We start from the raw sequence: 71925 nt of genomic DNA on the forward strand, positions 1-71925 counted from the left end.
TCCAAAAGCAAAACTAATAAAGAAACCAGAAAAGAAATGACCATAATTATTTTCCGGGGTAAAGAGCTGGTGACTTCATGACTTCACACCAGCATTAAGATATGCAACCAGTGTGTATGCTCAAGTTCTCATTGTGATAAAATGGAACGAACCAAAGTTGATTTGACTTTGGTCCCCTGAATCCTTCAAGTTGGGATAAATAAGGTCCTGGGAATTGGGGACAGAGAAGGCTGAATCCCCCAGATCTGGTAAGGATTCATTGAGTAATGGCCCAATCTCATCTTTACCTGACTTGATGAGATTATTTATAATTTAATGTGGACATGGTTTCCCGGGACCATGAAACCCAGCAAGCTACCTCCCCTTTTCTGGGATATAAGTTCTGTTTCTAGGACAATCATCTGTTACACACTAGCTGCCCCTTTCCTATATTAATTTGTACTGGAACAAAGGAGAGAAGCTTGGCTTGGCATTCATCCTCAGCACCTGAAATAAATATTTTATTTTTTTAAAGCAATAACATAAACTAGGTTGCAATTTAAGTTTTTATGAGTGTGTGCATGTGCATGTGAGCATGTGAGTGTGAGTATGTGTACCTGTTAGAGTAAGTAGAAGCCAGAGGTCAACTTAAGTCGTCATTCCTCTATGCTACCCACCTTGTAAACTTGAGACACAGCTTCTCGTTAACCTGTAATTTATCAAGTTGTGCAGAAAGCTTCAGGGATCTGCATGTCTTCATAGCTCTTGCACTGAGAATATATAGTGTGTCATCATGTCTGACTTTTAGTTTTTTTGCAATAATATTAATTGAGAATCTCCTGCAATGTATTTTATCATATTTATTCTCCTCCCCTAACTCCTTGGGATCGGCTTATTTCGCCCCACCAAACACTGGGGTTAGCAATGTGTACTGGCCTGGCTGGCTTTTACTCTGTTGGTAGAGACCCAAATTCAGGTTTTAATGTTCTCATAGTGAGTACTTCATCCACTGAGTCACTCCCCCGCCCCATTGGCAAAGCTGATACTGCACAGATTTCAGAGAAGTCATTGGAGTAACATGTATGTGCGCTCTTCCAAATGTTCACAATATTTTGTGTGCATGTGTACATCGCACGGGCTTTCTCCAATCCTTGGCTCTTGGAAACCAGTAAGTGTTATATAAAGTGGTAACTGGAGCTCTCTACAGAGCTGGGCTTTTTAGAGCTGAGCCATGTGTTATGATAAACAAACAACCCCCCAAGTGCCTGTCTTGCTTTTGGCAGGGGTGTTCGGGATTCAGCTGTGAGGCGGCAGAACTCCTACAGAAAGAATTTGGGTAAAGAGAAAACGATTCCACGCCTTAGCACAAAACCAGGAAAGGCCCACAAACAACAAAAATTGCATATGTGCAAAGGATATGGGGGCGACCTGACTCAGAACTCGAGAAGAAAAATACCAGTAGTTAAGTTCTCAAGCCAAGAGGAACGAGGGAGGTGAGCTCACAGTAGAAGTGTTTTTTAAAATCTTTGGTTCACTGTATTGAAAAAAAAAATTTTTTTTCATGATGGTGAGTAAACCAAGGGCCCCATAATACTTACGCTTGTCCTCTTGCACCAAGAACCAAGCTCCACCCTCAGCCCCAGAGGAAGTGTTAACCAGCCAGGTGCTGTACCAAGTCCTCATACCCTGGGTATTTCTGTTCTATAGCCCTACGACAAAAAACTGTTGCTTCTGGTTGGGTTTAGAGCGGGAGCTTCAGGCAGGACGAAGCAGCACACCCAGGTGAATTCAGAATGAACAAGACCATTTTTTATTTTTATTTATCGACCCTCTGAATGTAGCATGCCTGAAGCTATTTGCCAAACTGCTCTTTGTAGCTGGATGTCATAGTGACTCCAGGGACTTGCCTTGATGGAAAGAGGCTTGAACCCCACACACTTAGCCTTTGTTCATGGTGGTTATAAGAAATTGCCCTGTTTTAGAAAAATGCCTTTTCTTTCTTTTTTTCTTTCTTTTTTTCTTTCTTTCTTTCTTTCTTTCCCTTTCAAAACAGCTACTAGGATATTAATTATTCCATGTCTTCAAATGAAGGATCCTAGACAAATTCCCTCTAGAACTAAGGGCTGGGCAAAGGTTCACTCCCCCTGGTGAATAGTTCCTTAAAATTACATGAGACAGAATTCTGCCAGAGGGGGCTTTCTTCTAGGCGAGGCTGGTGAGCGTTCCAAAAGTAAGTTTAATTGGTCTCATTCCTCTCAACTAGAATTTGTTGCCACTGTTTCTTCTTTCACACCCTCCCCTTCCCTCTTTATTTGGTTACTAAAATCATTTTCACAAATTCAACTCTTTTCTTTGCCTAAGGTGGGTGGCACATTAAAAAGTTCCAATTAACTCAGAGATTTGAAACATGCCTCCAGAAACATTTGTGCTTCCAGCCGACCCTATAGCTCCCAGGGCAGAATGCTCCTTTCTTCCCTCTCCATTGTTTACTTATGTCAGGAGAGAAAGGACCAGAAAACAAAAGACAGCATCAAGGACCTAGGTTTTGCCTGAAAAATTCCCAGCAATGAACCAGAGCAGGCAAACAGGGCTCCATCCATTTAGACAGATCCTGCTGAGAATCACGATTTCCGTGTCCTAAGTTCCAAGACCTTCCATGGACATAGTGAGAGCTAGTTTGAGCCAGTTCTTTCCTCAATGAAAAAATATAAAGATGCCCCCGGTGCTTCTTCCATCGCTGGTGGGAGGGGAAAATGGATGTGTTTACCTGGTGTCAGAGGGTGGAGCTGCCAAGGCAGCGAAATAAAAGTGTAAAAAGGGACAGGCTGCTGGGCTGCTAATCACACCCCCAGATCTCCCAGACATCTATACTATTACGGTCTTTATGTGTACTTAAAAACTGTCAGAGTCATTAACAAGAAATGGGAAACGAGTGGGTTTGGTAGCTGGAAGATGATCCTCAGGCAGAAACACAAGCCTGGGAGATACTTCTCCTGAAGTCATCAGTGTGTGCATCTGGTTTTAGGAAAGACCTAACTCTCCTAATTAGATTCCAATTCTCTTAATTAGATCTACTGCCTCTTAACTCTGTGCATTAAAAAAAAAAGACATACCAATAATATTAGCTTCAGTACATAACAAGCACTGATGCACGTTAAATGAGCTTGATGAGTTTTGTTTCTATAGACAGGCCTTCACTAGGTAGCCCAGGCTTACCTGGAATTTGCTATGTAGATCAGGCTGGCCTCCTGCTCAAGAAGATCCAACTACCTCTGCCTTTCAAGTTCTGGGATTACTGTGGTCAACTGTTCAATGATTTTTTTTTCTTCTAAAGCAAAATATTCACAAGTGGGTTTAGAATGGAGATCTCCCACTGGCAGCTAGACCCCAGATTACATCCTTGCACTGGCCTTGTCTGGCCAGTATGCTGCTTGCTACTTGGCACCCTTTTCCTTCTTCCTGCCTGGGCAGACGGGCGCTGTTAGTGGCATCATCCAAGCTCCCTGGCAGTCAGATGAGCCTGGGGATGGCAGGAAGGAAACAGATGCACTAGGAAATTCTACCCTTCCATCTTTGCTTGCAGAAGCCCCACAGCAAACACCTCCCGTGCACGTCCTGTGTCCTGTGCTTGCTTTTGTTTGTTCTTTTCTAAGAAAGAACACTTTCTAAGAAGACTGTAAGGGTCTTTCCTTTGAAGTTGCCTGGTGGATTTTGTTTGCAGCCAGGTCTCTCAGAGATACAATGTTGATGGATTGGCAAACGGCAGATGGGTTTGGAGCAGCAGTAGGGTTAAATTTCAAACACCTGGGATCCCACCCAAATTTTCTTCCTCACAGCCTGCTGGGTGGGAAGAGAAACAAGGAACACTGACCCACACCAACACACCCAGATTTCTATGGATTGCTGAATGCTATACCTGGTGAGAGATGCCAGACAAGGGCGATGCCAGCCAGTTCACTCCTCTGCCGCCTCTGCAGTGAATAAGAGATTCTACTCATCAACGAGTATAGTGCACTCAGCCATTCGGAGGTAAATGGGCTTTGCTTGTGACTCAATCTAAAATACTACTACTACTATTACTACTAATAATAATTCATGTAAGACTTTTTCTTTCTTTTTTATTGTGGAGGTTGTTTTTTAAATAACAATTTGCAAAAGAGAGAGGAGACTCTGTAATGGGGTATTGAGGCAGGAATCTAAGCTTCATTCTGTCAGTGGAACTGTCCTCAAGACCTTGCACAAAGCTAGAACTGTACATGATTACAGAGGTGGTGGTGGAGGAGGGATAGAGACTCTGTGAGGAGAGGGGGCTGGCGTTAAGTGAAATGACATCCTCGATCTTTCATATTTATATTATATATGTATACGTATATAAAAATATTACATCCAAGGGCGACAGTCACTTGTACCATTTCCCAGGGTAACCCGGACGCAGGCAAGGAAAGGGCATGGGGCGGCCGTGGAAGGCGGCCGTGGAAGCCCCTGACTGGAAGCTCAGAGAAGCTGCAGGAGCTTCAGGGACTGTAGGAGGGCCCCCGGCTCTGCCGAGGCCAGGTACTGGCAGCAGAGCCAGTCCTCCAGCTCCACACCCCGCCTCCGGTCCACCGCCTTCTCTGCAAACTTCATCATCATCAAGGCTCGCTTCATGTCGATCCAGTTGTGCAGAGTGCTACACAACACCTCCTCCGAGGTGCACGGCTGCTCCACCAGCTCCCGCCGGGGCCCCCACAGCAGACATTGCAGCACCCGTTTAGCCTCACCTATGCGGATGCGCTTGATGGGGTCGGCCTCTAGCAGCAGGTGAGCCAGCTGCTGCAGGCCGGGAGAGTAGAGGGACAGTGTGGGTAGCGGGGGTAGGTCCTCCCGCCGGTAATCGCGCTCCCGCAGCTGGGCCCGCACCTCGAATGGGTTGGGCTGGTGGAGCAGCTCATAGATGAGGATGCCCGTCTGGAACTCATCAAACTTGCGATACTGGGAGGCAGACACGATCTCGGGGGCCAGGCGGGCCTGGCTCTTCTTCTGTTGCAGGTTGGTGGTGCCGCCTGGCTTCTGCTTGGCCTTCAGGAAGTTGCTGATGATGAGTCGGGGCAGGTGCTTCTCACCAGGTCCTCCCTGGCATGCAGTGGTGGCTGTTGGCGTGGCTGAGGAGCACCGGGATGTGGTGGTGGTGGTGGTGGTGGTGGTGGTGGTGGTGGTGGTGGGAGCAGTGGGAGTGGCAGATGGTCCCGGGGAACCCTGCGGGCTGCAATGTGCCAGCAGCAGGTTCTCCAAACATAGATCCCGGTGGATGATCCCGTGCTCCTTCAGATGCTCCAGCCCATTGCAGAGCTGCAGAAGCAGGAAGCACACCCGCCGCTCGTAAACCTCAGGCTCTGCCCGATGGCTAGCCGTAGAGTCCCGCACGAAGTCGGAGGCCGTCTGGTGCGGCACCTCCCGGGTGATGACAACCACGCAGTCCTGTTCCTGGGCAGGGGAATGCGAGGGTGCAGCAGGCACAGCAGGGTCCTTGATGGATGTGTCGGGGGAAGCGAGCATGCTGGAAGGTACAGAGGCCACAAAGTGGCCGCAGTCTTGTTGGATGTTGAAGTGCACGGGCACAGACGGGCTACAGTATAATGCTGATTTGGGTTCTGGGGTTTTGCAGATCTGTGGAGAGATGGAAAAGATGAGATGAGGAATGGGATCCGTGGTTCTCTGAAACAAATGCCAGGCTATTCAGTATCGTACCAAGAGGCGGACAACTCCTTACATCATATCATACATTAAAAAAATCACTCAAAGGGCTCACCAAGACTTAAGAGTTAGTTCGAAAGCATTCAAATTTTAGAAAAATATGGAAGAAATATATGACAGCATTTCTGAGACTTCAATTTAAGCAGCATTTTCTTTCCTTCTCTCTCTCTCTTTCTCCCCTCCTTTTCTCCCTCCCCCTCCCTTCCTCTTTCTTCTATTTCTTTCTGCCACACTGGAAGTGTGGTCTACAGACGAAAATAATCCAACCCCGTGTTGCTTCAGCAGCACTGTGGAACAAGAGAAAGATGGCTCTCGTCCACCGAGATGGAGCCTCAACAAAGCAGAGCAGTTTCCACAGAACTCAGGCTGACTCCCCATCCTTTCCTGTGAAAGCAGGGTGGGGCCATGAGGGGATTTCAGCAACCAGGGTATTCCCATACCTTTAGGACTTGGCCTTGTTCTCCAAGTCGCCTTGCTTCCTAGATCTAGGTAGATATGCAAAGCCTGCTCTCTGAAAGGACTCAAGGGCTGACTGGGTTGCTGCTGTGCAAGAAGCTTTACTCTGCCCCAAGCCATAGCCAGCAGGCGAGGGCTGATCACAATGGTATTTATGAACTGACACAGGACTTCCTGAAGTTCCGCTGCACAGACCTCTCATGCCATTTATTTCTATTGCAGCCACATAAACCATACAGCATGGAACTCTGAATCAAAGAGTTCATTCAGTCTCTGAATAAAGTTTTTTTTTTTTCTTTTACAAAGCTACCCAGGGAGTGGGTACCACATTAATGCACGAATCTCTTCATTGTGGAGGAAGACTTGCAATAAAAGGGAAGTATGTCTACCCAGACATTGTTCCCTATTATACTAATAAAACCGATTTGGAATCCACATAAAGGAGTTTGCCTCGGGATCTTATTGCAACATACCCAGCCATACCGCTTTTAAATGACATTCCCCTGGAATCCTTTTATTTATTAAGTGCAACGCTATTTATCATTTTTATTATGAAGATGATATGTGTGTGCAAGGAGAGGGGGACGATGTATGCGATTGTTAGCCGTGGAGTGTGGGAGAGGTGGAGGGTATCAAGGGACAACGTCCCCTGATTGGTTCCCTCCTACCACAGTGGGTTCTAGGGCTCAGACTCATGTTGAGGCTTGCACGGCAAATGGTTCCACTGGCTGAGTCAGCTCTTTGGCCTTGGAAGGCTTTTAAATGAACAGAAATTGGTGGGGACAGGTCCCTGAGAAAGCCTTGCCTATAACACTCAGTGACTGCCCAGCCACTGTCTGTCAAGCTCTCGGAGGACAGGTAGAGGATGTCACTCTGCGTCCACAGCAGATACACACTGGACCCTTGCATGTGCTGGGCACCGCGTCACCCATGCGGCTCTCAAGAGATGTCTCCTTAAATCCCGCAAAGCTCAGAGCAGTAGGTGCTCGAACAGAAGGGAAACCGCGGCTTTGGGAGTTGAAACTACCTGACCAGGCCCCTGGGAAGCGTTCTCTAAGTCAAATGCCCAAGCTTTGGGAAGAAGGAGAGGTGGGTTTAAGTGTCAACTCGGCAAGCTTCGACAAGTCACAGGCGATTCTTTTCTGAAGCAGTTGTGGCCTATCGAGAAGCTTCAAATACGGAATTGAAAAATATGGAACAACGCAGGCTCCAATAAATACAGGGCAAGGTTTCAGTGATTCTTGTCACTGATGGCTATGTGATTGTCTTGTGCACATTTCTGTTTAGAGTGGCCCTATTTAATCTATGTTGTCAACAGTGAATGCGCAGCTAACACACTACGTAACTCCTATATTCTCAGTAAGTCCCATCATGGGCTCCCTGTGTAGGAACACTAACAATCCCTTAGCATTACACTCGAGGGGGAGGGGGTTAAATATCAAACTCATGAACAACACCAGCAATGCAAAGTATAAAAATAGTGAAAAAGGGAGGCGCGGAGTATACTCAAAAAAGAACACATGCTTTTGGTTGGAGCAGCGAGCAGATGCTGAGTGTGTTCTAAAGCCCCATCAGCTGGAAACACGCACACTGGGCCATCCCCCATTTTCTTCTGCCCTGCACATGTCCGCAAAGGATGGGAAAATGCTTTGAGTATTGATCTGTGGGTTACAAAATGAATTTCAACGGGCAGATTATGCTACATATATGGAAGCGACAATGCTGAGAATCGGCGACATTTATCTCTCATTCTGTTTTCTTTGTGCTTTTAACTGGGACAGTGGAGGCTCCTGAGGATTAGCTTAAATGATACAGGTATGGCTTTGGGCACCAAGCCTGGCCCATGGTGAGCCTGCAATGAAAGGGTTGCTATGGTGACCGCTCCTGCCATTATGTCTGTAGCCATGTGGTGGAGCAGAGCTATCCAGAGCTGGTTTGCAAGTTCTCTACAACCCTTAACTGAGCAGCTGCCAGGGCCTGGGACAGGCTTCCAAAGCCCTCTTTCCTTCAGGGTATAAAAGGCTCCAGCCCAGCACATGCAGGGGCCTGGAGCCCCAGCTGAGCCACTGATATTTTGCACAGAGATGTAAAAGAAGGAGCAGGGTAAATAGTAACTGGCTGGATGCCTTACAAAATCAGCGAGCAGGGCCTCAAGAAAAGCCCACACCACAACTACCCCCTCCATTGGAGTTAGTAGCTTTAGGAAGAGCTAAACAGCGCGCCCTCCCAGCCCTGGGTGGGGCATCCTACAGCGTGAGATGAAGACTGAAGAATGGAGAAGTAATGGCGATCTTCATCCCTTCCTCCTCTGCCACCCAACTCATCCAGGGGACCCTGTCCTTGGCTTTAGCTCTGGAACTTTCCAAAGACCTTGGGATCGGCTCAGGTTGCAAACTTTGTTGTGCCTTAAGCTTTGGGCCTCATTGATGGGTGAAAATCCGGACTAGTTCAGGTCTGTTAAACAATATATAAATAAATAAAAAGAAATAAAAGAAAAAAAGATCCAAAGCCTCATTGGTCCCTAATGTTGAACAGTATCTCTACATGGCTGAGAAACAGCTTCAACCCCCAACTCCAAAGAACTTGTGATTTTTCTTCTTCTCTCTGCCACATATTCAGGGAGTCAGGCTCGAAGAGCCGGTTTATGTCTTGATGTTGCAGGTCAATGAGCCTGTGATTGGAGGTTCCAGAGTCAGGTGCAAGCAGCAGGTGCCTGTCTGCCATTGTTCACCGGGATTCAGGAGCGATGCTGCATTTGATTTTGGTGTCAGCTCCCTGCTTGACATGCATAGATGAACTGAGCTCAGGGACGTGCGCACGCACGCACACACACACAGGCGGCGGCTGGGAAGGAGCCCAGCTCCCCCTCCCCTGGGCTCTCAGATGACTGTATTCCGTCTAGACTGCAGAGCTAATGAAGTGGAACAGCTGCACGTGCCAAATGATGCTTGCAGCTCCCTGCCTCCCACCGCCACACCAGGCACACTTACAAAGTCATAATGCCTTTCCCAATTACAGGATCCCAAATACAGGATGCGTATGTGATACTGTTCTCCGAACTTTGTTTTACAGGTGGTTCAATGAACAACCACTTCTCCAGGACAGTCAAAATAGGAACCCTCTGGGACCCTATCCCCATTGGAGATGAAGGCTAATCTTCAAGATTCCTCCAGGTTTAAACTCCTAATACAATAGGGATAACACTTGCTTCTGCCATCCTCTGGGGAGGCTGAACTTTTTGCTATGTATTGGAGAACATTGGCTGTAGATTTCAAGCTACTTGGCACAATCACTCATAGGTAGGGAAAAAGTTTCTGCCCAAGGTTTGAACTTGGTGCTAGCCCCTCCCTTGGTTTTTGCCCGTGTAATCCCATCAACTTTCTTTGAATTAAAGACTTTCTTCAAGACTGCATGAGACTGATGTGGGATGCCCTTCTGTATGCTATGAATATGTTTTATTACCATTGGTTAATAAAGAATCTGCTTTGGCCTATGACAGGGCAGAATATAGCTAGGCAGAAAACTAAACTGAATGAAGGGAGAAAGAAGGCAGAGTCAGGCAGATGCCATGTAGCTGCCAAAGGAGAAGGACACCAGAACCTTACTGGTAAGCCACAGCCTCCTGGAGATTCACAGATGAATAGAAATGGGTTGATTTAAGAAGCAAGAGCTAGCTAGGAATATGCCTGAGCCACTGGCCAAACAGTATTGTAATTAATATCGTTTCTATGTGATTATTCAGGTCTAGGCAGCCAGGAAACCAATGCACAGTCTTCATTTACATGACACCTCCAGGTTCAGCATGAGGAAGCAAGGTAACAATAACCAAAGCTCATGAGCACAAGACAGAGTCACGGTCTGGAAGACAAGTCACATACCAAGTTCTCATATTCATGGACCTTTAAACGTCTGTCCAACCTCTCCACTCAGGGAGCCCTCATGGCAACATAGGGGCATTCAGTTCATCTTGCTCAGATCCCTTCCCAGTCACCCTCTGCCCTTCATATGCTCCCCAATTGCAAACAGTTACAAATATGACTGTCTGTTCTACTTTGCGATAGTGCCAAAGCAGAAAGACAAATTCAGTAGCAATTGTACTTCGCAGTTGTGAATTGTGCTTTCCCTCGGCTGGCAAGATGCGGGGAGACTCTTCCTTGGGCTGGGGCAGGGGCAGTAAGGAACATTTCTCGTCACAGTGGGAAACAATGGTGACACCATGCTGGCTGAGCTGCTGAGCCATCCGGACATCAGATTGCATTTTCAACTTCCCACATCTTGCAACTTATAATGAGTACTTGGGGACAAAGCTTCAGCATAAGTCAAGAAGTAAATTTACTGGATATAGCTATCCTAACAGAAAAAGAAACTATGGGCCCTTTTCTTTTAACTTCAGTGTGGGGGTGGAACATGAAGTTTAGTTTACCAAGAAGGCAGCTTCTAGGTTCAGACATGAAGTGCCAACGAAGTCCAAGAACTAATACCATAAAAGCTCCCTTGGGACAGTCACCCTCTACCTCCCCTTCCCTCCCTCTTCTCTCTTCATTTCCTGTGGACTCGGTGATTAAAGCAGTGTCCTCACATACACGAAGCAAGCACTTTACTACTGAGTTACACCCTCAAACTCCTTTTTTTATTGTAAGACAGTCTGGTTGACTTATGCAGATTGGCCTTGAGCCCAGGCTGTGGGCTCTGTGTAGCCCAGGCAGGCTGTGAACTTTAAATCCTCCTACTTCAGCCTCCTGAGTAGATAGGATCACCAGGCCTGGCAGTATTTTCTCGCTACCAGTGCCTACTCTCTTAGCCATGATCTAATCCATGTCTTCTGTGACCCTGGTATCTATATAACTACGCGGAGCTTCCTAGTAACTGTCCCTGTACCCTCTTTATAGAAGGGTGGCTTCTAAGTGTGCAGAACTCCCTTGAACTCACTCGCCCAGGGCTCTCGATCTGTCTTTTCTGGTGGTATCACAAGTTTCTCCAAAGAAAAAATCTTAAGATTCACTCCAGTGGCATTGGTAACTAATCTACCAGCCAGGAATCTAACTGTAACAGTAAATACTGAATGAATGTTACCATCACTTACACGGTTCAGGACAATGTCTAAGTCTAATGCTCCTGCCTCCAACACTTGAGAGCAGGCACCTTAATGATCCATTTCTTTTACCGGATTATAAACTCCACAAGGAATCTCACGTCCACACCTCTCAGATCTTTGGGAAATATCCAGCAGAGAATAAAAACCCGCAGAATATTTGACTGAACTCTGCTGCACTAAAAGCTCTTTTCCCATTGCAACTGGACCACAACCCTAAGAGCATTGTCCACATCTTATACTCATGCTAAGAATCTAACGGCGCTGCTTCCCAGGGCCAGGCAGACAGCAAGAGCACCAAGTACAAAAGGCAGCTTGCTTATCTATACCTCCAGAACCTTGGAGAGGTGGAATGACGGGCCAGGACCGGCTAGTCAGAGCACAGAATGGGAGCGGTGGGGGTGGTACCTACTTTCACAGCATAGGTGCTGCCAGGGTCCTCGGAGCAGGTGGCACAGTAGTAAATGGCATCCCCCGAGTCGCAACAAGGCTTGTTGCACGTCAGCTTGAAGAGCGACCAGTTATTCTCATTGAAGCGCAGTTCTTTCTTCTGGCCACCCATGAAGAGGTCTTCACACTTGGTCACTAAGCGGGCCAGCGACTGTGTGTAGAGGCCACCTAGCTTGGCGTAGGTGCCCTCCTTGCTGCTGATGCTACTCAGAAGGCTGTGCAGCTGGAGCTGGGTGCTGCCCGAGGAGGCCTGGCTGGACACGCTGAGCTGGGAAGATGAAGTGGAGGTGGCTGCTCGGCACGGGAGACTGGGGCTCCCACAGCTCCCTTTGCTGCCTGCCAGCCCCAGAGCTGGACCCCAGGGGGCACTGCCCTTGAAAGCTTTCTCCAGAGGCTCAGAAGAGGAGAAGACAGGGTGGGGATGGTCTCCAGAGTTTAAGGAATAGCTAAAAGGAGGTTCATCGTGGACACAAACATTGGTATCCGAGTGGCTTAGGTTCAGCTTGGGGCTTGCCGTTCGTGGCTTAGGGGAGCCTTGGGTCCAGAAGAAGCCATCAGGGGATGAGGCTGCACGGCTCACTATCTTTTTCTGGGGCAGAGGAGGAGGCTCTGCAGGACCGCTGGGGGACACATCCTCGGTGGAGCCTGACGGAAAAGGGACAGGAGCAAAGAGTTTTTTCCCACTGATGGTGGGTGAGTGGGCGGGCTCATATGATGGACCTAAAAAAAAAGAAGAAGAAGAATCATCAGGTTAGAGACCAATGCCACTGACCCAGGTGTTGTAGGATTTTTTTCTTAATTGGTCAAAGCAATCATTTTATTATATTCCTTTTCTATTTCTTCGAATGGTGGATGCACAATGGACAAAATGCAAACTACACGAATGCTACAGACTGACAGTTAAGTCTCCCTCGTGCTTTTTCCCTTAGCACCAAGTACCTTTGATCAGAGGCCTTCTCTGTCAGCAGTTTCTCACGCATTGTTCTAATAATTCAAATAAATCTGCATGCGTGGGCGCAAACAGCATCCGTTCTTTGGAATACTGCTTTTCTTTCATGCCTTGGGTAGAGTTCATCTACTTCATTCTTCTGAATAGTGGTGTCATAATACATTATTGGCAGTAAGTATCACGATCTAAATAGCAGTCTCTTGACAGACACTCAGGTGATTGTAAAGCTTTGCCCACCACGCTGCTACAGCAACAGTAAACTTGAACGCACATGACTTTCGTGACTTGGGTCCACTTCCTGACAAGTCAGGTTTAAGGAAGTGTTATCTACTAGAGTGAATGTGGTTCTCTTCCCCATCTTTGATGTATGTGTTTCTGTGATGTGTGCATGTGTGTTTATACATGTATGCACAAATACACGTGTGTATATGAATGTGGAACCCAGAGGTCAACCTTGGATGTCATTTCTCAGGTGCCATCCAACCTGTTTTTTGAGAAAGGGTCTCTGATTGGCAGGAGGCTTACCCATGAGGCCAGCAAGCTGGGCAACAAGCCTCAGGTATGAAACTATATCTCTTTCCCCCAGTACTAGAATCATAGATGATGTTGTCACACCTGATACACACACACACACACACACACACACACACACACACACACACACAGTCTCCAGGCTTGCACAGCATAGCAAACACTTAATGACGGTGCCATCTCTATAGCACAGATCTCTGTGTTTACTGTGTAGTTCTTTGGGATTTCACAAATACCTTTCTGGTATCAGAGAATGGCAAGTCTGAAGAAAGTTTAGAAATCAGAAAGGTTAGAAATTCAAAATCATCTTTAATTGTGTATTGAGTTCAATCAAGGCTATCCAGGGCTACACAAGACCCTATCTCAAGACAAAAAAAGAAAGCCAAAGTAAGACATGGGGGTGGCACACGGGCCTCCTTGCCCTCTTCCAGCCTGAAGTGGCATTTGCTCTTGGTTCCTGGTTGATCATACACACACAGCTTATCAGGGTCACAGCAGCTGTTCTTCCCACCTGGCCCTGCTCAGTTAATGACGGGCAGGTTCAGTTAGGGAGGGAGCGTTGGGTGTTCCTCCCAGCAAGGCTAAGTGAATGATTTATGTTTCTTCCAGGAGTCTCAGGTTAATAACAAGTGAGAGAGGCACAGTGAGGGCCAGCAGGCCTTTCGTGTCTGGGATTTCTCCCTTTGTAGCTCAGCAGACAGTGATCCAGAACCAGCCAGCGTGCGGCAGGGAGACCACACTGGACTCTGCAAACCTGAAGTCCTCGGGTCTCCTGTCCCAGGCTCCCCAGGAAAGTGCCTCTGCTCCCATGGACTGGGTCAGGAACGGGGACAAAGTTTACAGATGATTCATTTCCTCTCAGCGCTAGCAGAAGTGGAGAGGGGAGGAGGGTTGTTTCCTCATCCCCTGGATTAAAAAAAGCCAGGGACATGATACCTGCCTATGAGGCTCCCTGAGCCCAGAAAGCCTCTGCTAGTGAGTGGATCCTTGGGCTCAGGAGCAAGAAGGCAAGTGTTTTTAGATACATCTATGTCCTCATCTATTTGCCTTCTGGGTACCCAAAAACAGCCAGTGTATTACCACCGGGGCAAGGGCTGGAAGTGAAGGTTGGGAGTGGAGTGAAATTTGAACATTCAGTTAGAGCTCGAATCAGTGCCTCCAAGGTCAGAGGCCCAGAGACAGGGTTCCTTTCTATCCCAAGTTCAAGATGCCAGCGGGGCTGCCACCAAGTCATTGTCTACGGCCGTCTGCTCCTTAAGCTCTGTTCTAATTTCCCAAGCTTGACTGCTTTTGTCCTCATCTTTAACCTCAACTGTCTGGATGTCACCAACATGTCCCTTTACTTTGCTTCTACTTGGGATTGAGGGCAAATGACAGGAATAAACTAGTCATATCCAGCTGAGTCACCCCCAGTTAAAAAGAAGGAGGAGGAGGAAGAGAAGGAAAAGAAGGATGAAGAAGAAGGAAGATACAGAGAGAGAGAGAGAGAGAGAGAGAGAGAGAGAGAGAAGATTGTGCCATTTGGAATTCTACCAGTAATGATCTGTAATTTCAACCTTCCTGAGCGTGCATTTTGTCTGAAAGTCACCCCAGAAACCCCCAAACAATCTCTAGGCAGATGGCGTTCATGTTTCTGTCATTCCCCTCTCCATCTCTAGTCCCTACACTGGAGGCTGGTCACCTTTCCAATGAGGAACAATGGGGGCACCCTAGTTTATCCCACATTCCTTCCCTAGATGGCCAAGGAGAATCAAAATGTCAAATACAGGCCCCATGCACCATGTTCAGGCCACCGAGAGGAAGAATGCCCGACCCTCTTCTGTGTTCCCATGGCAATCCTGTAGGAACTGCGTTGGTGGGAAGTTTTGATGGGATCCAAAGTCTATAGTTGCTTGGGGAACCCTGGTAAGGAGTTTAGGTATTCAGAAGCAGGTGCAGCTCCAAGGATTAGCATATAGACTGGTCAAATACCTTTAATTCCTTAGATGCTGTGAATGTTTGCCATGATGTTCCCGCTAATGGAGGGAGGCAATGCAGAAGTGCTCCTGCATCAGACACCTGCCCAGCAGAGGGAAAAGCATGAAGAGGGAAAGATAATCCCACAACGTTTATCAGTGATGGTTGACTCACTTGAAGTGTACACTTCGTGTATCCAACTGGGACATCATATACACAGGTAAAGATTTTCATTTTTTTTAAATACAAATGCATCTGGAGAGACAGTGTAGGTGGTAAAGCTGCCTTTGAGCTCCCAAACCCGTGCATAAAAAAAAAAAAGGCACGGCTGTACACGTTTGAAATTCCACCACTAGTCTTGAGGAGGAGACAGGCAGACTCCCCAGGGCTTGTCCATCTAGACTACTTGGTCAGTTTCAGGTCAATGAGACTATGCCTTACACCTTAAAACAACAACAACAACGAAATGTGGATGACACTTGAGTCTGTCCTCTGATCTTTACACATATGCACAGACATATGCACATGCCTGTACAGGTGCAACGAGGCATACAAACCACAGGCCAGTGAGAAGGCAGCTGTAGACACCCCAAGCTCCTATCGTATCTCCAGTGTGGATAGACTTGAGCTACCTGGAAACGGGTGCCAAACTGTGACCTTCTATGACTTTTCCAGCATATGACAGAGCTGTCACTCTGGGGTGATTCTGGCATTTTCCTGATTCTTTCTTAGAGAACCATTCTTCAGCACTGCTCTGGAGCAAACAGCCTTCGAATGCTGTGTTGGACTAAGTTTCTATTTACAGCAGCCGCTACAGGCTGCACTTAGAAAAGCCTGAAGAAGACATGCCTTTCCTGACATCCAAAATGCTTTCATAATTCACAGGTAGGCCATTGGTCCAGGCCTAAAAAGACAACCTGAGTGACTTTGGCCAATGGCCAGAAAGACTCAAATTCAATGGCAAACGAAACTTAATCCTACTACAGCCTGGTTATATGCTGGCATTGGCCAGCTGTCTCCAAATTCTGACTACAGTGAACAGCAGGAAAGGCGAAGAAAGATTTCTGGGAACTAGGCAAACGCTCTAATGTTGAGCTAAATTCCCAGCTGAGTAACTTTGCATATGAACTAAGACTAAGGGTTCCGAACACCATTTCCCAAGTTTTCCATCCAGTCTCCAGTGTCACACACAGCATACCCAGTTAGAGAGGAACACCCAGTACCCCTTTAGTGCGCATGCTTCTGATGAGAGAAGGCTCCAGCATCACCTGTGGCATGCTGGGTGGGTCTCCCAAAGGCGGAGGGAGGATGTATACGGGTTTGATATCTTTATATTTAGAAGCAAAGAAGGAGTCAGGATTTCAATGGTTGGGAAAAACAGGTTAGTCCCCACTCAGAAGGCAGGGCAAAAGTTCAAATGTGGCAGCGTGAGGGCTACCTTATGATAGTCTTCTCTTTTTGCTGGGTTTAATAGGTACTTCCACTGTCTCTACAGCCAAAACAGAGCTGGGCTTACGGAGGAAGTGGTCAGTCCTGTTTGAAGCCACAAGTGAGCATCATTCAGCTCTTCTCTGCTGCATTCTCTGCCTACAGCCAGGCTGGAGCAAGCATTGAGGCAGAAGGCACAGTCCCTCCTAAGATCTCCAAGCTCTGCACATGTATGTTAGTCTCTACCCTAAACATGGGTGAAAAAAAAAAAAAAACAACTGAATGTGTGTGTGTGTGTGGGGGGGGTGCGTGGGTGCGCATGCGCATGCTTGCGTGCAAAACTTGGAATATTCTACCGACTGACACTTGACAAGCAAGTATAGCCAGGCAAACAGCCGTAGAAATGTCTCACTCATCAGTTAATGTGTTGGGAGCAGTGAGACCCCAGATCCTGAATTTCTTGTAATTCCCTGATCTGAGTGCCTACAGCTGCTCTGAGCATGAGCCCTTCAGGAGTTCCTGATGGCAGGAGAGTGGTTTCTGGTGGGTTTGGCTGGGGCGTGGCTATCTCTATATAATCTGCCCCTGAACACAATAAAGGGAGCATTCTTGGGGAATTCAAGGATGACCCGTGTCACTGTCCCTCTGTCTGTGTGTGTCTATGTATTTTAACCTCCAGCCCCCTTGCCCGAAGCTCGCGAACTGGGTGCCAGCGCACAGAGCGCAGATGCGGGGGCGCGGTGCGCGGCAAATGTTTCTTAAGCATCATTAAAAACTAATTCAAGTGGGAAAAACTCTGCCCAGACCCTGGGGCAGTTTGATCCCTCGTTAGAGATGAGGAAGGTACAGCCAAACCACCTGTGTTGGCACCTTGGCAGGCACGAAGAAGCAGTCAGGGAGGTTTCTGCCAACCAATGGGTAAGGTAGGGGCTCAGGGGTTCTCAAGCCTCGCGATTTTCCAAAGGGAAGCTGTGCAACTTCTCATTTGGTTCCAGAATCTGAAGAGGCTCCTCATCACATGTCCAAAGGGACAAAGCAGAGCAGTCCTTTCAGAGGAACGCCTGGCTTTTCCAGGAAGATAAACGTGGCTAGAGTTGAAAGCATGTTATTAGCATTTTGCAGCTGGATGGAAAATGTGGCATTTGGGAGGAATCTCTCCGGACCGTCCCTGCAAGCGACAATATGATTTGCAGGGGGCGAAAGGTCTCAGTTTGGAAGACAGTTCCCAAGTCTCCAAGGCCGGCCAGCGCCACGCTGGGGCTCTGGAGTCGGGGCCTTTTGCTTCTTGCTGTGACACAGCCAATGAGGCTTTCTCCTTGGGTAGTTAAACTGAAATTTCATTCAAATCACTTTTCATTGTTGGGAGAAAGGTAAGCTGACATTTTCAGAGGACACACTGAGGATGACGACTTGAAGGACAGCCATATGTTAACACACCAACTCCATTTCTTCTAAGAATCTCAGACATTCTAACCAAATCTCCCCACGATCCCAATTTAGTTTTCCAACAGAACAGCTTGAACAAGTATTGGTAAGTGAGGGGTTTAAATGAAGGTCACAATGAAAAAAATATATATATATGCAGCGACTTTAAAAACTGAGTTACACTAAAGGTTCTGACTGAAAGACTTCAAGTACAAAAGCGTATACAAGTGAATTTTAGGGCACCTGAGAGATTCATAATGAAGTCGAGAACAAGATGGGGTGTCGGGAGAGAGACCTTTCACCGCTTATCTCTCTGCCCTGGTTGATATTTAATCATAGACACATACGAGCTTATTGAAGTAATAGTTTAAGACTCAATTTAAAGAAAGCCATTTAAGATAAAGCCTCTTTGCTGACAGGGTAGCTCAGGATACTGAAAGAGAGTATTTAAACAGAATATATTTTCCTCTGCAACAAACCCCTGTCCTTCAGTAACATCTCTGAGGGCAGAATGCCCGATTCAGTTCCTGATGGGCTGGGGGTATATACGGTGTTAGGACAGTTACTTATATAATATATTGGACTGAATCTATGGATTTAAGATCAAGCGATCTAATAAGCCCATCTAATCTAATAGAGCATACCATCCATTCAATTTAGGTAGACAGTTGCCGGAGGATCTTTTTGGAAAAAAAAACGTGACCTCTTCTGCAGAGCTGGAGGAGACTGTCCCGGAGTGGGACAAGGGCCTGCTGAAGGTCACGCTGTCACTCAGTCTAACTACAGTCTAATCTTTGTGGACTTCCTGTCTCTAGCCTTGACAGGCATTCCTACCCCTCCCCGCCCCCTTCCTGGCTTGTTCTCTCTCCACGCCTGTGTGTAACTAGCCACGTGCCCTCTGAAGAAAGGGGCTGGCAGTCATTTCTGGGTCTTCGGCATCTGGAGTCATACCCAGCCCATAGCTGGTGACAAACAGCTGCCAAACGAACGACAGAGCGTGTACACAAACACCCCCACCCCCACCCCACACATATGTATGCATTATTTTAAAACCTATCGGCATTGCTGAGGAGGAAAACAAGTGGATTGATGCCACAGTGTTTAGTTACGTTGCTCTAGTCCTGGCTTGCTAGCTATAAAATAGGAATCAGCAGGGCATCTGGATCTTGTATCGGGTGAGGTTCTACTGTCCCCTGCAGGGGTAGAGCCCTCTGCCCTGTTCCGTTGCTGGCTGCCTTTTTTTCAACAGCAAATTCTAACCTCCGTCTGTTGAATCACTGAGTTAAAAAGAGGGAAGTCATCGTAATATGACAGTAAGTCTGTGTTTATCTGGGGTTTTGTTGTTTTGAGTCAGCCTCTCTTTACAGGAGGCTTGCCTGGATTCCGATCACATTGCTGAGGATGACCTGGCACGCCCAGTGTTCTTGCCTCCCCCAAGCCACGTACTAGGACCGCAGGTCCGAACCACCACCCTCGACTTTAGGTTTGGACAGCTCAAGGTGGCCACTTTGAGCATATGCTGTCCATTTAGCTGATGATGTCCCCCTTACAGTCACCCATCAGCTCTCCACAACAGACCCCACTACAACTGCGTTTGTCCTTCCAGCTGCTGAGACCACTCTGTCCTACTCAGGCGACTGTCTGCTTAGCACACTGCCCGCACAGACAACGTGTCCTAACAGATGTACTAGCAGGGATACAAGATCTGATAAAGGTAGAAAGTGGAAAATTTTACAATAATATAAAAATACCATTTTGTCACTTTAGAATTTTGACAAACGCCTACTTAAAAAATTTATCGGGTTTAAAAAAAAATATATATATATATATGGGGAGAGGTTGTTTTTTTTCTAGACAGGGTTTCTCTGCGTGTCCCTGACTGCTTGGAACTCACTCTGTAGACCAGGCTGGCCTTCAACTCAAAGATCCACCTGCCTCTGCCTTCAAACGCTGAGATTAGAGGTGTGTGCCACCACCAGGCACATTTACATTCTTATAAAATTTAAATTAAAATATTTCTTTTGCTATGAAACCTGGACAGAAGATCTCTAATTTTGGTCACCAACCGTGATAAATTCCTAACAACTATCCATAAGCTACTGCTGTGATGGAATAGTCTGGAATGACTTTTTCTTTAATACAGGCCACATCATGGATGCAAAAGCCCAGCGAGATGCATTGCTTCGCCAGCGAGTTCTTGCTGCAGAGAAAAGCAGAACCCAATGATTTCTTTTGACTGTCCTCGAGACTCCAGAGAGGCTGACACTAATTCTCATTTCACACAGCTTCAGCTTGAACAGATGCCACGTCCCTTCTGATTCGCTGCCTCGCTGTCTGTCCTAAATGTCAAAACGTTACAACGCGCTAGTGTTCCCGTTGTAAGATAAAGGCAGATAAGAACCTGAGGGCAAGCTGGCAGTGTTGGCCTATTCCTTCAATCCCAGCAGTGGGGAGGTAGAGGCAGGTGGATCTCTGGGTATGAGGCCAACCTGATCTACAGGAAAGCCAGGAAAGCCAGGGCTACAGAAAGAAATCTTATCTCAAAAACAGAACGAACAACCAAAACAAAAGGATCCGAAAGCGAGTGGACCTGAGCTGAGGTGAGAGGCAGAAGGAAGGGTTTCTCTTGTCAGCTTGAAAACTCAGCCCTGCTCCAGACCCATATGAAAGAGCAGAAGCGGGTGTGCGAAGGGTCAGCATGCCTGGCTGGGGAGGAACCTACGTTTGAAGGGTCTTGCACACTGAATATCTCACTTGTGCTAAAGCAATGACTATGGGAATAAATTCATTTTGACTCCTGCTATTCAGAAATTAACGTGAGAAAAATGCCTTTACTGGGTGCCACCCCTGTCCTCACAAGATGCAGGTGGCTCTCTGTGCCCTACTCTCCACAGCTTCTGAATGCGCTGCACCCAGCTCCCAGCAGCACAGCTCCCCTTACCTGCACCCAGAATAGCACATCAAGCTGTTCTGCTGTCCCAGCATGCTCAGAATAGCACATCAAGTTGCTCTCCTTTTCCCAGGATGCAACACTCCCCTGCACCTTTGGCCCCTCTTGACCGGTTTAGCACCCTGGAAAATCCTTGTTCCTCCTCTCCTACATCCTCTTGTCTAACCATACCCGTCTTCTCAAAAAAAGGGCTTTCTAGAACCCTCCCTCCATTTTCATTCTAGAAGCTCTAGTGTTCAGGAGCAAGCTGATTTCCCGTCTAAGCCCATCCACCCATGTGTCATGCATGTTTTCATCTTATCGTTCCCAGCACTGAGAACAGACATCAGGGTTTAGGATGAAGCACCTCAGTCCAGTCCTCATGGACCAATCTTGTGGTGGCTGAGGGCGGGGTGCATTGTGGATAACCCTGTTAGAACTCATCAGGGTTCTCAAGAGAGTGAAGGGGAACTGGCTGGCATGGGAGCAGGGCTCAGACACCCAGGCCTTTAGGAGATAATCTGCCTCTTTGAAATTTTGCACAATGGGATGGGAAAAGGAAGGAGATATGAGTCCCGAACAGCTACAGAAAAAAAAAAAAAAAGACAATCTTGCTTCTGCTACATTTCCCCCAAATCCAGAAGAATACATTTCCTATTTGTGAGTGAGAGCTAGCAGAACTTTTTCATTAGAAAAGTAATAATACACAGTTGCTGACAGAAATGTGCCTTGGGGTTCTCTACCCCAAGAAGAGGTACTTCCATAGAATGAGGACTTCACACCAGCTGAGGTGTAACCCTAACATGCTAAGGCAGCCTAGGAGAAGAGCAGGAGAAGATGCACACAGAGCATGCCCAAGGGGTGAAAGGTCATAAACACCACCATGACATCCACAAGGGAAGAAAACCTCAAGCTCCTTTTTGGGAACATGCCTAACAGGACACATCCACATATTATACTTCAACGGTTAATACGGAATAGGGGCGGGCAATCCTTCATGTTTTAATTAGTAAACATTTGCGCAAACATCTACTGTGTACGTGTATGCATATATGTGTAGGCATGTAAATGAGACACCAAGATATCTGACATTCCAGGGTCCTCAGTGGACAGGAAGGATATAAATATCTAACTTGTGACTCATTACTCAGAGAATCAGAAGCCTTTCAACATACTTTGTGTGTGTGTGTGTGTGTTTGTGTGTCTGTCTGTGTTCACACACATGTGTTAGCTGCATCAGCTGCACCAGCTAGCTAGTAAGCCTCAAAGATCCTCTGATCTTTGCCTCCTTAGTGACCAGGATTGAAACTCAAGCCTTTATGTTTGTCCAGCAAGTACTACATGAGAGAGCCATCTGGTCAACCCTCAACATATGTTTGAATGTAGCCTCCTTCTACCCTGTCACCAAGCCAGTGCACTTCTAACTGCGGAGGGTGACACAAGGAGGTAGCTTGTCATGTTCATAAAGGACAAACTTCCCCCGCCCCTGGGAAGGGTCTACTTCTAACACAAAGCAGCACCAGGACTAAAGGCCTTGCTTGAGCCTTTCAAATCCTGGCAACTGACTCGGGTCTGCTTTGCAGACTCTGCAGATCGGAAGCCCGTCTGTTGAGGACTGCTTTGTTACCTCCATCGCTGCAAGTCCTGGAGTCAGAGGCGAGGCTGTCCGTGGAGCCCGTGGTGAAGCTGACGTGGGCCCCCCTGAAGGACGGGCTGAGGCTTTCTGCAGAACTCTGGCTCACTTTTTCCAAGTCAGAGCTGCTCTTGTTCATTTTTAACAGGTGCCTAGAGAGGGAACAAACAATGGGCGTGAGGACCTGAGGTTCAGCTGGTTTCCAATGAGAGACCTGCTGATGGGTCACAGGTCTCCCATGCTCTCAAAAACTGCCCAGCACCAGGAAGTTATACACAAAATAATCCGGGGGGAGCAGGAACAGGGGTTCTTAAGAAATATTATGCACAGGAATACTGTTTGCTGAGACCGTCTGGGAGAAGAGTAAATGAATTCAGACAAGCTCCAATGCCCCATCTTGGGAGGAGATGGCTTTCCATCTGATCCCGTCTGCCATCAATGCCATCTAATATATCTGGGAAATGTGGCTTTAAAAAGAAAAACTGGGAACAGCGGCACCCAGTCCACTTCAGACGCATGGAGAGTGTATAGAGAGTTACAGAAACTGGATGCTTTTGCAAGCCCTGGACTGAATCGCCAACTAGGCCTAAAACCGTGGGCAGCCTTTGTGCTCCTCTGCCGCAGCTTTGGTGGTCTGCTCCTTGGACCCAAGGAAAAGCTTCTTTAAATTTTAACCAGACTTCCCATGAAACGCTTAAGCAGAATCAAACTACCCCTTAAGCCCAAACTGCCCTTTGGCTTCCTATGAGACGGTTTGTTCTATGACTTAGATAGCATTACCAACATATAAGAAACGGAAATTCCAACTGTAGGAACAAAGCCCTTGCCTCAAAACAAGCAGCACCAGGTCGAGTGTTCAGGTCACTGAGCCCTCCTTCCTTCCCTAAGAGCCACATGACAAGTTACTTGTCACCTGACAGTTGCACTGTGAAGTGAGACAAACCCACCATCAGTCCAGTTCTTCCCCATTTGCCTGAATGGAGGATACGCCTTGACAGCCTCTCTGTCTTACTATGGTGGACCACACTGCAGTATCTGCTGCAGGAAACCTTCAGTGCGGTATTGATTAGGCAGCAGAACTAACTGCCCTACTTAATAGCCACGACCTTATAGTCAGGCATTGAGAGATGCTTTTTTTTTTTTTTTTTTTTTTTGTGGCGGGATTGTCTTGCTTTTATTCGAAAGGTTTAGAGAAAGCTTGTGCGCGATCATAGCAAATGCTCAATGGAAATCATGTAGCTCCCAACCTCGAGACCTGTATTAACATTTATTTTAAAGCCTTCAAATATTGTTACCATGACGGTAATGGGAAGAATAGTCTTAACATTTTAGAACCATGTCAAGATCTGGAAAACAAGACAAGACTAACCAAGAAATAAAAGAAAACAAAAACAGCAAAATAACAATGACGTCTTCATGCTATGGGAGTAATGGTCTTTATTTAAGCTTCAGCAACATTACTAATATATTTTCCTCATCAGATATTTCAGCAGCAACATCATGGTTTATAGAGCATAAGCAGCCTCCAAAGCTTGTCTGTTTGAAGGCTTTGGCCCTTTGTGTAGCAGAGTGTGAAAGTGGAGACTTTGGGAGGTGACTGTTGGCTTTGGATATCTGACATCATGGATGGATTTAATATAAATTCAGATCCTAATGGGGTTTGGCGAGGCACTGGAGCACTTGGGAGATGAAGCCTGGCTGAAGGAAGCAGGCCATAGGGGACATGTCCTTGAAAGGTATGCTTTATACCCAGCCCTTTCTCCTTCTAGCTTTCTGTTCCCAGGCTGCCATGAAGTGAAGCATCACTCTGCCTCCCCTCCTGGTACCAATCAAAACATACTGCCTTGCCCCGGACCCGGAAACAATGGATCCAAGTCATCAGGGACTAAAGCCTTTCCTCCTTCAAGTTAATTTTCTCAAGTATTTAGTCACTGTGATGGGATGAGAACAGAAATGGTTTTCTCAGAAGTCACAAGACGAAGCTTTGACAAGGACGGCTCCATGAAGGAGAGAGGCTGACTCCAAAGTGTTCTCTAGATTTGCCCAGTCCCCAGACCTAGACAATCAGGGACAAGGGAGATGGCTCAGTGGATAAGAGTAATTGATCTGCAAGGACGAGGACTTGAGTTTGAATTCTTATCACCTCCATACAAGGCAGGTGTCGCTGTGGAAGGCAGAGAAGGGGGATCCTGCAAGCTTGCTGGTTATATAGCCCAGTGAAAGTGGGAGCTTCTGTTTTAGTGAGAGACTCTGTTGGTGTAGGAGGTCCTTCTGTTTGTGTGTTGCTTTCATTGGTTAATGAATAAAGAAACTGCCTTGGCCTAGTCGATAGGGCGGAACTTAGGTAGGTTAGGAGAAAACAGAACTGAATGCTGGGAGGAAGAAGGGCAGTGTCAGAGAAACCATGGATCCTCTGCCAGAGATGGATGCTGGTTAGGTTAGCATCTCCAGTAAGCCACTGCTACATGGTGATACACAGATTAATGAAGATGGGTTAAACTAACAATTAGCCAATAAGAAGTTAGAGCTAATGGCCAAGCAGTGTTTTAATTAATACAGTTTCTGTGTGGTTATTTTGGGTATAAGCTAGCTGGGCAGACAGGACTAACAAGCGGTCCTTCCCCTTACAACACTCTGTCTTGGGGAGTAAGGCAGAAAGCAATAGAAGAAGAAACCTGGCTTCCTCAGGCCTCTGCATGACTAAGTGGGCATTTGTACCTACACACACACACACACACACACACACACACACACACACACACATGCACAGATATTAAGAAACAGTGAGAGAGCAGGGTGGTGGTGGTGCAAATCTTTAATCCCAGCACTTGGGAGACAGAGGCAGGTGAATCTCTGTGACCTTGAGACCAGCCTGGTCCACAAAGCAAGTTCCAGGACAGTCAGGGCTACACAGAGAGATCCTGTCTTGCAAAAGCAAAAAAGAGAGGTGGGGGAGAGAGAGAAGGAAAAAGGGAGAGAGAGAATCACTAAGGCAGAAACTAGAGCACCCTGATTCCTGAGCTGGCACTGTGCCTACTCCACACACAGAGGAAACACTTGAAGACTTGTGTATAAATAAACAAATTTAAGAGACTCACAAATTCACCTATGTGTGAACACACACACATGCAGGTGTGCCAAATTTGAAAGAAAAGGGAGCACTTAGGTACTGGATGCCAATCTTCTTACGAAAGCAGGACCAAGAATGATGCTTCTACACAAAGTAGGACAAAGGATGCTTCTATACAAAGCAGGACTAATGATGCTTATTAGAAATCGGGACCAAGAATGCTTCAATACGAAACATGAGCTTGTTGTGGGCTCTGGCAGACACGTTTCATTTACAATTTATCACCCATTGCTGAATTTTATTGACATGTAATTTAGGGGTTTCATATTTATATTCATTTAGAGGCCAGCCCACAATTTCTCTTTTTTCTTGTCTTTTTTGTAAAGGTTAAATCAGAAGTACAGAATGAACCGAATCGTTTTTCTTCTTTTTCAATTATCTGGTGTCATTTTTATAAGGCTTAAGCGATTCTCGAAAGGTCACTGGAACTTCCCATCCAGTCACCGAGGCCATGCAGTGTAAACGACATCTGTAAAGAGTCCGCTCTGGTGATCACGGGACCAAGATATGACGTGAGTCTCACAGGTGTCAGAACTTGCCGTGTGTGACACACTGCCCTGGAGAGACGGGAGGAGGACAAGTGAGTCTGAAACATCGAACAACCGGCTGTGACGGGCAGACAGTAAAGCGGTATCTCACACTGTGTTTAGGCGTGATTTTTTGAGTGGTTAAAGATAAAACGGGGTCTCTTTAAATCTATAAGCGGAAGCGATCAAGGAAAACGTTTCTGACCTTAGGTAAGAAAGTATGACTTAAATAGGAAAAGAAAGAAAAAGAAATGTAGATGAATGGCTTAGATCATTGCCAGGGCTTTGAAATTTCAAACTTCTGGGTGATGGAAGGCGCTGTACAGAAAGTGAAAAGCCGAGCCTTGGGGTGAACAAGCTACAAATCTGCCCCCCCCCCCATATGCCGTAAGTTGATTCTGGAATATCCAAAGAAGGCCTAAAGAAAATGGCCAATGACTCCCTTGTAGTAGAGGGCAGCAGGATGGCTCAGAGGGTAGGGGTGAGGGCAACCAAACCTTCCTGGAACTCACAAGGAAGAAGCAGAAAACTGGCTCCCCAAAGCTGTCCTGTGACTTCCACATGCACGTCACGGCAGGCACAGGCCCATACACATGTACTCAGTAAGTTTCAATTTTTTTTTGAGACAATAGAAATGAACAAATAATTCATCAAACAAGACCCAAGAAGTCAGCCAATGCACAGAAAGATGGTCAGCCTCACTAAGTCAAAAGTTTGTAAGCCAAAGAAACTCTCACTTCATCCAGTAGGATTAGCAATCAACAAGCATTGTTTGAAGATGGAGGAGAAGGTGGGACCATAGATATACAGACATACACACACATATATACATATGTACATATATACAGACATATATACACCACCACCGTCACCGCCACTGCCACCACCAGTTTAATGAATCCTGAAAATTAATCCAATGTAACCCTGTGTCCACTTTGAGGTCTACATAAGAATAACCTTAAGTGAAGTTATTAAAATCGCTAGCAGAGAATCGGTGACCAAATCATTCTAGTGGTCACAATAATTATTACCAATAGTTCATTTCAACTAAGTAGAAATAACCAGAAAATATCTACAGGGAGCTTTTGTGAAAATCTGTTTTGTGAAACTTTTGTTTCAGGTGCATGTTTATGTGTGTTGGATAAAATACTAAATGGTCCCTATGCGGTCCTTATCTTTTACAAAAGCTACTCTAGACTTCAGATCAACAGTTTTCCTTGGACAGTCACGCAGTGAGTGCTAGAGGCTCGAGGACCATGGGGACGGGAACTGCTCAACTCTGCTGGCATCTGACATGGCAGGAAAATGGCCTCAGCCACTGAAGACGAGTGGGGATGCTTTCTAATAAAACTTTCTTTCCAGGAGGCTGTAGATATGCAAGTCACCAACTCCTGTTCTAGAGGAGCCTTCTCCAGAAGAAATAGAATGCGAATTATTATACACGTGACTTAAAATTTTCAAGTAGTCACATTTAAAAATATAAAAGATCAGTGAGACTGATTTCAGGACTGTCATTTCAATAGGTAATCCATTTTTTTTCTTCTTTTTCTTTTGACAAGGTTTTTATATAATAGCTTGGCCTGCCCTGGCACTTGCTATACGGCACACACTGGCATCAAACTTTTGGCAATCCTCCTAACCTCAGCCTCCCAAGTGTTGAAATTACAAGTATGCAACCACCATACCCAGAGAATACCAAAAGAGAAAATTAATGAGTCACTTTAAGTTCTTTTTTCATTGTAAGTCTTCAAAATCCTCCATGTATTTATAACCCAGTGAAAGCGCTAACGACACTTCAAGCTAGGAGCCACCGTGCTACTGAGTGAACACTTAGAGACACTCTCATTTACATACAAGAATGTTGAGGACAGACAGAACTCTCCATCAGGAAAGGAACACAAAACTGTGGTCCAGTCTTCTAGTGGAATAAAATACGGCTGTCGAAAACAAGTGAACAGGATTATGTGCAAACATATACAACTCTCACAACGCTGAAAGACGGAGAGCAGTTTGGACAAAGGCGCAAGGGCAGTGTGATACCCTCGGCTCGGCAGACTTTCAAAACAGTTAACGATGGGCTTATTCTTTAAACCATCTAATAAAATGTAAATGATGTTTGTCAGCTTTAAGGCAGTAACTGTGCTCCGTGGGAAGAGTTGAAGTGGGAACTGGATGGGGAGGACTCTTCCATGGTAGAGTTTAGTCAAGTTTTACTAAAATAAACCTAGGACGGAAGGAGCAGGTCAGTGGTGTCGTGTGTGCTTCATGCACTCCCAACACCACACAAGTAAACAAAACAAACGAAAAACAGTTACTATTTGAAAAATCCTAGGGGAAGAACCTGAATATCAGTTAAATTGCTACTTGAATTTCACTGTATGCTTCCTTTGGGTGTGTATGGGGGACAGGACCCACTGGAGCCTGAAAGGAAGGCAAGGACCTGGTATGACCTGGAGAAGCATCATCCATCCAACCCCCTGAGGAAACCGCAGGCTCAGAGATTGTTGGTTCCCCCTCAAGGGAGTCTGTGGATAGAAAGTGGTGTTTCTCAGATTTTAGTCCTTGTGAATCTGTGCCATATGATGGGGAAGCCATCTCTGTAGAGTCTCACCCAGTTGACACAGAGCACATCTTTTCTTGTCTGTGGTTTCGGGATAAACTCTCAGTGTATGTGTGTCTGCACACTTCGGAAAGGACAGAGGTACCCAACCGGAGACTGGGTAGTATTCACATCTGAGGCACAAGCAGAATTCGTGACTTCTGAAGATCAGAATATTGCTTCCTACTGGTAAATCTCATCTCATGCAGTTAGATTCCCATAAATAATTCAGGAAGCCTTGGGAGTGCTTGGATATACATAAGGACATACTTTCTGATATACACTGGGGCGGGGTGGGGATCCATTAAAAAAAACAGTAAAATGGTAGGCTGGCCTCGAACTCGTGATCCTCCTGCCTCTGCCTCCTTCAGCAAATCCTACCGGCGTGCGCCACCACAACCGGCCAGTAAAATGTTAGGAAGGGTCAGGAATGCACAGGTAAAGCACTTGCCTATGTGCACGAGGCCCTGAGCTTCATCCTCACTGCTGCCAATCACAAAACCAGCAGCCGAATCCCAAAGTGAAGACTCTCAGGGAACAGCATCCACAACTTCCACCCTGGAAACCTGGGCCATCTGCCCTCTTTGAGGATTGCCACTTTAATCAGGGAACAAGCCAAAACCACATCAAATTTTAAAATGAAAGGCAAGCTTGCCATCAAAGCCCAGACTTATAATCAAGATGGTTTTGATTCTCCAGCCTGTGTGTGCAACAGACTTCTTAAGACTCTCTGAGAAGGGCTTAGAGTCCCAAAGGCGGCCTCTGAACCTCAGTGGAGTGCTCTGTCAGATGTAAGGCCAAGTGACAACAGGAGAGATCTAACGATGTATCACAAGGCTATACTTATAACAACAAGTCAATTTGTTTTGTTTCTCACGGAGCCGGTGCAAACCTTCTATAAAATGAAATCTGACATCCTATGCCTTAAGGAAGTAATTTCAATGGACAAAACCCTCATACATTTAGCCTTTTCTCTTCGGTGGGTAAACAGATCCCATGATGTCTGCTCCGTCCTGTGACACATGACCTATTCTTGCTTAGACTTCCTTTCCTGTCACCCACTGTTGATTGTGTGCAGGGTCACAGGAGATCTGTGTGCAACACACAACTCGGTGACACAGCGTCTTTCCACACCTCGCTCTGCAGCTGCTACCAGGTGCTTTTAGAATGGCTTTTCCCTCCATTGTCCTGAGAGAGTGAAGTTTCGCAAGAGTGGTCTCTATGCTACACTGGAAGAAGGCTAGGGGGTGGGGTGGAGGGGAGGATCAGTAGGAAGTGCCATCTGCCAGACTTCCTCATTCATAGGAAGAAGCCTCATCTAAAAATAACCCCCCCCCCCCCCGAACCTCCAGAATGAGAGCTTTCCAAATGGCTGCATGCTTCATGGAGGCCATGTGCCCGTGTGCAGCTTGAGGCCACGTCTCCCGTTATACACAGCTGCAGGAACCGGCTGGTGACGGCGCAGTTAAAAGGGTGACGGAAGCACACTGTCATTCTCTCGGCTGGATTTAGTTCAGCTCCGAGACACTTACAGAAGAGCTTCCTGCCTCTGCAGCTAAAGATCCGAAAATACAAAAACACCTGCATCGGAGTTTGAAGCGAACTCTTTCAATTTTGATAAACACACCACCAAGTGTCGGAACCCATCACATCTAATAATAAGTTTAGTGATAACATGGAGACGACCGAACGTAAAAACTTCAGAACGAACATTCACGCTCCAGAAGTGGAAACCCACTGAACACTTCTACACACCTTTTGAGATCACTAAGCCGAGGTCAAGCACTGCTTTCAGATTCAAACAGTCAGCCCCTAGGAACAACAAACAGCTCTTACCATCCTAGCCTCCTGCTTGAGGGGCCGTCCTCATCACGGTGGCCTCTTGAGCCTCTTGACTGGCCAGCCAGTGATTTCGGGGTTGCATGGAGCAAACCGAGGTGAAGGGCCAGCTCCAGAGGCAGTCCAGCGTGCTTCCTTACACAGCAGTGGGTCCCCAGCTCTGGGCTCTGTGCCTCCCTCAGTTCCTCTCTGCCTTTTCTATAAAATGCACTTCCTGCAGGAGCACAGGAAAGCAGGGACGGCACTGCCTCTGACTCGCGCCTTTAATCACCAATTGTCTCATTCGGGCCGGCTCTAAAAATACATTACTTTTCTCTCCTTACTTTCTAGTACCGAGCCTCTCTCTGAAAGTTCATTAAGAGATTCATATTGGCTTGATGACTAGGGCAAACACCCCTCTTTGAATTTTCCCCCACACGTCCGTATTCATTGCAACCTGTCCTCCTTGCTGTCTAGCTGCAGTAGCTGTCCTAGGATCCCCAACACTACATACACATTGTCTGCTCTGGGCTGAACATTGTGTTAGGGGCTAGAGGATGTAATGGTGAGAGGAACTGACACAATCCCTGGGCTTCAAACCTGCAAATGGGTAGGGAAATATTTAAGCTCTTTTAGGGAGAACGCAAGCCACGTCTTCAGAAAGTCTTGCAATCCTGGCTCAAACTCCTTTTATGGATTGATGCTATCTTCGCGACAGCTGAACGTAGGATCCGACACAGAGTGCCCACAGGGCTCCTTTATCTTCTTTGCCATATTTTTGTCACTTGTTTGTGACAGAAAAACAAATCACACACTTTCTTTGATCATCTCATTTTGAAATATTCTCCACTGGTATCTACATACACATTAAAAAAAACCCACTAGGAGGGAGAACTGGGTAGGCTGGAACATATCTGCAACCACAGTGCTGGGCAGTGGGTGGAAAGTGGATCCCAGAGCTGAAGGCATCTAGACCAGTGGTCCTCAACCTTCCTAACACTGTGACCCTTTAATATATAGCTCCTCACGTTGTGGTCACCCTCAACCATAAACTTGTCTCACTGTTAACTTCATAACTGTAATTTTGCTACTGTTATGAACTGTAATGTAAATATCTGACATGCAGAATATCTGATATGGGACTCAGTTGAGAACCGGTGATCTAGCTGAAGGGATAAGGTGGTTTGAACTCAAAATGTCCCCTGACCTGCTCATCCTCTTAAACACTTGATCCTCGGGCGGCAAAGATGTTGGGGAAGGTTTAGAAGGTGTGGGCTGGTTTGAAGAAGTACATCACCGGAAGCAGGCTTTGAGAGTTTAAAGACTCAAACCCTTTCCAGTTAGCTTTCTCCGCTACATGCTTGTGGTTCACAATGAGAGCCCTCGACTGTCTGTTCCTGCCACCAAGCCTGCTGCCCCTGCTTCCACCCCTGCCGTGAGAGACTCTAACCCTCTGGAAACATAAGCTAAAAGAAACTTTTCTTTTTCTTTTTTTTAACTCTTTTTTGTTTTCCTATAAGTTGCCTTGGTCATGGTGTTTTAACATGGCAGCAGAAAAGTACCAAATATAGTAAGTTCAAGGTTCAGGGATAAACTGTCTCAAAATATAATAATAATAATAATAATAATAATAATAATAATAATAATAATAATAATGTGGAGAGTGGAAGAAGACTCCTAGTATTAACCCCTGGCTTCCTGCACACATATACATATACACATTCTCCCTACACACACACACACACACACACACACACACACACACACCCAACACACACACAAATGTTGTGGAATATTTGTAACTCCTAACTAGCTATTGGTCATTCAGCTTTTTATTACACTAAGGCGGGAGGGATGGGTAGGATTTCCAGGGAGAAAAAGGAAGAAGAGGAGGAATCTAGGCGTGCCAGGGAAGCCAGGAGACCTGGAGAGGACATAGGAGGTGCAAGATGGAAGAGACATAAAGGAATAGAACAAAGATGAATAGAAACGGGTTAATTTAAGTTATAAAAACTGCTTAAGAACAAGCCTAAGCTATAGGCTGAATTTTCATTATTAATAAGTCTCCATGTCATTACTTGTGAGCTGGTGGCGCAAAGAAATAGCCAACTACATTTGACACTCTTGCATGTGGCACAGCCACAAGGACAAAGAGGTGCCAGCAGGCTCCAAACACAGCAGTTGCACTCACAAGAGTTGGCTGCTGTTCATGGGGACTCTGCAAACCAGACTCAGCAACTTCCCAGGACTGGGGTGGTAAACATGGCTCCCACTCATACCCACCAGAATAAAATAATAGAGTGAAGTCTTAAAAGACAGAGTAAAACAATTTTTTAAAAAGCCACATAAACACGGGAAATGCACAGGGAGTCTGGATCATGTAGGCTGCTCTGTTGACTTTGAACTTTTTGAGTGCTGGTAAGTGACCAACAGCTGCTGAAAGACGCTGGATTAGGGAAGGGACTGCTGAATTAAACCAGCCTAGATACTTTAGAAATATCTTGGCTTCAAAATGGAAGTCGAAGCATGTGTTTCCCTGGAGGAGAGATTATGCCTTGACTTCCCTAGGAAACAAACAGCTTTGGATTCCTTCAAAGTTAATAGAGATCAGATTTGACCAGTAGAGACTATCTGAGAATCTTGGCAGCAGACACGAGAGAGGAAGTTAGAAAAAAAACTACCAAACAGGAGATGTGTATGCTGATCTTTCTGCATGGGAACAGCTCTGAGACTGGACTCGACAGAGTCCTCATGACTTACTATTACCTACCATCTTTTCATGACATGGATGGAAATTTATGATTTGGTTATACAATCCAAAATGATTTATAAAATTAACAGATGCCCTTTATTTGCTCAAACACACAACAACAACAACAACAAAAATCTTTAGCCGACTTGTGTACACTGTATATTCCATACTTATGTTAATGCAGATAAATGCTACCTTTAAAAGTTTATGCATTTTCAGAACAAAAGAACCAGACACCAATGAAGACAAGTTGCCTCTCAGAGTGTCTCTGTTGCAGTTTCCTCAAAGTTCTGCATCTAGAACAACTTCAAAGCTGCTAGCTGAGATGGTCCTGCCCCACAGACTACCCAGCCCATGCTTCAGATAAGCCCTATACTTTCCTATTACATAGAGACTAAACAACCATTGTGGAGGGAGCGGGCCCTTTGGTCCTCCAGGCTAGCTTAATCCCCGAAATAACCACACAGAAATTGTATTAATTAAATTACTGCTTGGCCCATAACCTCTAGCCTCTTATTGGCTAACTCTCACATCTTGATTCAACCCATTTCTAATAATCTGTATGTCACCACAAGGTTGTGGCTTACCAGGAAAGATTCAGCATGTCTGACTTGGCAGCTTCATGGGGGCCTGGCTCGATCTGCTGCTTTCTCCTCCCAGAATACAGTTCTGTCTTCTCTGCCTATCTAAGTTCTGCCCTATCAGGCCAAGCAGTTTCTTTATTGATGAACCAACGAAAGCAACACAAATACTGAAAGACCTCCTAGACCAAACAACAACAACAACAAAAATAATACAACCAGCTCTTCTAGTATTTGGCCATTATCCCAATTTTCTCAGGGTTACCTAAAGATGCCATCACCCCCAGGAAACAGGAAGCAGTCTAGAGAACACAATGTCCACACTGGATGTTTTGGGGTGGATGTGTTTTAGTTGTTCAATGTATTTTGGATGTTTACCACTGTTTAGGAGTTGGTTGCAAGTTGTTGTTCATGGTCAGGGAAAATAACTAAACGAAGAAGATTAGATTTAGGGATCTCTTTCTGAAGTGAAAAGGGGGGCTATATTATTAAAAATGATAGGATAAAAGGGTAGATTATTGAATCTACTTTTAGACTAAAAAGGAATCAAAAAGTCTCAAATATTTAATACAGGCATGGTTGCAGAGCTGTGCCGTCGGCAGGGCATGCTGGAACAGAGTGATTAGGAAGCACTTCTTGACTCAGTTTTTCTGCCTCTGTTTTAATATCTCCCCAACATCCGGGAGAAGAATGCTTTCCTTAAGAAAGAATTACCCTTGCTTAGCAAAACATGAACGGGGCAGGAATGCTGAGCAACTTTTGTTTGAATGAAACTGTTATCTACAAAATACAATGGTCTCAAAATAACTTACATTTCAATACATTGTATAGTCTTTTTGGAGAATATGGGATTAGGCTGATAACAAACCTAACAAGAATTTATTATTATTATTATTACTGTCTTTGTTGATTGTTTAAAAAAATTTTCTTGTTTGTTTGCTTTGTTTTTTTTGAGACAGGGTTTCTCTGTGTAGCCTTGGCTGTCTTAAAACAGGTCTCTGTAGACCAGGCTGGCCTAGAACTCAGAGATCCACCTGCTCTCCATTTGCTTCTGGGATGAAAGGCACGAGGCATTAATCCCAGGCTTCTTTATTTATTTATTGTTTAAAGACAGGGTCTGGTGTGTTCCTAGCTGACTTTCAGGTTGTGATGACCCTAAACTTGCCCTATTGGCGTTGTTTGGTGAAGATGTTCTAAGAGCTATTTTGCAAGGTCCCCAGTGCCAGCTGAACAGACTAAAAGGAACAGACTGCTCTGTGGTACTTTCCCCACTCGTTTGTTTGCACGAATAAGTATAGAAAAACCAGTTTCCTCTGCGGTCAGATGACCTCTCTGGTTCCCACCATGCTGGCTTATTCATTTGCATGTACAACCAATGCCTCTCCATTCTGATCAGATTTTACAGCCTTAAAAGGCCCTTTGGGCTCAATTTTGCATTTAGTGCAAACCATTTAAAAGTAAGAATACATCTTTTAAATAAAATAAAAATTGAAACAAAGCCATAATTAATTCAAGAGAAACTGTGGTAATGTTAAATGTCTATTTAATCTTTGCCCTAGTTTCTTTGACACACAACTCCTGACGTTCTTAGACTCTCTAAAACTCTAAGGATATTTTTATATATCAATAAGTTTTTTAATAGCTGATAGTATCTAGAGGAGTCTTAGGGCGGAAGATGGTCACAGGAAGGAAGACCATGGCAGGATCAGAGGGTTGGGACTTTTAGCCCCATTTCCCAAGCTCTCAGGAATGGAGAGGGCTGAAGGTTAAATTGATCACTAGTAGGGCATGCTTTAATCAATCATGGCTGCGTCACAAATCCAAGGGCTGGGGGCTTAAGGAGCTTCCGGGGAACTGAACACATCTGTTTCCTGAGAATGGTGACCAGAAAGGACACGGAAGCTCCACACCCTGGCCAAGCACCTTGACCTATTATCACTCCACCTGGTATTCATCAGAAGCCTTTGGGAGATCTTTACAATAAATCTGCAAATGGAACTATTTCTTGAGTTGTTTTAGCAAATCAATCAAGCCTAGGGAAGGAATTATGGGAGCCTGATGCACAGCTCAGTCAGAAGCACAGGTCAAAAACAACCCCGGGGCTTGTCATCAGGATCTGAAAGAGGGCAGACGCAACCAGGGACCAAAACCTTAAACCACAGAAGCTGATACTGTCTCCAGGCAAGAAAGTGACAGGACAGGGCTGAATCAGAAGATGTCTTGCTCCAGTTCTCTGCATAACTAACTGCTTGGTGTGTGCAAAAAGGCCCATGTAATTGATTATAGAAGCCTTCTGAGTGCAACGCTGACTGAGTGTATCAGACCAAGCGAGACTGGTTTTTCCTGCTGCTATACTTTGCATCTGGAATCTCACCCACAGACTCAATGTCCCCCGTAAACTCAACGCTGAGTCTCCAGCACAACCATGCCCAGAGATGGCACCTAAAAGAAGAGACTGGCTTGTAGTGCTAACCCACTCGTGTGGGGGAGGGGTGGGGGGCTTCACCTGAGTTATTACTGTAAGACAATGGAAAGTTTAGCAGTTGTAGCAAAAGGGTATGGTTGTTCACAACCCCTTCCTTACTATCACCCTTCTTCCTGGCTGACGGGGGGGCGGGGGGGGGGAGGTGAGCAGGCTACTCTGCCAGGACATTCTGAATTACCTCAGGCCCAAAGCAAAGAAGCTAGCTGACCATCTTCGAAATCTTCTGAAGCATGAGCCAAAATGAATCCTCCTACCCTCCCTCTACTGAGTTCTTTCCTGAGCTATTTTATCATTGACTAGCATACTGATAGTCTCCGAGGAACACACACACACACACACACACACACACACACACACACACAGTGTTCTGGTTACTAGTTGCGTTCAGCCAATGATCAAAATGCTGAAATTGGTCAACAGAAATTCGCAGGTATTTACCCTGACTCTACATTCCGCCGCTAAAAGACACAACATTAGTTAAAGATGGATCATTAGGGTTTCTAAGAGGCAGTTTTGTGTTTACGCCACAAGTGTGTGCTTTCTCATAGATGTGTTGGGCTGCCAGGTACCTGGAGCCTCCTGGGATGCGATTTCAGGGAAGACAGAAGATGGAGACGAGGAGTTGAGGTCCAAGCCGTGAGTGCTGAAGAATTCGATTCCGCTAAGAACACGTGTTCCAGCCCACAGTCTGGAAAGTTTGTAAGAAACAAGGAGGCTTCACCCTTCTGTTCACACAAGAGGGGTGGTTGGGGAGAGGAGATGAAGGCCGTTAAAAACAAGCAACTGCCGGTCACAGAGGGTACTCCCAGGGCTGCCCTGTACATAGGCTGGGCCTTCAGGAGCCTGTGGAGAACAGCAGCCATGCAAGCAATTGATTAACCTCCTGAATGAGTTTCCGGGTCACCTCAGAGGCCACCCGTTTGGTAGCTTAGCCCGAACATGGGGATTTCCCAACATTACTAGCTATGGTTTCGGGGAAAAAATGTACTTAGTTTCTTTGCTTTATCTTCCCATTTATAATGTAAAAAATGAACATTTGTCTTTAAGGATGCTGGGAAGGTCCTAGGGTTAGTATTTACAAAGTTCTACGAATAATCCGTGCATACAGAAAGTGCTAGTTGGACGGATGGACAGACAGAGAAATAGAAGACAGGATGGACAAATGGAGAGATAACCAAGCGATGACACCAGCGACCTCCAGTAAATCAAGCCGTGTCTTTGCCACTATAAAATCAGAAGGGTGAGTGGCTTCACTCCACCTTCCTGCTATTTTTCTCCCTTATGGCATTTCAGGGAGTCTAGAGGGGAAAGGATAACCAAGTCGACACATTTAAATTTTAAATAAACCACAAAGAGCTAATTTGTTCAGACCTCGTTTTGAATCTATGTGTTAAACATTTGGATCATTTAGAGCATAGCTCCAGATGGAGACATCAAGACAGCTCCCAGCCAATCAAGTTACTCAACTCATTGTCCCCAGCCAATCAAGTTACACAACTCATTGTCCCCAGCCAATCAAGTTACTCAACTCATTGTCCCCCCCACCCCCGCCAGTCAAATTACTCAACTCATTGCCCTCAGCCAACCAGATTACTTAACTCATTGTCCCCAGCCAATCAGGTTACTCGACTCATTGCCTGGCTTTCAGCATAGGAATCTGTAGGAAAAGAGCAGCCCTTATTGTATTATCCTATTGTTTGCAGACGAGAAGCTCCTTAGAATACCTCAGGCTCCCTAGGACAAAAATCATCCTCTGCACATCCCGTCCTCATGAGCCAGCAAATCCTTCTAGTGGCTGACTCAACCTCCTGTCACCATGTGAGTCACTTTGGTTGGTGCATTAATCATCTACCCACCTGCGAAGATTCCCAAGGCCTGGTGGTAATATTTTTCTTCCTAAGCTATTGGCTTTGGTGAGTCTGGTTTCAGAACTCTCACACTCTTGTCTTTGGATGACAAATAGTTCACGTCCACTCTCCTGATAATGCACCTGTACCCAACTATCGGTCTTAAGAAACCAGTGTCTCTTTATAGCAGACCCCGTTTCTACTGCCCTCGCTTGGAAGGCTGCTTGGAGCAATGCTGATAGGATGAACTCTTCCCCTTCTTCATGCTGCTCCAGGCTGCTATCCAAGAAGGGTCAGAACCACTCTTTTGACACCCCCTGGTCAGTTCCTCAATAGCTCCATTTCCCTACCGTCAGCCTTGGCTACAACCGCTATCAGTCTGGATTACTCCAAACACCTGCCATCTTTGCTCCTGCCAAGTGCTTTTCTAGAAAAATGCAGCAATTATCTAGGGCCACAATTGATTCAGGATAGGTCCCCCCAGGAACTGAGATTTCACCCTAAGGTTGATATGAATTCTTGAGCCACAACAAATAGATGAAATAGTGTTGTCAAGACTGAAAATCTCAGGTTTTTTAATTAAAAAAGTTATTAGAAAACGGTGGTGATTGAGACTATGGAACTTATTTGAACACATATGTTCAGACAATATTCACCAAGGCGGCAAGACAATTTGATGGAAAAAGACAGTCATTCCAGTAAGTGGTGTTAGATTAGAATATTGAATAGATTTGGATTCTAATCAATGAAAACTAACCCAATATGGATCAATGACCCAAATATAAAACCCAAAGCCATCACATTGCTAGAAGGAAATGGGACCAAAGCTTCATGACATTGCATTTGGCACTGACTTCTGGGAATCGAACCAAGAGATGCACAGGGGAAAACAGTAAGTTTGACTGCACCAAAATGAAAAGCTTTCATACATCGGTGGGCACACTCAACATAGGGAGAGTGCAAACACTACGTCTAATAAGGATTCAACACACAGTGCACATGGGCTTCCACAACTCAGTAATTGTGACAATAGTAACAACAAGGGAAGTTTAAGATGGGGAAAGATCTCAAACAGACGTTCCTCCAAAGTTTAGAATAGCCAGAAAACACATGGAAAGATTTTTAAAAAAAACATCAGTAATCATGAATCATGAAAGAAATGGCAATCAAAATCACGATGAAGGGCTACTTCATGCTCATAAGAAGAGCATACATATATATATCAAACAATCCCCAGGAAGTAACACGTTTTAGAGAGAATATGGGGAAACCCGAGCCCTTGTTTACCACCGGTGAAAATAATGACGGCACAACAGTTGTAAAACAACACTGGGTGGCAGCTACTCCAAAAAGATTTTTTCTTAATCAGATATAAAATGATTCAGCTATTCTAACTCCTGGCTATATACTCTCTCCCACCCAACCCCCAAAATCAAAGGCAGGGCACAGGAGGCTATGAACGAAGGAACATTATTCACAACCGCTATAAAAGTGGAAGCCATCCAAGTGTCCACTAACAGATGAATGGACAAGTTACAGGACACAGCAGAATATTAAGCCTTAAGAGGAAATTCTGTCCAAGCATGACATGGACGAAACTTGAAGACGTTGTGCCAAGGGCAACAGCCTGTCACAAAAAGACATCTAGCACGTGACCCCACTTACATGAAATATCTAACGCAAAATCAGAAGCAGGAAATTGAATGGTTGCTGTAAGGGCCAGGGGTAAGGGAAAGTGGTGGGTTATTGTTTGATGTGCAGTTTCGGCTTTGCAAGATGAAAAGAATTCTGGAGATCAACTGTACAGCTATGTGAATGTGTAGTCAATTCTCAACCCACGGGTTCCGTTTCTGCAGGCCTAGCCAGCTATGGGGAGACGGTATTTAAGAAACCATGGTTTCTGTTGAGAATATTCACAACTTTGTTTCCTACCATTGTTTTCCACACACTCTAGTACAACAACTATTGACAAACCATTTACACTGTGTGGGTTGTTCAGATAAGTCTACTGATGATTTAGGGTAACTGGGGGTGAGGGTGAGATAGGTCATATGTAAATGCTAAGGTGTGTGACAAGAGGCCTGAGCATCCAGGGAGGTTGGGATCCTTGGGTAGAATCCATTTCCTACAGATATGGAGACGTATTGACTACTCACCTTTACATGTAAAATTGGTTTAGGACTGCAAACTCTGAGCTAGGTGTAATTCACCCCAGCTTTAAAAAAAATCACCTAAAAAGGTAAGAAAATTTTGGGAAGGGAAGCTGGGCCTGGAGGTGCAGACCTGTAATCCCAGCAAGCTTTCAGATAGGCCTGGGCATGTGGTTCAGTGGTAGAGCACTGGCTTAGTAGGTGCCAGGCTCTGGGTTCCCTTGCTGGAAACCTTCTCACAGCCCAGAGAGATACGGCCCGTTGCACTGCTACTTTGTGCCTACATTAATGCATATTAACTGCATTCTGCAATGTGTCCTCGGTCCTTCGATAGGTCCATCTAAGAGTCTGGACACATTTTTCCTTCACTGTTTTGGGCTTTCATTAAGCAGTTCTATGTTATACTCCATGACATTTCACTTACCTGTTTCTCGAGAGATGACTATCTGAGATTGTTCAAACTTCCTGCTATTATAAACAATACTGCAACGGTTTTCCTTGTATATGTCCCTTTACTGACCCCTGCGTGTACTTCTCAGGAATGAAGATTGTGTGGATATGGTATACTCTAATAGTTAACTTTATGAGATAACATCATACTACATTTTATGAAACATTTTATGAAAATAAAAGTCACTTCAGTCTCAACTTTTACCACCAGGACACAGACAGCTTTATTCCCTTTTACTAAAATTTGGTAATACCGGATGTATAAATCTGGTGTGTGGCAAGCTTGTTGTTTCTTAATTTCGCTTCTCTTTATTGCTATTGCCATACTTTTCCATCTTTGTGTGTACGTGTGTCTGCGTGCATGCACACGTGTTCACCTGTGGAACAGGTGTGCTGTGATGTGCAAGTTGAGGTTTGGGAACAACCTCAGGTCTCAGTCCTGGCCTTCTATTTTCACCGAGACAGAGTCTTCTGTCCATGGCACACAGCAGGCTAGCCATCCCCCATAGACATAGAGATTTTCCTATGTCTGCCTCCCATCTCACCATAGGAATGCTGGGATTACATACGCATACTATAGCATCTGACTTTCCGTGGTTTTAAGGATCTGAGCTCAAGACCTCATACCTGTGCAGCAAACGCTTTACCGACTGAGCCATCTCCCCACCGTCCTTTGAGTATTAGTAAGATGAAAGAACTCCCCCGCCCCGTACAGTTTGTTTCCCCGCCATGGTCTACCCACATCTCTTGGCCCCTTAGCTGCTGATTTCCTCATTTGTCCCAGGTGCACTGTGACCATCTGACACCCTCTGTTTCTGTCTTTTGTCACCTTTCCATCTCCTACGCAGTAGCTCCCTACGTGTGGTACCCTCATTCAACAGAAACCTCCCAATTGTTATACAGCTTGTATGTTAGGGCGAAGATTTTCCAGTCCTCCTTTTGGTTTTCTCTCTCACACCGTCATTATCCCTGTGCAATCCATCTTTATATATGATGATATAAAGCAGGCTTTCAGTATGGTTTTAGTTTCATGCTTTTTCCTTATGATAAACTAGTTTGCTAAAATCGTCTAAGAAACGATCCATAGTTTCCCCCACTAGTAAATGGTCCAGGCTCTACTCAGACCTGGTCCTCACTATATAGGGATGAAATAAACATCGACATAAAAGAAGCCACCGACCCTGAACTACAAGGGCCTGGTCTACTACTCATAGAAAACACACAAGAACTTTCTTTACACTTTTGGAGGAAACGAGGACAAGCTTTGAGAGCAGTATTAGCAGAGAATGGAGGGTGTATGTCTAGAATTTACATAAAATTTCTCTATTGTAAAATTTGGGGGTAATGTACATAGAAAAAGGACATTTTTAAACAGTAATAACTGAGGCCGAGGGAATAGCTCAGTTAGTGCTTCTGTGCAAACATGGAGGCCTGGGCTTGATCCCTAACATCCACACCAAAAGTTAGGACTAGAGGCAATTAATAACCCCAGAACTGGGGAGATGGGGGCAAGGGGCTTAGTGGTCAGCTGGCCTAGACCAATTGGCAAGCCATAGGTACTGGTGGGAGATTCTGTCTCTGTGGCAGCAGAAGCATGAGGCAGCTGGTTACATCCATGGTCCGCTAGGAGCAGAGGAGACAGGAAAATGAATGGGTCTATAAATCTCAAGGCTCAGTCCCTAGTTGCAATGAGATAATGCTCTTGTTCATTGTAAAGATTTGTTACTGATATTGGTTAAATAAAACTCTGATTGGTCAGTGGACAGGCAGGAAGTATAGGCGGGGCAACCAGAATAGGAGATTTCTGGGAAGAGGAAAGGCAGAGAGACAGTCACAAGTCAGACACAGAGGAAGCAAGATAAAGATGCCTTACCTTACTGAGAAAAGGTACCAAGCCATGTGGCTAAACATAAATGAGAATTATGTGTTAATTTAAGTTGTAAGAGCTAGTTAATAATAGGCTTGACATAATAGGCCAAACAGTTCATAATTAATATGAACTTCTGTGTATTTATTTGGAAGTGAATGGCTGTGGAAACAGATGGGACAGAAACTTTTGTCTACACTTAGTGATCCACTTCTTTCAGCTAGACATCTCCCTCCTCCTAAATGTTGCCCCTACAGAAATGACTGGGGACAAAGTATTCAAATACATGGGGACATTCTAGACCCAAGCCGTAACACCAAGTAAACGTAACACATGGGCACATCGACTCTCAGAGATGGGCCCTGTCCCCAGAAACCATCTTTATATAAAAGATGATCTTTTATCAGCATGTGTTAGGAAATCAGTTTTGTTCTGTTTGTCTAATTCAAATTCAGAACATTTCATTTCCACATCCAGATTCACCGTACTCAGGATTCTGACACATTTCCCATATCCGCCCAAGGGACAAGCCAAAAAGGAAAGGGTTGAACACACTCTGTTTCACAGGTTTAAAGACTGAAAAAATTAGTGTAAGGTTAATAAAAATAAGTACCCCCTTAAGGGACAGGTAGTCACTTAATGATGATTCATGGATCATCTGAATCACTCATTGAAACGGAACAAGACTTTTTGGCTTGCCAGCCAGAAATCAAAGGTTACACTTTCTACTAATACTCAATTTAGGAACTCTAGGCTAGACAGAATAAAGATCCCCATCCCCAAAATAAAGGCACTACTGAATTACTAAGTTACTATAGAGAATGGCTATGGAGCACCAGCCTTTTTTTTTTTTTCATCTTAGATGGCAAATTTTAGGTTTTTATGCTGATTCTACAAATAGCTACCACACGTGTCAGGACTTCCATCTCTGCACACCCTGCAGACAGCACTAATCAATTGCGGCAAACTTTCTCACAAGCTAGGTTCTCACGTAAAGCTCCAGGGCAGTATTCTAATGGATCTAAGCTGGCAGAGATAGATGATTCAAGGACACTGGGCTACAAAGGCTTACTTGTGCTCTGATCTACACATTTGAGGAAGAATTATAGTAAATGATGACTTATTTTAAAATTTCAGACTCTGCTCTCTGACCTGTCTTCAAGTTTAAGTTACTTACTGCTATGTCCACTGATCTCAATGATTCTTGTATTTATGCAGCATGTTTTCATTCCCGTTCATCTTGACTACTGACATGGAACTCCCAAAGCGCAGCAGCCCTCCTGATGAGGTTCCAACAGTTTGAGAGCATACTGTGACATCGATGGCCTAGCTTGGTTCTAGACTTTTGGAGAGGTTTTGAAAACACGTCGGTGAACGAGTATGAGATGGCTGTGAGCCAAACTCCAGGTAAGTCGGGGTCATCTGATAGTGTCAGAAAAAACACCTGAGTAACAAGAAAGCCCACTGGACTGAGGCAATGGCTCGCTGGGTAACGTTTGTGGACCAAGAATGAAGTCCTGGGTTGGGATCCCCAGCACCCACCTAAAACACTAGACAATGGTGACGCAGGGCTGTGACTCTAATGCTGGGGGAAGGATGGTGTATGTGGGGGCAGAGGAGCTTGCTGGCCAATCTAGTAGAAATGGTGGGCTTCAGGTTCAGTGAGAGAGTTTGTCTCCAAAACCGAGGTGCACCCTCACAGAGCTACATACCTGCATACATGTGCATGCATTTCTCTCTCTCTCTCTCTCTCTCTCTCTCTCTCTCTCTCTCTCTCTCTCACACACACACACACACACACACACACACACACAGAGAGAGAGAGAGAGAGAGAGAGAGAGAGAGAATAATCTAGGACACTGGGCATAAACTAGCTGAAGCAGGGAATTTGACAACTGCATGGGAAGAGTATGAACATGCTGAACACCTAACATTTCCTGGGATCGGCCCGCAGTCCTTAGAATGATTTCTAACACAGAGACGGATGATGTTTAACATCAGAAACGCGCTTGCTACCTGCACGAAGGGCAGACAGGCCTTTCTGCCGTGCATCTACCAATCACGAAAGAAGGACTTAGCGCTCATCAAATCCGTACTCAGGATTTGATTATCCCCATGTAACTAAAAAGCTTTGGGGCACCAACGAGAAAACTATCTACCAGTTGATTACTTCCATGTCTCCCAAGCCGTCAGGTCACCCCAGCAATCAAGTCCCTTTGGTTACTAGACGTAGACAGAGAGGTCCCTGTCACACAGAAATCTTAATCTGTGTTTTCTAACCAACCTCACTCAGAAAGGACGGCAAAGTCATGCTCAGAGAAGCAACGTCACCCTAGAATTCTTATAATTCGCTGCTGGGGAAAGAAGATTCTAGGTGATTACTACTTGAAAGGAACATTCTCGTGGCAAGAGGGGACTGGCTCCACACACCTGTTCGGCTTAAAAAAAAAAATACAAAAAATCCCAGCAACAACAAAAAAAAACAAAGCTAAGTAGCAGAGGCCACTTGCAAGATTAAAATGGACAATCGCTGGAGAGTGATTAATCCTTGAAAGAATGCTTTATTCCCCACCGTGTTTGCCCACCTTGAAGCACGGACAATGATTAACCCCGGCTTATTTAACCCGAGGTGGCAACCTTCTATTGAGCAGAGACAGCCACGGAATTGCAATGGGCGTCCGTTGAAAAGTCAAATGAAATGTTGTTGAATCCACAGTGTGCTATGGCCTCCTTAAAAATTAAAAGTTCTGGGCGGGCGAGATGCCTCAGTAGGTAAGGGCATCTGAGCAGGCCTGGTGCCCTGAGTTCGAGCCCCAGAACCCTCACAAAGGTGCAGCAGGCTCCACAATGTTGTTCTCTGACCTTTATACACATCGCATGGCACCCATGCCCCCACACACCACACACAACAATAACTGTTTAATGTCTACTTATGGAATCTTATGTGTATCTATGTGCACCTGCATGGATTATGTACAGTATGTGCATGGAGGTCAGAGGAGGCGTTGGATCAAAGCAGGGTGGGCCTTCGGTGGTCAGACTGCAGGCCTGCTCATTTAATGCTCACCGATGAATCCTCAGACCCTACGAGAAGAATATCCCTATAGCTCTTCACACTGATGAAATCCTGAGAACCTAAGAGGAAAAACCCTTATGCCTGGACTCTAAGGATCTTGCACACAGTCCAATAAAAAAGCAGGTCATTAGTAGATGTCCAATGATTTAAAGATTATCTAACTTCTAGGCAGTCAAGGACATGCTCAAAATTGCATAGAAGTTCCTTAAAGATTATATATATACATACATATATATCTCCAATGATGGATGGATATATATATATATATATATATCTCCAGCAAGTCAAAAATTGTTTAAAAAATTATAGAACAAGAGAACAAGAAGACAGAAATTAACTTTAATACTTCCTGCTTATGAATGAGATGCCCTGTTTCCAGATTCTGCCTACAAGCTCATGGGAAGGGGCCAACTGCTGGCTTGCCTGTGGCATAGCGGGGTATAAACTTCATTGTTGACACACGTACCTTGCTCCATTTGCTAAACTGTGTGCGGAGGGCATGGAGTTTCTCCCACGGACTGTGCCTAGTATGCATTCTCCCTCACTCCATTCCACCTCTTACTTAAACATGATCAAAAAGGCTACACACAGTCAGAAAAGGTTCTCTATACACAGTGCTCCCTAATAAAAACTGGTTTTTCAAATCGCCACCCAGGTGAGCCCATGAAGTCTCGAGACTTCCTAGGCATTGGTGTCACCCCTCTAATTCACTACAGTACGAAATGGGGCTGAAATCAAGCGTTAGAACCTTTAATCAGATTGGGTATGGAGGCGGAGGACAAATGGCCATTTTACTCAAGCCGCCCTTCCTGTCCTTGGGGCCATACTGTGTGACCACGTTTCGGGGGAGACCACACAATGAAGATGTGTCACTTCCTCCTGCTAGCAAAGTGGCTGCCTTTGCAGACAGAAAAGAACTCTACCGGGGACGCTGTCCCTCTGACACAGGAGGGAACTGAACAAGGAAGAGCGTTGCCTCCCAGTATCCTCCAAACAGAAAGAAGAACACAGCATGGAATGGATTAAATAGAAAACTGGTAACACTGAAACAAAAAAAAAAAAAAAAATCTCCCCCTTCCATGGGAAACTTTTCTCTGAATTAGCCTGACCTGAACCCACCCGGACTGTAGAGAAACACGAACACCCCACCTGTGTTCTTGTTCCACTATCAAGGCCACCTCGGAGCCCAGACCCACCCTTCTAACCTGGGTCCCTCTGTGAACTGCTCGCCTGCCGGTCCTAATCAGAAGAATCGCCTCCCGCTGACCTTGTCTCCCAAAAGCTGTAAGTCAAGTCACACTAGATTTGCGTCTGCCCAGAAACAAAAGGCAGAAAGAAACTTCGTGTGCATCTTAATTGTTTTCCCAGGTGCTGCTCCTCTCCTTGAAATGCCTGGAGACTTGAAGGGGAAGCGTGCATGCACAGCCCACACTTCTTGCCTGCAGTTTTCTGTTTCCTAGCCAACAACCAACCGTACTTGTCAATCCTTATCTTATACTCCTGCCCTGAACTGGGACAAGGTGACCCAGAAACGGTCCGTCATCCTAAGCCATAGCCGTGTGAGTTTGTAGGCAGTTGTGAGGATGTAGGCAGTTGCCTTGGCAGCGGTAAGAAAGAGTCCAGACTCAGCCAAAAGAGGCACATTAAATAGGCTCGCAGAGTTGTCTTGCAAAACATTACAGCAAGAGGTTAAGTATCTCAAAGACAGATAAGCAACTCCACATTCACCATAGGACCAGAGAAAGCCAAGCCACTCCCTTCAAGATAGGGGTCAGGAAGCAGGTGAATCTGTTTCTGTTTCTCCACACTATGTAAGTAGAACAGAACTCAGCCCTTGCAAGAAGCAACCTATGTCCGGGTCCATATACATAACACACCTAACGAAGCTGATCTTAGAAACAAAGCCTAGCCCTCTGCATGGAAATCAGATTAACCGTCCACGTTGCCTGAAGACGCTCCACAATTTCCATCTTGGAAAACTGATATCATCTTCCCTAATTACCGACGTGCCCCATGACTGGTATTGGCTGTGTGGCTCCTAATGGTCTCATTTGCCTACACCTTGGTTTTTGAGATCAGAATACTTTGGAATACTTTGCTGTCTTCCTGAAAAGAATTCAATGCTTACTGAGTACCAGATTTCAAAGACAGCTTATAGTCCTAAACCTGCTGTCCACCTGCTCACAGGAGAGAGGCAAAGACTCCAAAGGCAGCACAGGAAAATGAGAATGCTTTGCAGACGAGCTAGTTTGACTTACTCTAAACAAAATGCCATGGTTTCGAGGTTTTTGTTTCTTTGTTCTTGAAAAAATGGAACCTCTTAGGTTCCTACCTTATTTGAGCTACATATAATACAAAGGTTTCATCATAGCATATTGGACCTAGAGTTTCTTAACTCATCCTAGATGATAATTAAAACCCTTCCTGAGTCATGTTGCTATGGTGACCAGGACTTCTTCAAGTCCTGTGACTCTTAAGCGAGAAGTCTGAGTTACTTTTCTAAGACTTGGCTGCTATTTCCAAGACTGGGTCGGGCTGATTCCTACAAGATAGGAATGCCACTGCCACACCTGAAACCCTGTGGCACCTTTTACCGGAGTAATAACTACCGTTCTCAGTGAACTCTGTCCATTTCATTTCAAAAACGGGGTTAGAGTCCGAGCTGGTTCAGCTGGAAACGGAGTTCAGTGCAGAGCCCGACCCCACAGGAAGGGATACGGTAGAAGAAGAGAACTGACGTATGCAAAATGTCCTCTGGCCACAACACATGTCACGTGGGCATGGGCACATACACAGAAATCAGTGTAGAAAACGATTGAGAGAAAGTGTGTCAGGCAAGTACAGCATCCCATTTTGGAGACTCTGGGAGACAGCGTGTGGCTTGCTCAACCGATACACGTGACGTGAGACAGCATTGGTTGGCATTGTGATGTTGAATCTGGTCCTTCTCCGGCCCCCAGGACTGTTCTGCTCCCACACCCTGCTCTGGTTCTATATGCTTGGATGTGTACTGTAAGGTTAGGAGCTGAGCTACAAGTTGTGGTGAGGCTGCCAGGGACTGATTTCTTCAGCTCTCAATCCATTTTGTGATCTGTAGACTGTGACTGGTAATTCATGTCTTGGGGGTCTAATCCAAGAATTAAATGAGTTATTATGTCTCGCATCTGAAAAACAAAATCTATGCTACCCCCACAGTAAGTGGCCTATAATGCGAACTCAGCTACTGAACCATTCATTCCTTGAGGGAGTTAAAAGTGTAGCTGAGGGACTCGACTGAGTCTACAATCACCTCAGACTCTAGAGGGTGTCAATACAGTGTGGTGGGTAGCCAATGGAATACCGGCACAGAGCAGCGGCCATGAGGGCAAGCCCATGTTAGATCACATCACAGGCTAAAACGCCTTGATGTTCAAAGCCAAATGTCACAGCGGCTTCTGTCTGTGCTCAAACCTAGAGGTCGCTGCTCAAACGGAACCCCGGCAGCCACAGATCTTGAGGGACTGTTTGGAAAGCCTGGCTTTTGTAACAGCAGGTTGTTCCTTCCGCCATCAAAATCAGTCTTGCTTGCTTTCACTAAAAGGGGAGAAAAATTCCCCAGAATTTAAATTCCATTCACAGTTCAATAGCTTTGAGAAGACATTTATCTCCCCGGAGCTTTTGAAAGGCGCGTTAAACTAGCAGAGGAAGAGCAAGGAGATGGAGAGAGCTGTGGGTTGCAGCATGCCGACCCCAAACTGTACTTTTTTTCCCCTTTGAAAAACACACATCAGGGGTGTTTAACCATGTGCAAAGCTTCCTTTAAAAAAAAAAAAAAAAAAAAAAAAAAAGGTCCCCGAGGCTCAATATAGCTATAATGGTTTACTGACCACATTCTTGACTTTACCTACCTAATTCCTATAGTGCGAGCCCTGTATTAGCTGGCTTTTCTATGTTGCAACCGATGAAGTTTCTGAGGTTTTCAAGAAAACACTATGGAAGATACTTAGAGATTGGCGGAGGGGGCAGGCTTTTTAAAAAGTAGCAAAAGGAGCAACAACTTAGTAGCGTTATTTTGTTTGGTTTTGTGATGTTGGTGAGCCAACCCTAGGCCTCACTGGGCTAAGCATGGGCTCTGTCATTGAGCTTGCCCACACTGCAGCCCCAAGCATTTTTTTTTTACAGTGCTAAAGATTAAACGCGCACAGTCTCGCATCTGCTACAAGTGCTCTGCCACCGAACTATATCCCCAGCCCCCTGGTGCTTCTTTGCTCTGTAAGATTCTTTATAAATAGCCAGTCCACAGAAGGCTTCTTGGCTTGTTTGCCGAGCACACACACCAAGCAAGAGTTCCTGCTTTCTTGAGGCTGAGCTGGGGCTCTAGGAAATTTACATAATGTACAATGGCCTTTGGGCAGACACTGGCGCTGGCAGGCAGCACTCCAGAATGGACCCTAGGCTTTCCAGACAGGCGGCAAAAGCAAAGCCTTCTGGGAAAGGCCCTACAGACCTATGCTTTTTCTTAGGACTGTTACTACACAGGCAGTGGTACTCACCTTGACTTTGGAGGCGGGGGAGGTGGCGAGAAGGCCTCCATCCTGTTTCTGTCTTTGGGGAACTCAAAGGCAAAGGAAGCCGATTTGCTCATCCCAGTGCTAGCTTTGTTGTAATGGCTAGAGGAGCCGTCCGTGGGATGGAGCCGGTGCCAGGTAGAGGAGTTTGAATGGTCCGTGGTACCATTTCCCACTTCTTTCCCCCAACTTTGACTCAACAGTTCCTGCCCGACCTCCTTCTCTTCCTCTATCCGACACTGGCGGCTCCAAGCACCAGTCTGGTATCTTGGCCGTCTCTGGTCCAAGGCTGACGAGGAGGTGGCTGGTGGGGGACACTTGGCCGGGTCCCCAGTGGCAACGCCATTGGTCTGGCAGGAAGAAGTTCGGTTAGTAGGAACTCTAGACAAAAGCTGGGGTCCAACGCTATTGCAACCAGTGTTCCCCTCACTGTGGTCAGTCAGAGGGGAGGATGCCGGTGACACGGGGGACCCTCCCGGGCTGCTTTTGGACAGCTTGGGAGGAATGGCGGGCTTCTCTTTGGGCATGTTCTCAGTCACATTATGTGGATGGCTCTCCCTTGAGCTTAGCCCCTGCACAACCGAGGGTTCCTCTTTGCCAGCCTGTATGTCCTGGGTCAAAGACCCATGTGGCCACTGCACCCCCACGGCAGAATCAGGACTGCTCAGGTAGATCGTCCTGTGGTCTTCTGAGTGAGCAGCAATGACAGTGATGGTGGTTGCCACCTGAGGAGCCATGCTTGTCCCTTCCTTGTCCTGGCTCCAGCCAGAGGATGTCTTCTGAGCCCAGGTGTCGCCTGTCCATACTTGGCCCTGGCTGTGGTCAGTGGCGACCTGCTCCTCCTTGGTCTCGGACCTCGAGGGCACCGGCACTGCCTTCTTCCTCTTCGTACTTTCCGCATAGATGGGTTCAGGTTGCACAGCCTCCCGAGGCAGGGCTGGCGGCTGGAGCTCCCCAGCTTGTCCCACACATCTGCCAGAGGTGATAACATGGCAGCCAAAGTCCTGCTGCTTCCCCGGGCCTGGTTCCTTCACAAGGGAGCAGTAGTCATTCTCAGGGTGGGGAGCAAAGGGGCTACTGGCCCCGCTGCTGCGGCTGCCACAGGACAGGCCGTCTGAAGAGCTGGCAGCCTCAGAGTTAAGGGATGGCTTCTTGGGGCCCAGACGGGGTGGGTTCGCTGTGGATCCCTGGCCACAACACTCTCTGGGCGAGTTCAGAACCCGCTTTTCCTCTTCTGTCCCTCTTGCACATGTCCTCTGCTCCCAGCACACGGGTGAGCGGTCCCCTCCCCGTCTGCCAGGGCTCTCAGTGCTATGCACAGCATTCTTGGCTTCTGGACAACAGTCCAGGATGGAGCAGTACTCTCCACCTTCACTGTCTCCAGAGGGAGAGCACCTCTGGTCGCTGTCATCCTCTGAGGGCAGGGATTCCTGCAGGGGCTGTGGAGAAAGGCAGGGCCTGGGGCCCTTGGGGCAGCTGGATGTCAGCCCTGCAAAGGCAGCTAGCTTCTGGCGGAAGCTCTCCTGAGCCGAGGGCAGCTCTTCCCTCCCAGCCTTCTCTTCCTGGATGTTTACTGGATGGAAAGCCGTGTTCTTCTCCACTCGGGCCTCTAGGCTGTGCAGGCCGACCACGGCGTAGGCCGGGGGACAACAAGAGTTGCCATCTGTGCAGGCCAGGCCGCCTGCAGGCTTCTGCATTCCTCGGAAGCTGCCTAGGTAAACTATTGGCCCATCTTCCTGTTTCTGGAGTGGGAGCTTTCCTGGGGACCTTCTCCAGTTGACCTGCACAGCCCCCGGGGTTAAAAAAGAAAAAAAAGAAACTCGTTACCCTTTATCAGAGAAGAGAAAAAGTTAAAAGCAAGTAATATCGTTGTCACCTGCCCATGTTTGACCTTTGACCTCCCCAGTGGAATGATCATGATTAGGGTACCCAGTGAGCCATCTGTCTTTCTAGATACTGAGCTATGCGTCCCACCCAGGAATTATAATGTTTTCGCCTCATGTCTGCTAGGTAAGAAAGATCAAAACCCGGAAACCGAAAAAGAGGGAAAATTCACAATGACTAGGGGAAAGAATTTCACCGGATTGGAAATGGTTTGAAATTTCGTTTAGTATTTCCTTCTGCTGACTGGTCACTGGATAAGCCCGGCTATGGAACATTCCTGAAGAAAGAAGCCATAGTGGTTGTTTTCCTTTCTCTTCTTTAAAAAAAAAAATGATTCTATTATTCTGGGTGTATGGGTGTTTTGACTGCATGTATGTCTGAGCACCACATGTGAGTGCCCGGTGCCAAAGGAGGACAGAAGAGGGCACTGGATTTGGAATTGGAGTCAAAGACTATGGTAAGCACACATGTGAGCGCTGGAATTAATCTGGGTCCTCCGGAAGAACAGTCATCTCTCCAGGTTCCTGTATGATTTTTGTTTGTTTTGTTTTTTAAGACAAGGGATTCTCTGTGTAATAGCTCTGGCTACCTGGAACTCACTTTGTAGACCAGGCTGGCCTTGAACTCAGGGATCTGCCTGTGTCTGCTTCCCAAGTACTGGGATTAAGTGCATAGCACCACTGTCCGGCTCCTGAATGATTTTTAAACACACCACATATGAGAAGTAGGTGCAGACTGGGAGGCAAAGAGATGGCTTCTGAGCTGGGTCCAGGCTTCCCTTTGGGCCATGCCACACGGCTGCCCTTTCTGCCAGCATACAGCCATGTAAGCTCCCTCCCACCGGCTTAAGCGGCTGGACGAGTTGGACAACAAGACAGAGATGTCTTGCCCATCAATGAAGTTACTGTCCCTTTTCCTTCCCTTCTTCACCACTCCCATTTGTACAGATAGCCTCAAAACAGGGCTTGTCTGGGGCTCCTCACGCACGGTATTCGGACTCCAGAGTCACTGGCTTATGTAGGTGAAAGTTGAAGGTGTCAAGACTGGCTGGGTGAATGGGTAGAGCCAGCTCCCAGAAAACGGAACAGCTCTAAAAGGGACATGGGGCTGGCTGCCACCACAGGAAATGCCTCTCTTCACAGAAACCACTCTAGATCTAAAACTGACCTTTGCTTTCACAGACACTCACACACCCTTCCTGATCTGCGCACTGCACGGGCTGAAGGAACCCGGACACTAGAAGAGGTCACTGTGGAACAGGAGTTCTTAGACTGTCTTAAGCATACCGTAGTCTCAGAGACACGTCCACAGACAGCAGCCTCCAGAGCCCTGGCTCACACACCCTTTCCATAATTATACCTTTCGAAAGGTTCCTTTCAGGAGATGAAGAAAGGTCTAACCTCTAGCGATATAAATGTTTAGTGGTCCTAAATAGAGCTGACTAAGCCTATACTTCCAAACTGGAAGTATGAAGGTCAGGGAGAAGGCTCGATGGGTAAAGAAAGCACTTGCTATGCGAAGATGCATCCCTGATACAGATGCCCAGAGCTCTCCTAAGAGGCTGGGTGTGGTGTTATAAACCGCTAACACCAGGGCTGGGGGAGTGGACAGAGACAGACAGATGCTGGGGTGGGGGGGACTTAGTGGCCAGCCAATTCAGCCGAGAAATGTAGAGGGGGCAGGAGGGACAGCCCAGAGGTTAAGAGTACTCGCTGCTCTTCCAGAGAACCTAGGTTTTGATGGTTCCCAGCACTCACAGAGCAGCCAACAGCCATCTGCAATTCCAGTTTCAGGAGATCTGAAAGCTTTTTTTGGCCTCTGCAGGCACCAGGCATGTACATGGTGTAATACATATGCAAGCAAAATATTCATACACATAAGACAAACAAACACACAAATAAAATCTTTAAAACTAAACAAACAAATAAGAAGGGAAAGAGAAACCGAGGAAGAAACCTTAGTGGACCTCTGGCACACACACAGGTACATACATACGCACACCCCACATACATGTGCCTACACGTACACATACAATTTCAATAGAAAAAATATAAGCATGAACGAACAATGGCTGAATAGCAAATGATTCTAAGGAATTAATTTGCTATTTTAGAGGTGATTGTGTACATTGTGGTTGTATCTTTGAAGGCTTAATTTTTTAAATATATGTAGCGATGATTCCTCTGCAATGCACGGGGAAGGGAAGTGGGTGGAGACAGTGCTGACAACGACACTGGTCATGGGCAGAAGCTCACTGGGAAAGGGTGCTGGGTGCATGGCAGGCACTGAGCAATGGCTGCAGCAGCTTCTGTAATACCTAAAGTTACACTCAGTAATGTCAGGCTTTTGTTTTTCTTTGTTTTGTTTTTTTATTTATAAGTCTCCAAATCGACAGATAATCCTACAGTACTGGACTAACAGATATTAGCCTAAAGGAAGAACTAGAAAGGCAGATGGGAATAGCCAAAGAGCAGCTGTAAGGAGGCGGTAACCTCAGGGCAAGCTAGTAGGCAACTATCCTGCAGAATTCTTGCTCCAACAGCCCTCCCTGGCTAGCAGCCAGCCACCATGTGTTAGACGAGGAACAGCCCCTGTAAAAATACCAGCGGGGTTAGTCAGCCTCACCTTGGGGACTTCAGCGCTTAGGCTAGCCTCAGTCCACAAGTCGGAGGTCTCAGAACTCATCATGGTGGGCTTGACAGCAATGGTGGGCTTTGAGTAGGCCAAGCCATTCACACCTTCATCTTCCAGGCGGCAGTTCTCAGGCCTGGCAGGCAGGCGACTTACAGCGGGGAGGCTGCTTGCTCTAGCCTTGGGAAGGTCAGTTGCTAGCTGGTGGTCGCTCCGCAGGCAGAAGCAGTTCTTGCAAGATCCAGGTTTCCAGATGTGCTCCACAAAGTCGCTGCACGCAGACATCTTTGGGCTCTCGGGGGTTCAGTCGAATGGTCTGGAGCACTGTGAGCCGAGAGGATGCGGGTTCATCTTGGGCCCGGCTCTCTGATGTAGTCTTGTTGGAGGCACAGATGGGCTCCAGATCAGCTCCCTGGAAGGCAGATCATTGCCTGATTAGGAGCCTACCCCACCAGAAGACGCGTGGAGTAGTAAGAGACTACTATGAAACTGGAGATGAGGAAGGAGAAAGTAAGGAGTAATGATGACCAAAGGGGAATCGACCTGGTTTTCTGGGGCCTGGGCTCAGCTGTCACAAGCTCTTCAATATTCCTTAGTCAGGCAGATTTATCTGAAACTATACAAATTATCATTGCCCCTTTTCTCAAATAGACAACGCAGAAGACATTCCAGGCTCTGTGAAGAGGGCTCAGTAGGTAAAAAAAATGCTTGCTGGTCAAGCGTGAGGATCTGGGTTCAGATTCCCGGCACCCACTGAAAAGCTGGGCATGACGGCACACTGCACATGTGTAATTGCAGAACTGGGCAGTAGCAACAGGAAGACCCCAGGCTCTTGATGGCCAAGCTGTCTAGGCAATCAGCGAGCCCCAGGTTTAATGAGTAATCCTGTCTCAAAATAAAAAGTGTACAACCATAGATGAAGACACCAAATGTCAATGTCTGGCCTCCACATACGGATGTGTGGGTATACGTGCATGCGCGCATATACACGTATACACACATGCATGCAGACACGCACACAGTGTAACAATTCATTTCCTCAAACACTGGGTGTTTTAGGGTTTGATATAAGAAGCCTGTACCTAGTCCCTATATTTTTTTTCCAGAAATTGAGGTGTCCAAAGTCTGAGGCACAGCCCAAGAACAAAACCACAAAGTAGTACCACATATAAAATCTAGGGTTTATAGGGTAATAATGAAGGTTTTGAACAAGAGCTAAACGGGAACAGAACAGACGCAGACAGGGACTCTGAAATGGAAGCGGTGTTATCCACACTTCTGACAAGTTGTAAAAAGGGAGAGCCACAGTGTGGTGCTAGCCTGTCCCTAGGGGCACCTTGTCAGGATGTTTGGCATCACGGGAGTTCTGCCTCCCCTCCTCCCCCCGCCTTGCTTACTCTACATCACTGTATTCTGTGCTGAGGAAAACAAAACAGGGTGCTACATGCCAAGTTGGAAAGAGAAGACAGAAATGCCTAACTCCGCAGTCTTGGCCTAACAGAGACTGGACAGAGAATATGGGAGAAGGAGTTATTATTCAATAGGTTTTCCCTATCGTATCCATGGGGAGAGGTGGTCACCTTGTCAGAACAGTTTGTTGGTTCTGAAAATAAATAAAACAGCTCAATATGCTCCCATAGTCCTCAGGAAATTCACTCCTCAAGAAGAGCTCAAAGGGCTGTGGTCTTTTGGATGATGATCTAAAACCATCACCCAGATGATCCAAATAGCATCCTATAAGGAAGCTGTGAATCCTATTCTACAGGTGCAGATCTTACAGCAATGACATAGCCTGGAACCTGGCCATCGGAGCTAAGTGTGCTGGTCTAGGAAGATAAAGCAACTGCCTGGACCGCCCCACCTCACCTTCACCTGGTTCAGGATGCCAAATAGCTTGCCAACAGCCCGTGGCTCATTTTCTTTACTAAGGATAAACTGGCATCCTTGAGGGAACTGCTCCCAACGGAAGATCTTGTGGCCATTCCCAAGATGAACAGATTCTCCTTAAACAGGGAAAGCACTGCCCTTGGGGGTTAGACTCCACTTCAACTGGTGAGAATTTGCCTGAGGTTAATTCTCTCTAAACAATCAACAGTCAGACTAGCCAGATAGAATCACCGGGGAGCTCCAAAGATCATTCCAGATTCCTTGTGGGAAGAACTCCTTCTCTCCTCTCCCACACTCATGGACAAGGTGCTTATCCAAGGAGTATAGGAGCCAGATGTACCCCGATTCCAGCCAATTAATGAGGAAACAGCTTCATCATTGAGCTAAATGGACACTCTGAAATTTGAATGTTTCTGCTGTCACTGTAGGGGCTTTAACGAAGCAGGCTAGGCTCTTCTCCTCCCAATACACTCAAAACAACAGGTTCTTTTCTTATCAAATCTCCCAGAAGAGGTCACAGGCTTTCAGCAAAGCAGAGGAATCATGACCACATTGTGTCTCTCCCCTACAGTCACTAGCCCCAGAGAGCTGCAGGCTTGCTGCTAAATTTTCTAAGGGGTGGAGGAGGAAATTTTTTGGTCTTCAGAGAAGCTGAGTTTGATATTCTAGGGACTCTGATGCCGACCAGACCTGCCAAGTCACAGGAAAGCCATGTCCAGGCCCGTGTCCACTGTAGACAAGATTCTAGTGCCCCTCAGAGGACTTTGGGAAGAGAGCATGAAACTTAACTCCACGGGGCTCCTCTGCTTCCTGATCAGGCTGGGGGAGCTAAGGAGGTTGGCATCCAACCACTTCCTCAGAGGCTGCTACACATTCAGACAGAAGCAGTTTGGGTGACCACGGCTCATTTCCTCTTCAACAGTCAATCCAGAACACCGACACCCCACTTTCTAAGGTCCCCCCTCCTTTTCTTGGTAGCCATTAGCCTCTGATAGCCCAGAGAGTTCAGTGGGCTCCTGATTACCATAATCTTGCCAGAAGCTACCTTGAGACCCTTCACTAAATTCTGAGTACTCCTTTGCTGTCTTCTGCAACTCTGACTTTTTCTGCAGGCTGATCACAGCATGGACCATACAACCGCCCAGAAACACAGAGGATTTTAAGGGGACATCACGGAATAAAATAAACAAAGGAAACTCTGGGCTCCCCACCATCACTGACTCACTATGAGGGGCTGGTTTTTTAGTCTCTGCACACAGAATTCCCACCTTGTCTATGAAGCTAGCTAGAAGAGCCTCTTCCAGCTGCACTTTTGCGCCTGGAACTGCCTCCAGTAAAATGATGGTGAAACATGCAGGCGACACTCACAGAGCAGGGAAGAGTGCCCTGGGTAGTGCCAGTTCTCCAAAGCCTGGGAATGGTACCTTTCTGGCTCACATTCCTACCTCAGAGGGTAGGCGGGCCCCCAGAATTATGCAAATTCTCCCATTTCTCAGTGGGAGGCTGCCGGTGTAAGATTAGAAGAAGGTCTCAGCATTCTTTGTGATCCAAGTCATGATAAAATTGCTTTGCCTCTGCAAACTTCGGCACTAGCTTTGCGGCTACAGTTTACAAGGCTGAGCTGTCAGATACACCCCCACTCCATCTCTAAAAGAATCTGAGGAATCAGGGTGGCCAAACCCCATTAAACTAAGTATTTTCGTTCCAAATACCCCTCATATTTGCATCCAAATTTGCTTATGTCTTACCCTGATAGAATCCCAGAAAATTCTCACCTTAATAATTCTATTTTTGCAAAGGAATGAACATTAATTAATGTAAATTTTAAGAATTAAATGAATGCAACACCCAAAAAGGTATGCATGAAAAGTATATAGATTGCATTATGTTCCATTGGCCAGAGTGGTTCAGGCAGAAAGCAGAAGGTGACCACTCTAACACCCCACCCCCAGGCACTGAGGGTAAATTATGATATTTACATAACTTTATTTTTTTGCTTTCTCCACTGCTAAGCAATCTAACTCAGCAGGAGGAATATGGACTTGCAGCCTCTACAGTCTGAACCAATAAGGGAAGCAAAATTTTGAAGGACCCCACGAAAGCCAATTTGCTTTCCTCGGGTCTTCCTGTCAAATGTTTTCAGAAAGAGCTATAAGAGATAGTTGAGAGCTGCAGATCGGTTAAACCTTCGCAGCCTGACTCTGGACTGAAGCCATGGCAAAACTCCTCACCCTTAGACCTTTCGGCTCTGCAATCGGGCTTTTCAAACCATTGTAGAGCTTCACCTGGGAGAACTGACACAGTGAAAGAGCGCTGTGGACTGGGAATGCTCAACCTCCTCCATTCCCGTCCCCAGGACTCACAAGTGGAGATTCTCTTTTCCAAGTGCAAGCGTGCATGCGTGTGCATGTGGGTTCATGTGGGTGTGTGCGCCCGGCTGGAGAGGGGGCAGTACAAGCAAAGGTTGCGAGCCAGTTCCAGGTATGGAATGCTCACCGAGGTTCGGCAAAAGGGTATCATCACCTTCCTTTGGAGATCCGCTGCTGCCTAGAGGTGAGAGGTGGTTTCTCTGAACCCCTAAATCGTCACCTGGGTCTGGTTGGAGCAGCCCGGATGGCCTCTGTCCCTCTGCTCCTTTGACAATACTCACGGCGAAAAGCAGCCCCAAAGAAACAAAACAGCGTGGCCAGACCAGCAAGACCAGTAAAACCATCACAGCAGTCGATTCCCACCCCCCCTGCCCGAACTCCAAGGAAAAGTTTCCCGGCTTCAAAAAAGCGAGCGTTTCTCGAATGAATTGAAAACACCCCTCCGAGTCCCCAGCCTTCCCGGCTCGGCGCCTGCACCGAAGGCACAACCCAGCGCACGCGGTCCGGACTCTCCACGCGCTCAGATCCGTCGCCTGTCACCCCGGGGGACGCCAGCAGGGGCTGGCCCGCCTGGCCACCGCAGCGACCCCGCGAAAGCCCCTGGGCCGCCACGTTCGCCAGACAAAAAGCAAGGGGATCTGGAGAGAGCGTGGAGGGCTCACCTCGGGGCTGCACTCCCGAAGCCTTGCCGTCGGTGGCCCAGTCGTCCGCTGCCCCTCCGGGCGCCTCTGAGCATTGTCTGTAGCGTGTCTGGGCGCAGAGCTTGCCCGGCCGCGGGCGGCTGTCTTCTGCCTGGGCCCGGCGGCCGGGTGGCAGCTGCGTTCGCGGCTCCGCCCCCTCCGCCTCGGGTGACGCCGCCCGCCCGGCTCCCGCCGCACCCCGGGAGTCCTCGGCCGTGCCCGGCGTTCCCACCGGGCCTGCGCGTCCCGCCACTCCACTCGTTCCCAGACCAGCCAGGAGGGCGGCCGTCCCTGCCCGGGTCCCTTGGAACTCCGCACCGCGCCCCGCCCTCTCGCTCGCCACCCCGAGGCTCCGCCCCCAGCCCGAGCCCTGGCGCCCCTCGACCGGGTGCTGAGCTCCCGAGAGCGTCCCCAGCTCAATTCCTGCTCAGCGCAGTTCGGCTTGAATGAGCTCTCGTGCTCCCAACCGTCCTTAACCCAAGTGCACACCATTGGTGTGTCGGGGTAAATGCATTCCACATCTCTCCAACCAGCCGACCCTGGAAGACCCTGGCGGGGAGCGAGAAAACGCGGAAGCGAGGGGTCGGAGTGCGACACGAGATCAAGGGCGGTGGGTTGTGAAAGGGGCGTGAGCATCGTCACCGCCACTTACTGTTAGCCTGGAGAACCTTAAGTTGACTGGTGCAGGGCTAGCAATACTGATCTTCCAAGTCACGCTTAGCCCCTCGTGTTCAGGCCTTCAGCAAATGGCTCAGCACACCTCTTTGAACTTTAGCGTTTAGCAGTGGAATGCAAGAGCTGGCCTAGGGGACTGGCCTTCAGTCATGCTGGGGCACCCGTCCTACACCTGTGTTTACACCGTTTTCAGTTGCGTGAGTCACTCGCCGAGATACAACGAGTTCGAGATATTGTTCCTCAGGCGAAAAATCTCTTAACTTCCAGGAGGAGGACAGCCTATGAACCAGCCAGTCCCCTCCCTTCCTCCAGCTGCCTGAGTAGGACAGACTTGCACCTTGACCTGGGTGTTCCCTAAGCACCCAGACACAGAAGTTGCGTCAAGTGCCAGGCTCTAGTGTAAGCGGAAAGGCCCCCACAAACACACCTGGGTGCCTTCCTCTGCCCCTTTGCTTCACCAAGAAGCAGCTCCTACTTGAGTCCTTAATCAGGGTGACTCGGCTGAGAGAAGGAAGGTACCACCCCAGAACTCCATGTCCTCGTCCTCTTTATCTGGTATTAACACAGCAGAACTATATAAAAGATGAAGGACGGAGATATGGGTAGCGTCTGTGTGGAAAGGGACCATAAGGAATATTTTTACTCACCGCTCAATGCCCCTCCTCCCATTAGTCCTAAGAATACTGGTGGAGTGGAAGGAAGGTATAGATGGATGGGAGTAGTCCTAGCATTCAGAAAGAACCTACTTCGTGCTAGGCAACCTCACAGGACCTGGTTAGCCCATTTTCCACAGCATGGGACGGGCCTGGAAGGTCATATAATTTGCCGGGTTCCTTGGGTGGAAAGTGGCAGGATTGAGATTGGAACCAAGAACTTCTTGACTCCGCTCATCGTCTGCCATGTTAGCCTACCAGACACAGGCAGTTCTGCCCTATTACTCTTAACGGGAGGGGAAATCATTTCCACAAACACATAGGAAAACCAGCGGCATTCGGTTCTAATGGAGGATCCTGCCCACTTACAAAGACGCCAGAGAGAAAGGTGCCAACAACAGGCGGGTATACAATGGTCTGTACTGGAGACACACAATCCAGATAGCAGGTGCTGGCAGTCCAGAGACACTGGGTCCTCGTGGGAGACGGGGGTGAGACATTCATGGTTCTTGGGATTCAGGCTCCACAAACCATTCAGTTCTTTCTCTGTAAAGCCCTCTCCAAGGGGCACACCCACATAGAGGGATAAATAAAGGTCATGCCAAATGCACAGGGGATACCTTCACACTTCTTACTGTCTCTACCTAATTTATCCTTAATGCACATATAACCTAAGGGACACAATTAAAAAAAAAAAAAACGCGAAGTTTGCAACATAGCAAGACTGCTGGCTCCATAGCATGCCACAGTAAGTGAGGGGTTAATTTGGAGTTTCTGCTCGATAAACTGTTCTCAGATGGTTGGCGGTACCCACAGGAGATGAATGCACAATGCTGTTTCTGCTGATCCATAACGTGGCTTCTTCTTTTTATGCCAGCAACATGGCCGCAAGAGGGCTATAGCCTGACTAATGAAAAGACCAAAGAAAACAAACAACAACAACAAAATGAAACTTCAAAAGAGTGCCTGAGATGCGCATGACATACCTTCCTGCACAGTGTTCCTCCTGCAGCTGGTCAGTGTGTCGTAGCTGCTATGACGCTGGTGAGCCCATGCATGTGGGGGACATTCTGCTTGGACTTGTACCCTGCCCTCTGCAATGCAATACAATTTGTGTATGTGCGGCATTTTGTATCTGGCGACTTACTGGTTGATTTTCATGATGCTTTCTACCCAGGGCTTGAGGGCTCTGATACAGATGAGCTCTTTCCTAAGAGCAGTTCTCTGGGGTGTTTTAGTCCCGAGGTGCCATTCTGTACAAGGGAACAGCTAAATTTTAGGAGCCTGAGAGACAAGATTGGGGCAGGGGAGGGTAAAATAGTTTATATCTAGAAAGTCAATGGGGCCCAATCAGGAAGTGTGTGCCATTCATTAAATTATCCTGGGAAAAATGCAAGCTGGGATGGTTGAGAGGGTTCAGACAGCATGAGGACTGCACCAAAGAGTTCTCATGCACCGTGTTTCTCCATCTGGATGAAACAGAAATGTCTCTCACCTTAACATCAAAAAGGTATTCAATTCCAGTCAGTGAATATTTATTGAGTAGCTTCTGCTTAGGAAGCGCTGGATGAGATTTTATAGGAAAAGCAGTAAAAGACAAATAGAAACTCTCAGCAAGGGATAGATGTGAGTTGGGGCAGTTCAGAAAAAGGGACACAGGCAGTCCTTTCATGGAGGAAGGGGCCTTTGCACAACAAGGAAGGCTGCTATTTGAGGACAATGGGGACTTTCCAGGAAGAAGGAATGGTATCTACAAAGGAATGGATGTGGGAGTGGCCCAAGACTTCTCTGGCAGTTCGTCCTGAGTGTGACGACACGGGACACACTAGAACTGCAAGGTGGCGCTGGATTGAAAGGGTTGGTTTCCAGGATAAGGACTCTTCTGAGTAGCAGGGTCTTCTGGGTTAGTTTCTCATCAGTGCTTCTTGGATCTTGCATTCCAGATGGAGCAGGAAGTAGGTAAAGAGATGAGAAACATGAGACATGACAGAGAGTTTCCGTCCCGGGGCCAGATGAGAGACAGTGGGCTTTGATAAGGACAAGGCAAGGAAGAGAACAAAGGTGGGTATCGGTGGCTTTTGAGAGGGGCAGACTTGGAGACCACTACAGACTGATCAGATGCCGTGTTTACATAGTGAAAGGTTACATAAGGAAGCATTGACTGTGTCGAGCCGAACGTGCCCAGTGACCTACTTGCCTTCTCTCATTCAAACCTCACAGAAACGACCTTGTGGAGGGCATTAAGAAGGAAGACAAAAGAATTAAAGATGCCCAACAGAACTCTAATCTCTAAGGGCTCACAGGATAATAGATAGTACCCTCAACACAGATAAGAAAGTCAGTGGGAATGTAACTCTGTGGTAGAAAGCTTACCTGGCAGGCAGGAGACCCTACGTGCAATCCCTGGCAGCCATCTAGCAGAGAAGAGGATGGCACTGCAATCCCGAGAGTCAATATTGTCAACAGGAAGCACAAACGACATGAAGAAGTGGAGGGTTGGAGGACATGGTAGTCTAGAAGAGACCACGGAAACGAATGCCAGCCCATTTCCTCCTGACTTTGAAAATCCTGATTGAAGAGAATCCTGGCTGAAGAGAAGTCTTTGAAGTCTAGGGAGACATGGAAGAGGAGTTGTCTGTTACAGGAGTTCCAGGCTTAGTCTCTAGCCTGAGGAAGGGGAGAGGTTGAGATAAGTTTCAACTCTTAAATTACTTTGTGGCTAAGAGGAGAAGGCTGCGAATGACACCCCAGAAGAAAGAACCCAAGTGGACAGGTGGACTGGATAGGGTTCCACGGGGAGAACAAGAGCATCTCATTGGGCAGGTGGCAGCAGCTTGTGACCAGGAAATTTACCATCAGCACGCCATCAGCAAGGTACACCCTGAGAATTGGGTTTGATATCAGGCCCAGACTGGTGACATTCAGGGTACCAAAACCGCCACAGAAGAGACTGAGAGTGAGTAAGGCAGGGAGGGAAAGTTTCTCCTCAACGTTATTTGTGAAGAACTCTCAGGGGTGGGTGGGGATGGCATCAAGATCTCATAGCATGTACGTTTGCTGAATACCCTGAATGACCTGAGTTTGACCCCTGGAACTAACTGACTCCTCAAAGTGGTCCTCTGATCTGCCTAATTGTACACACACACATACACACACATACACACACACACACACACGCCACAAACATACTACTACTACTACTACTAATAATAATAATAATAATACTGTCTGAGCTCCTCTGTCCCACTAGTGAGCGACATTCCTTACAAACTGGAGAAAGAGTGGCTTGCCAGCCGTTCACGGCCTGACTCTTCCACATCTTTCCTCCCTGTCTTAGCCACCAACCCAGAGCTGTTTCTAACTCATCTGAGGAAGTCTTACCAGTTCATCCTTGTCCTATAATAATTATATTGTCACATCCTTGTGGGTCAAAATATTTTTTTTAATTTAATCAGTGTGGACAAGGGTGTATATTGACCCCTTATTGACCCAATTCTATTCAAGAAGCTGAGGCAGGAGCGTTACTTGGGTCCAGGGTTTTGACACCAGACTTTGTGATGCAGTATGTAGGACACCCATCTCGAACCACAAAACAAACAAAACTGAGCTAAATTAAACTTCTAGGTTGTGCTGGGGTAAAGTCAGTGGAAGAGGGTTTGTCTCGCATGTGCAAGGTGCAAGAGTTGATCTCCAGAATCCATCTCCACCTCAAAATAAAGAACATGTTTTGTTTTATGTTGTTGTTGTTATTTATTTATTTTTTTTTACAAGACAGGGTTTTTCTATGTAGCCTTGGCTATCCTGGAACTCTTTCTGTAGCCCCAAGCTGGCCTCACACTCAGAGATCCACTTGCCTCTCCCTCTGCCTCCTGAGTGCTGGGATTAAAGGTATGCACCACCACACCTGGCCCAAATTAAATTTATAAGCAAAACTTGCCCAACACCTTGCCCAAAACTTGCCTAACTTTGGTCCTAGGCTTCTCTATTCAGTATCAAACATTTGGAGTAATTTGTTATATACTAAACACTGAATAGTTGTTTTATCTTTTTCTACCCAAACTGGAAGGCATTTAAATATCAGTGCAAGATGCCTGAAACACAAGCCGCATGGAACTGAGAGCTGAACGTTTATTTCCAAGTCTCTATGGGTTTTCTTCCTGCCCACACACTGTATGATCCAGATGTCAGTACTGGGGGGAAGCCATCCCATTTTCTCTTTCACATATAATAATTTTCATTAAATGTACATTTAATGACAGATCAAAAATATTAATGTTTTAATAAGAAGCAATTTTTAAAATGTTGCTGCTATTGTTTGAGTTGTGCTCCCCCCCATCCCCCGCCACCAAGATATGTTATAACCCTAACCTCTAGAACTCAGAACATGATCTCATTCGGCAGAAAGTTCTTTATGGCATAACTAAGGTAAAATAAGGTCATTAGGGTGGGTCCTCATCTAATGTAGCTGATGCCCTTCTCAAGAGCTTGGACAGAAGCAGGCACACAAAGGACGGCAGAGTGACGACACTCAGGAAGAAGACGTTATGGGTAGTGCCATGGGGCCACAGAATGCCAAGGATAGTCTGCGAGCCTCAGTCACCATTTGAGAAAGAGGGCATCATGAATCCATGAAACAAAATGCCAAGGACCACCTGCACATATCAGATACCAGGGGAGACAACAGAGAACTCTCCTGGGACCAAAAGACAGAGCCTCGCCCTGTTGACACTCAGATTTTAGATTTCAGAACTGTGAGAATAAAATCTGTATGATTTTGTTACCCAGTTTTAGATGCTTTTTAGAGTAGCCAGTAAGAAACTAACATATTTCTTAAAATAAAAAAAACATTCCACTGAGTGGCAGGCCCTCCCAAGTGAGAAGATAAATGGTTTTCTAAGACCAACTTTGTAAGAGTCTGTAATTTCGGAGCCAAGTTCCTAAAAGCCACCTTGTAATAGGAAGCTCACAATCCCTTCATTCTGTCTACATCCCTTTCCCTGACTGGCAAAGAGGGTGCCCGTTTTTGATTGACAGTTCCTCCCCTCTCCAGTTTTAGGGTGTCTGCTTGGGAGCATGGCCTGGTTCCAAAATTGAGCTTTCACGAGTCTGGGTGAAAAAGTGCATGGCTTCCCTCAGACAATGTGAAGTGACGTGTACAAGGGGACAACCTGGGAATGAATTCACAACTCCCAGTGCTTGATTTACTGTCTACACTGTAGTCCAAGCTAGGTGAAGCGGAGCCTGTCACATAAGAAGGGATTGCCGAGGAAAGCATCCCCCCACCCACTTTGAATGGTCTATTAGGTTGCTCGAAGGAAGCCTCCTTCATGGACAGACTCTCTAGGAAACCGTTTCACGGTTTCTTTACAGGTTATACATAAGCTTGTCACATGAGCCAGCATCCCATTCTGACCATCTGCCCAGGAGACAGGGAAATATGTCCACCCAAAGGCTTCCACACACAGTCATACAGCATAACCGATAACAGCCGGAGTGGGAAGAGTTCACATGTCCGTCGGTCCGGGAATGAGTAAATAATATGGGATATACTTGGTACAATGGAATTACTATTCAGGAATTGAAAAAAAAAAGAAAAAGAAAGAAGAAACTATTGGTTCACATTAAAACACTCGATGCTTCTCTAGAAGCTTCCCGGCCCTATGCTAAGTGAAACAGAACGAACATGGACAACTGCTTGTGGTATCATGCATTTGTATGGAATAGCCAGAAAAGGCAAGCCTGGGGGTGGAACAGAGCAAAGAGAGGGAGAGGGACAGAGGACCTGCCATCATCAGACACCAGGGATCTTGGCGAGATACTACACATGTTCTCAAATGAGATTTCCGACCGTGGTTGAACAACACGACCAATTTGCTATAATTTATCACTGATCTTAATTTGATGGGAATTGTGCACCAACCAAATTGCTCACTGGGGGAAAGGCTGTGGACTGATGTTCAGGTTGGAAGGAGAGCAAAATTCTGATGCCTGCTCCAACTCTCATGAATGCAGAGGGAATGGTGCTTAGTAAAAACTAGTTATAAGATGACACTCACAGTTTTGTTTATTTGAGATACGCAGAGCAGTCAATTTTAAACAGGAAGGACAGATAACAGGGGTGGCCAGAGCTGGGGTGGGGAAGTGGAGACTTCCGGTTTAATGGGCACAAGCTGCAGATTTAGGAGATGAGAAGTTCTGAAGATGGGTGGTCCTGATGGGTGCAGAACAGCAAGAAAACATACTCGGTGCCATTGGATTTGTGTATTTAAAATAAATAAAATAGTAAACCTTATGTTTATCAATCCATACAGATACACACACACACACACACACACACACACACACACACACACACACGGTTTGAGCCAGAGACAGGGAATCTGTTTCCATAACTGTTTTTGAAAGTTGAAATAGGTCAGAGAAACCTCATTGCCTTAGTCACTGAAAAGACTATTATTTATAACGCTTATGAAGGAAATAAATCCACCTGTGATCCTATGAAATTAGGAAAACCCTGGATAGTTTGCTGCTCACTAACTCTTCATCAGAAAACAGTATATACTTTGCTGAGGTTCAGTGGTCCCATCCCTAGGGTCTCTTCTCTGTCTTCCCACAGTGTGGGCCTCAGCCATCTCCGGCATTTTGCTCATAACTAGGGCCGGAGAAATCCCATTGGGGAAAATCTTGTATTTCTCTGCATGGCACATCACAAGGTAAAACCAGTCCAAATAAAAACGGACGTTAACAAGTCTCTTTTCAGGTTTCTGATGGCATAAAATTCGACTCAGAGACGTATGTTATCTGACTTCTGTGAGGGACAGAGGAGGTGGCAACAGGGAGGAAGTGAAACCTTTAGCCTAGGATCTATGGGTGTGTGAAGACTTTGTTTTTGTTTCGGGCCCACAGTTGCCAAGGTCCTCTCTAAGCCCCTTAGACCATTTGCAGAGACATCCGCAAACACAACCGCATTTTCTGAAGTCATAACCCGTGTGATTAATAGTCTTCCCATTTGGATCTCATTGAAGTGAGGTGTGGGATACTCTCACAGCCAGACCAGTCAATAATCTACCATCAAAAGTTGTAGAAAATAGATTTTTCTTTCCAGGCTCCTATCTCAGGGTTTCTGTTGCTGTGAAGAAACACCGTGACCGCAGCAGCTCTTAGAAAGGAAAGCATTTCACTGTAGCTGGCTGTAGTTCAGAGGTTCAGCCATTATCAGCACAGCAGGAAGCATGAGATCACGCACGCAAACATGGTGCCGGAGAGGGAGCGTAAAGTTCAACATCCAGATCCTCAGACAGTAGGAAGAGAGAGTGACACTGGACCTGACTTGAGCATCTGAAACCTCAAAGCCCACCCCCCAGTGACACACTTCCTCCAGCAAGGTCACTCGTACTCCAACAAGACCACACCTCCTAATACAGCCTATGAACTCCCTATGAACATTTGGGGGGGGGGGACATTTCATTCAAGCTACCACATCACCAATTTAAATAAACCAATGGCTGTGCACAGTATCTCTGCTATTGCCTTTCATAGAGAGTCAGAGGGTGGCAAACCTGTGGTCCGACATTCCCAGCTATGACTGGAGGGGAGGCCACAGCAATGGCAGCTGAGAGGCTTCCTAGAATGTCCAGTGGCTACAGAACATAGACAGCAAGCTTTGCTGTGACCCGGGAATGGGAGAAGGTTTGGGGGACAGGGGTCAGCTGGTCTAGGAGGGGGAGGGGAAGAGCAGCATGGACTCATTTACTGGAAAGCTCTAGGCCTTGCTAAGGACTCTTTAGGATAATAGCTCTTTTGACTGGCTGTTCGGCTTCTCGTCCTTTAGAAGGGGTAGCAGTGGTTGGCTGGAAGGGATGTGAAGAAAGCAGGGTAGGAAGGGGGTCAAAAGTCACGTGAGGGACTCTTTAACAAGTAAGCTTTGTGAGCCAAGGCCGAGGGGACACCCACAGAGCTGCCAGACAGGCTTGCCCGGGTGTGTGTGTATGGGGGGGGGGGGGTGTTTAGGGTTGGGAGGGCTGGAGTGGGGTGAAGGGTGGGGGCATAGGGGGGTGGATGAAAAAGCAGGTTCCAGAAAGACACAGCACAGAGGCATAAAAGCAGAGGAAAATGTACATCTGACATGGGGAAACTGAAGGGTGTTATCTCTAATGCCCCTTTAAATAAATCTTCCATTATCTAACATTCTCAAGCCTGCTTCACGAGAGAGGACTGAGAGAGGACTCATAGCCATGGCACAAAGCTAGGGGTTTTGATAACAAAGGAATCCGTCTTCAAACAGAAATAGATCCTCACAAAAATAATAAAACAAACACAAAAATCTCTTGCAGCTCAGCTGACTGAGCCCGGGATGACGGCAGCCTTCACTCGCAGGGTCTATGGAGCTCATGCCCAGAGGGAAAGAAAAGTGACTTTCAGATCAGGGCACAGATGAGCTTTGTTTATTGACCAGTGGCACACACCATAATGCTATTGTATTGCAGAGAACGGCCTGAGAGTCACATCTCTCAACAGCGCAACCTGTGCCCAGCAAACTGGCCTCCATAACTCATGGGGAGATAGAAGGACCCCAGTCCTTGTTTCCCAAGAAGCTACATTTGGGTGGCATGAAGGAGGGAGAATAGAAAAACAAAAATTCTATGCCTTCTATAACCAGTCATTTCAGCCAAGATTTATTTCAGATGGCCTTGTCTTGGTAGGTAACAATTTGTGTATATTGTGTCTCTACAGAAATGGTTAGGATACCAGATAAGTCAACTTTTTTGTTGTTTTGTTTTGATTTTTGTTTTTCAAGACAGGGCTTCTTTGTGTAGGTCTGGCTGTCCTGGAACTTGCTCTGTAGACCAGGCTGACCTCAAACTCACAGAGATCCACCTGCCTCTTCCTCCCAAGTGCTGGGATTAAAGGAGTGTGCCACCACCATCTGGGGGTATGGGGGCCTGGATAAGTCAACTCTTAAATTCAGTTCCTGCAAGACTGTGGAGGATTTAACAAGGATGCCATCACTGTTATCTTTTTGACTCTGGGATGGCCCTTCTTGGTGCTTCTATTGACTTCCATTTCCTACCAAATGGGATATATGTACATCTTCAGGGGGATTACTTTAATTTTTAATTTTTTTTTATTTTATTGTATGTGTATGGGTGCTTTGCCTGTAGGTATGTCTGTTTGCCACATGCATGCCTGGTACCTGTAGAGGCTAGGAAAGGGTATCAGATCCCTTGAGTCTAGAGTTACAGGCTGTTATGAACTGCCATAAAGGTGCTGGAAGATAAACGCAAGTCCTCTGGAAGAATAATACGTGTTTCTAATCACTGAGTCATTTCTCTTGCCCTCAAAGCAAGTACTTTATAAATTAAGGACACTACATTTCCTACTGTATAAAGTTTGGAGTTTGGTATTTATTACATATTCAATAAATGCGGATATTTTTAAAGCATCTATCAAATGGTGAAGGTCATTTTCATTGTTATTGCTTTTTTTTTTTTTTTTTTTTTTTTGAGATAGAGTTTTTGTGTGAATCCCTGGCTGTTCTGGAACTCACTCTGTAGACCAGGCCGTCTCAAACTCAGAGATCCGCTGCCTCTGCCTCCCAACTGTTGGGTTCAAAGGTGTGTGCCACCACCACCTTACAATGAAGGCCATTTTTTATATAGAAGTGTCCCATAACTGAGGACCCTTCCAGGCTTTCCTTAAAGTCCCAATGGTGTGATGATGAAGCAGCTAGGTGCTTCTGGACCCTCTTAATGGGATAGAGCCAGTGGGATCCCAATTTTATTTTTTGGAGGGATGCCACACTCCAAGACTACAAACTGGGAACTCTGAGGTTCAGAGAGCCACACAGGACTTCCCTACCTACCTAGGGATATGGGAATCGGAGAGCTCACGGATCCAAGAGCCAGGATGTGGGAAAGGTTCTCTGGTCTGTTATTTAATTTCATGTTCTTGCAGAATCAGAGTATCTACTCCTGTGGACTAGAAAGAACTAGATTTCATGTTCTTTTGGGGAGGTGGGTTCTACCCTTTGCATCATAGAGCCCAGCTGAGGCCAGGGAGAACAGCTGTGGGGAACTATATGGATGTCACCGAGGTGAAGGTGACTGTAGGGTAATACAGCACTGTACCAGGAGGTTGGAGGGTCCAATTCCATCTCTGGTCATGAGAAAGTTGAAGTCCCAAAGGATGGTAAGATTCAGGCTAAAATTCAGGTCTTTGAATTTCAGGTCTCTGGACTAGGCCACTTTTCTGAGTTGGGAAACAGAAGTTGAAAACACGGCTGCTAAGCCCTCTTCTGGGTCCAAAGAACAATATTAATGAGGGATGCATGTGAAGTTTTCTTAACATTAAAAGGGGAAGAAGACAGGAATGATGAAACACAGTAAGAGAGGAAGAAAAAATAGGAAAGACAGAGCAAAAGAAAAAAAAAGTATCTTAAATTTTCAACTTTGGACCACCCAAATCTGATGACTGGCTGAGCCGATGAAAATCCATCCCAGCCGCCATCACCAAATAAAACTTCTGCCTCTATCCTACCAAACAAGCAAGCCTAGAGACTCCAGGTGTTTCCATGTTACTCTAATGGAGCAGTTTTCAACCTGTGGATCACAACCCTGCGGGGAAGGGCAGTCAAATGACCCTTTCACAGGGGTCACCTGAGACCATCGGAGATACCAGATGTTTACATTACGATTCATAACAGTAGTAAAACTACAGTCATGAAGTAGCAACAAAAATAATTTTATGGGTGGGGTCA

General features: G+C 46.4%; 1 protein-coding gene across 3 annotated transcripts; it reads right to left on the reverse strand.

The window, feature by feature from the left end:
* Positions 1-3840: 3840 nt before the first annotated feature.
* Positions 3841-60150, reverse strand: Prag1 (PEAK1 related, kinase-activating pseudokinase 1). 3 transcript variants are annotated; one of them, XM_041673876.1, is made up of 6 exons: positions 59824-60150; positions 55062-55317; positions 50376-52171; positions 22556-22713; positions 11673-12430; positions 3841-5625 (listed from the first exon to the last, which is right to left on the reverse strand). In XM_041673876.1, exons 2-6 carry the CDS (start codon positions 55188-55190, stop codon positions 4474-4476), a joined length of 3993 nt encoding a protein of 1330 aa, XP_041529810.1. In that variant the 5' UTR covers positions 55191-55317; positions 59824-60150; the 3' UTR covers positions 3841-4473. The 3 variants fall into 3 exon arrangements, with proteins under 3 accessions (XP_041529810.1, XP_041529811.1, XP_041529809.1); XM_041673875.1 differs by having other exon boundaries at positions 3842-5625; positions 54900-55317; XM_041673877.1 differs by lacking the exon at positions 59824-60150 and having other exon boundaries at positions 54900-55199.
* Between the last annotated feature and the right edge of the window lie 11775 nt (positions 60151-71925).

The sequence above is a fragment of the Microtus oregoni genome, unplaced genomic scaffold (genome assembly GCF_018167655.1).
Source record: "Microtus oregoni isolate MIOR12 unplaced genomic scaffold, Mior012 000024F_ref0000369, whole genome shotgun sequence".
Taxonomy (NCBI): Eukaryota; Metazoa; Chordata; class Mammalia; order Rodentia; family Cricetidae; genus Microtus; species Microtus oregoni.

Bases quoted from the DNA above. Each gene is read 5' to 3' on its own strand.
- Prag1 (XM_041673877.1), bottom strand. From the start codon at position 55,190: ATGTCTGCGTGCAGCGACTTTGTGGAGCACATCTGGAAACCTGGATCT. The intron at 12,431-22,555 runs GTAACAAAGCAG...CTTTTTTTTTAG, and splicing joins CAGGACTTGCAGCGATGGAG to GTCCATCATATGAGCCCGCC. The intron at 5,626-11,672 runs GTAGGTACCACC...ATCTCTCCACAG, and splicing joins GCAGCACCTATGCTGTGAAA to ATCTGCAAAACCCCAGAACC.